The following is a 72,089-nucleotide window of genomic DNA, read 5'->3' on the forward strand; positions in this document are numbered from 1 at the left end:
GGTTGTGGTGGAGCGGGAAGAGGGAGGCAGCTGGAGATGGGGAGGGAAGGAAGGGAGGGGCAAGTGACCCCTCCCTGGGGCCAGCTCCCCCGCTGACCCCAGTAAGCACCCCCATACTCCGGAAAGGGGGCCTGTATGTATATATATATATATATATATATATATATATATATATATATATATATATATATATATATATATATATACATATATATATATATATACATATATATATATATATATATATATATATATATACATATATATATATATATATATATATACACATATATATATATACACATATATATATATACACATATATATATATACACACATATATATATATACACATATATATATATATATATATATATATACACATATATATATATACACATATATATACACATATATATATATACACATATATATATATATATATACACATATATATATATATATATATATATATATACACACACATATATATATATATATATGTGCCTGGAACGGTGACCCTGCAATCGGCAGTAAAGTCAAAACCTGGTCACCTGTACTAAACTGCTGCTCTTCAGAATGCCGGTCATAAAAATACTTCATCTTGACCTGAGCCTTTTCAAGGTTCTGTTTGGCCAACTGACCTGCCACATACAGTCTGTGCCGAAAACCATTAACATAATCTATCAAGTTCACTGGTGGTTCACCTGACAACCACTTATCGCACAGCACTGTCAACGGTCCCCGAACTTTGTGGCCAAAGACCAAGTCATTTGGGCTAAACCCAGTACTCTCCTGGCACACTTCACGCGCTGCCAACAGAAGCCACGGTAAACCTTCCTCCCAGTCACTCCTCATTTCGGTGCAATAGGCACGTAACAAGGACTTCAGTGTTTGGTGGAAGCGCTCTAAAGCACCTTGGCTCTGTGGATGATAAGGAGAGGCTTTATTATGCACAATATTCAACAGCTTAAGAACTTGTGCAAATAGATGTGACGAAAAGTTTGATCCCTGGTCACTCTGAATAATCTTCGGTATGCCAAATACAGAAATAAACTGTGTCAAAGCCTTCACCACAGACTTAGCTGTGATGGTACGCAACGGATATGCAGCAGGATAACGCGTAACCTGGCACATTACAGTTAACAGATACTCCGAACCAGATTTTGATCGAGGAAGAGGGCCCACACAGTCAATGATCAAATGTTCAAATGGGTTACTCACAGCAGGGATGGGACAAAGTGGAACAGGTTTAATAGACTGATTTGGCTTACCTACAATTTGGCAAGTATGGCAGGTCTTAATGTAAGCTGAAACATCACGCTTAAGACGTGGCCAAAAGAAGTAGCGCAAGATGTAATTATAAGTCTTCGTCACACCCAAATGTCCAGATTTGTCATGAGAACACTTCAACACCTCGTCACGGTATTTAGTTGGAACCACAATCTGGACAACTGGACTCCCAACACAGTCCAACCCTTGCGGAATCCACCTACGGACTAGTACCTCCTTCTGCAGAAAATAACCAGAGGCCGCACTTCTAGCGTCATCACTAGGTTGCACTTTGTGAAACAGCTCAGTCAGTGAAGCATCAGCACGCTGTGCCTGAATTAACTCTTGCTGGGAAACTGACAAATGTTCAGGAACAATCAAGTCTGGTTCAACCTGACACTCTTCTGCTTGAGTTACAGGCTCTGCATCCCTTTTAGCTGCAGCCCTCGTAACAGCACAAGCTGCAAAGTCAGAAAAACCCTGTTCACACTCATGGGACTCATTCAGAACTCTAGATTTAACAGGTAAAGAATTGTTGTGGGCAGTCTGAGGTACACCTGTGCACTACTCATGATGTCAGATCAGCATCTTGATGTGGCACACCTGTGAGGTGGGATGGATTATCTCAATATAGCAGATGTGCCCACTACCACACATTTGGACTGATTTGTGACCACTGTTTGGGAGGGATGGTTATATTGTGTATCTGGAATGAATTTTAGGTCTCTACGTCCATCCCATGGGGAATGGGAGCAGTAACAATGGTGTTGCGTTTATATTTTTGTTGAGTGTATATATGTGTGTGTATATATATATATGTGTGTGTGTGTATATATATATATATGTGTGTGTGTGTATATATATATGTGTGTGTGTGTATATGTGTATGTATATATGTATATGTATATATATGTATATGTATATATATATATGTATATATGTATATATGTATATACATATACATATATGAGCAATGTTTGTCAAACAAGTGTGACAAACATACAAAAAATAGGAAATCGGGAAGGGGGAAACCCTTTTTCACATTTTTAGACACATTTTTAGTAGACATCAAAAGTCCCACAAACATTAAGTTATGGATTTTTTCCTCTAGTTTTGTTTAAATAGTTGTGTAAAATGGGGAAAAAAACATCAACCTTTCACCTGAATTAATGCAACTTTTTCCTCCTCACTGTGTGTCTAGAAATGAGTAGCATTAGGCAGAGAGCATATTCTTTCCATTTCCCCTGTAACAAAATTGCAGCAGTGTGGTTTCTGATGACATAAAGAAAGAAGGTCCACCTCTAGCCGCATAAAGGAAGCTGCTCACACACAGGACTGTCATTCAACTTGCAGTGCAACAAGTGACACTAATTACTTAAAACGCTCGCAAAACCTGGACAGAGAACTTAAAAAAAAAATCCCAATTCAGCAATTTACTTCGCAACTATGTGTGATTTTGATCTCTCTCAAGCTCTGGACTGGTAAGTACAAGAAGTTCTATTCAGTTAAATTTATTTTAAATTTAAGCCAAAAGCTAATGCTTTTACTAAAACTATCATAACAACATAATGTGATTTTTACGTGATTATGGATATGTTAAGTAAAATTCTAAATGTTTTATGCTTTTGATCTCAAACCAGTAGCTAAGGGTGGAGTTTCCCAAAAGCATTTGCAATTATAGAGTTACATCCTGGGTTATTGTTTGTGAAAAGGGAACAGCTCCAGTCTGGCAGCATGTTTCGTTTCCCATTCCCTCACTGTAATCATATTGTACTTGCATTCTGTGTCTAAATACATTGCTTGACAAAGCATGGTGTTCACATTACAACAGACATTTGTGTATATAGGTATGTAGGCTGATATTGATAATTATATACAGTTATACGTGTTTTTATTCCATTCAGTGTCTTAAAAATGTTTTATTTCATATTTCAGCTCACCTGAAGAAGGAATTGAATCTGCCTGCTTTGACATGAAGGTAAGATTTTTCCCTTCCATAACTTTTTCATCTAATATCTTTACACTGTCACACACACATACATTCAATAACATTTAATTTAAATGGAGTTTTTAAACAAATTTTACTATTTCATGAAAAATATCATCTTATTTTGAATTTGATGCCAGTAAAATGTTCCAAAAAAAATTGGGTCAAGGGAAGCAAAGGCTAAAAACGTGTGGCAGGGTGTGGTCTGTAGCACCGTATCTGGCTGATACACCGAAACTGCATCAGCTCATCACACTTCCCCTGCATTCAAGTCTTTGCTGGGTCCTGACTGTGTTGTTTTAGTTGGTGTGTATGTTCGGCTGCAAGCTAAAAAGCTGCAGCCGTGTCTGTAAAACAAAGACCGTGAACAGTGGCGGTCCTAGCCTGTTTGGCGCCCAGGGCGAACACTCCCTCTGCCCCCCCCCCCCCCCCGCCAAACACACACACACACACACACATAAAACATATTAAGGATTATGCATTAACATAAAACTGTTGTCGGAACCATACTGAATTTCACCAGAGAAACACACACATATGAAGAGAGAGAGAGTGTGCATAGTATGCAAACAGCCACCAAACAGCCATCATAATTCATCATACAATGAGAATAGAACAAATCAACAATTGACAATGACTAATTAATATTAAAATCTGTAACATAATGTATTGTTTGGAGTTTAGTCTGTTACTGTTACTATTTTTACCATTTCTTCTTGGAGCAACCCACATTTCCTTAGGGATTAATAAAGTATTCTGATTCTGATTGTTTCAGGATACATGACTTGCCATGATCCAATGACACATCTGGTTACCTGTATCTTTTGCGCGTTTCTCCTCCTCTTCTTTTTTCTTTTTTCTAAACTGAAGACATGATGGCTTTGAACTTTTCTTGTCCATCTTCCATTGGTTTTAATTTTACACTACAGTATGAACACCCATCCCCCAACTCAGGGATCACCCCAACATAACCTAATAAACCTACACCTTAGTTCATTTTGTCTAGGGTTTATTTCGAGGATTTCGCACAACCCAGGATTCCAATCATGAATACATAATGGGCTTGGATTTACAACATTATGAATGAAATGTGGTCTACTTGGAAGCAGCAGGGCTCTCCTCCCCTTTCGACGGGTTGTGTGTGAGATTTTAAATTATCAAACTGTAAATTATGAATTTTAAATTGTTATTGATCCCTTTATCGCGGGGGCAATAGTCCTAAAGTGTATATTTATTTTCTTACTCTTCTTGTTTGTTTAATTGCACTGCTGTAACTGGAGCCTCGTCGTCTTGTAAGCAAGTAAAACTTTATTTATATAGCACCTTTCAAGATAAAAATCACAAAGTGCTTCACAGAAGCTAAAACCTAAAAATAAAAATCAACTAAAAGCAAGTTTAAAAAGATGGGTTTTTAGCTGTTTTTTAAAAGTGACCACTGAGTCCACAGATCTCAGGCTCAAAGGGAGGTTCCACAATCTGGGGGCCACAGTTCCAAAAGCTTTGTCGCCTTTTGTCGCAGCAAGCAAGCCCTGGTCACATGACCTCAGGGACCTGCTGGGAATGTATGGATGCAAAAGTTCACTTATATATGTTGGTGCTTGTCCATGCAGGGCCCTGAAAGTCAAGGTCAAAACCTTAAACTGGATCCTGAATTTAACGGGGAGCCAGTGCAGCTGAATCAGCAGGGATGTGACATGGGAAAACTTGGAGGACTTGGTCAGAAGCTTTGCAGCAGCATTCTGAACAACTTGCAGACGATCCAAAGAGGCTTTACATAAACAAGTAAACAAAGAATTACAGTAGTCCAGACGAGATGAAACAAATGCATGAATGACAATTTCTAATTCGGAGCGCGATACAATGGGACTCAGCTTAGCAATGTTTCTCAAATGATAAAAACAGGAGCGAACCAAAGATTTTACATGGGCATCCAAAGTCAGAGCTGAGTCAATACTAACACCAGATAGACGGTTTTGCAAATGTAGCAAGTGGACCCAAGTTTTCCATAACACTAGGTACAAAAGTTTTAGGAGCACAAACAAGAACTTCAGTCTTCTCCTCATTTAGTTGAAGAAAGTTTCCAGCCATCCAACATCTAATGGAGTCTATGCACTTGTGCAAAATTTGTAGCTTGGAAACATCATGGGGCTTAAAGGAGATATATACCTGAATATCATCAGCATAGCAGTGATACGAAATGTCCTTAAAAGTGCTCAATAAGTGTTGAAGAGGAAGTAAATACAGTAAGAACAATAAAGGCCCCAAAACTGAACCTTGTGGCACACCATAGGCAAGAAAAGTAGAAGAGGAACTGTACTTAGAGGTAGCCACAGAAAAGGATCGTTCATGCAAATAGGATTCAAACCAGTCCAAAGCAGCCCCTGATATACCCACCCAGTCTCTCAGCCTATCTAGCAGAATATGATGGTCCACAGTATCAAAGGCGGAGGTCAGGTCCAACATCAACAGAACGGAGCATTCTCCTGCATCACATCTCATTAAAATGTCGTTGGAGACTCTAAGAAGTGTAGTTTCAGTAGAGTGAGCTCTACGAAAGCCAGATTGGAATTTATCCAGAATGCTGTATTCATCTAGAACAGCTATAAGCTGCTTAGCCACAACCTTTTCTAAAATCTTAGAAATGAACGGTAATTTTGAAATCGGTCTGTAGCTACTGAGAAGAGAAGCATCAAGCTTAGGTTTTTTTAACAGTGGGTGAATAACAGCATTCTTACAATAAACAGGGACCTGACCAGAAACCAGTGAGGTATTAATAATTGTGAGCACACAGGGACCAATAGACTGAAAGACATTTTTAAACAAAGATCCAGGTAAAATATCAAGAGAGCAGGAGGATGCTTTCATTGAATTAACCAACTTGACCAGCTCAGGTAAGGACACAGGTAAAAATCTTTCTAAAATTACAGGCCTAGCTTGAGTTGGAGCAGACAAGAGAGACACAGAAGGAGAGATACTGTTCCTCACGTTACTGACTTTTTCAACGAAGAAAGAAAGAAATTTTTCACAATCTTCATTTGATGAAATTGGGACAGCAGGTGGAGCAGGAGCAACAATATCACTAATGGTGTCGAATAGTACCTTAGACACTAAGTCTGAGAAATAGGCCGCCCTCGCATCTCGAACTAAAGTGTTAAAAGAGACTAAAAGTTCCTTTAGATAAAGGAGATGGACATGCAAACGCGTTTTCCTCCATAAACGCTCAACCTTACGGCAGCAACGCTTTAAGAAGCGAATGCTGTCATTTAACCAGGGAGACGACTTTGAAACCGGAGCTAGTCAAACTTTGACAGGACAAACATTGTCTAAAATACAAAGACAATGATTATTAAAAAGATTTGTTAAAAAATGAACATCATTATAGGGAGATAAAACTAAATTAAAAGCATCGGAAAATTTAACAGCACTAGAGGAAGTTAAGATGCGAGAGCTAACCACGTGTCGAATAGGAGAGAAGGACAAATGAAAAGACAGATTAAAAAGAATACAATGATGATCCGAAATAAAAATGTCCTCAGTACAAATAAAATCAATGTTTAAACCTAAAGTAAAAACAAGGTCCAGTGGTGTGTTCTTTGGTGTGTGTGGGACCAGACACATGCTGAGTAAAATGAAAAGAATCCATGACGCTAAGGAAACCTCTGGCAAAGAGGTCAGAGTCATCATCAACGTGTATATTAAAATCCCCGACTATAACCAGTCTGGACAGCTTCAAAGTCGAGGATAAAAAGTCACTGAACTCCTTTAAAAACATAGTGTTTAGGCCAGGTGGACGATACACTACAGCGCAGTAAAATGGATCTTTATTTCCAATTCTAACCAGCTGTAGTTCAAAGGATGAAAAATGTCCGACCAACACTGCGCGACAGTAAAACCGGCTTCCAAACACCGCAGCGACACCTCCTCCTCGACCCGACGTCCGAGGCTGGCTGATGAATGAGTACCCACTCGGACAGAGTTCAATGAAGGATGAAAAGTCACCATCGCGCTGCCAGGTTTCGGTTAGAAATAAGAAGTCCAGTTTCTTGGAAAGAATAAAATCGTTCAGCAGGAACGTTTTATTAGTCATTGATCGAGCGTTGAAAAGCGCCACTCTCAGCGAAGTAGAAGACATATTATTAACAGAAGCGGCCCGATTTAGGGGACGAAGAAACAGAGAGTTTGATCCGCGACGTTCATAAATTCCACTCACCGCGGGGATGGAAGGCCAAACAACAGGAGAGTCTGGATGAACACTCCTGAGGTAGCGCCGTCTCATAGATCCAGGCACAGTTAGTCCCCGCTTCCAGAACAGTCTGAGTTTTACCTGGACACCTGCTCTTTTTCCTCTCCTTCTCCGTGACTTGCGCGGACACAGAAAGGCGCCACTGATGACACCTAACGAAGATCCAGACACCGGTGTCGGCAGCGGAGGATGGAAAATACCGCAGGAGGATAAGGCATCTTGACTTATCATAGAGGATCGGATGGATAATAGCGTCAGGCGATCATAGACAAGGGCAGCCAACACATTAGTGACAAAAAGCGAAAGCAAAAAGGCCGAAAAAAACAGCACAGAGAAACCACGGCCGGTGTTCCAGATCTACTGGCGTTTAGATCAACTGGCGTTGGTCGAACAGATGTGTGGCAGTCTTGCGTTTCAGGAGCTGCTACCGACAAACCAGCAAAAAAAACGCCAAATGTGTCACCTGTGACACTTGTGAGGTTGTCTCAAACACACTCCGTCAGTCTTGATGCTGTTGAACAACAAAATGTTTAAAAATGTGGCGAGTTTACCTGGTGATATCCTCATGCGTGACGCGATCGCGAAAACAGCAAACAAGTAACACCACGCCGTTGTTGTTCACAGGACAGCAAGAGTAAACGATCGGGAGACTGTTGTCGTCGTTATCGTTCCCCTCGCACGGTTTATTTCTCCGAATTCAGCGTTTTTGCTTCACAACTACAGCGTGCAGTTTACTTTGTGCACTAACATGGACTCGAGTCAACCAGCGCCACCTCTGGCCAAGTGCCACAGCCTACAGCCAGATCAACCTGTGACACACATCTGCACCACGTTTGAATTCGTGTCATGCACATTTGTACCTTTCAATTGTGTCTGTTTGTGCGTCATGCAAATAAACCTTTGAAATGAATGAAATGATATCATGTATTTATTATCAGCCTACATTTGTACAAAATGCCAAATGACATACACATAAGAATCACCATCCTGATATCAATACTTTTGCCCATACGAAAAATGTCGTGAACACACTAATATTTCACCAGTGTTGTAACATCACATGTCGTTAGCATAGTCTGCCTGTGTCTTCCCTCTGCAAACAAACATGTTAGAGTTGGTTGTGATATACAGTCTGCATAAGTGTGGTCAATCTAATAAACATTTATAAGGAGATGGCAGTTACTGTGAATGTACAGCAGTTACACAGTGATTAGTAATAAACATTCAGACAATGACCCTGACAATCTCATTCAATCTTGCAGATTGCACCTTCTGTGGAAAGTGGTACCACACGGTGTGTGTGGACTTCCCCTGTGCAGAAGGCGACTACAAATGTCGTGGGTGCTAAATAAACAGAAACAAATGATCCCTGTTGTCTTTGCTTACTGATTGTTTTCAGTGTTGACAATCCACATTGCTGGCATTGCATCTTTCAACATGTTTGTGGGTAGATTTGGATGTACCAGGGGTAAGTGCAGCCACTCAGCCTCTACTCAATGTGATCATAGCAGCAGGTGCAGATGTGTCACAAGTTAATCTAGTAGTGGCCTATGGTCATGTGTTAGTGGTGGGAACAGTCATATCCACTCACTCTCACTGGCTGTTTATTACTAATCACTGTGTAACTGCTGTGAATTCACAGTAACTGCCGTCTCCTTACAAATCTTCATTAGATTAACCACACTTATACAGACTGTATATAACTCCAGCCATGTTGATGAATTGCCTATATTGGCTGGAAATATTCATTTTCAGGGAAAAGACACAGACAGACGATGCTTACAGGATGTGATGTGACAACACTAATGAAATATTGATGTGTCATATTTGTCCAAGGTGTATTTCATTGTTATGGAAAAAGAGAATATTAAAATCATGATGACCAATTGGAGTGGTGATTTCTATGACTTTGTGTATATAATTTGGAATTTTGTACAAATGTAGGCCAATAAGGAATATATGATATCATTTCATTCTTTCCAAAGGTTTATTTGCATGACGCACAAACAGACACAATTGAAAGGTACAAATGTGCATGACACGAATTCAAACGTGGTGCAGATGTGTGTCACAGGTTGATCTGGCTGTAGGCTGTGGCACTTGGCCAGAGGTGGCGCTGGTTGACTCGAGTCCATGTTAGTGCACAAAGTAAACAGCACGCTGTAGTTGTGAAGCAAAAACGCTGAATTCGGAGAAATAAACCGTGCGATAACGATAACGACGACAACAGTCTCCCGATCGTTTACTCTTGCTGTCCCGTGAACAACAACGGCGTGGTGTTACTTGTTTGCTGTTTTCGCGATCGCGTCACGCATGAGGATATCACCAGGTAAACTCGCCACATTTTTAAACATTTTGTTGTTCAACAGCATCAAGACTGACGGAGTGTGTTTGAGACAACCTCACAAGTGTCACAGATGACACATTTGGCTTTTTTTTGCTGGTTTGTCGGTAGGAGCTACTGAAACGCAAGACTGCCACACATCTGTTCGACCAACGCCAGTTGATCTAAACGCCAGTTGATCTGGAACACCGGCAGCGGCAAAGCCAAACACAGGCGCCATCATACCGGAAGTGTCTTGTCTCTCTATATACTGGACTGTATGTAGCGGAGATGTCAATAAAGTTTACTTTGACTTCAGCAGCAAGCAGGCGCACCGAGGGCTCTCGCGCTCACTTTCCGCGTATAGAATTTCGAAAAAACATCGGTGCAAATTATTAAGTCTGTATTATAATGTCTGGTGTTTTAGTGTTCGTTAGTTTGTTTTTATTTTGTTTTATTTTGCGAGCTGGTTATTAGATGCTGCTCCAGCCAGCCAGAGAATCCCCCCACCGCCCTGCCCTCTCCTCCCTGTGCAAGCAGCAGGCGCACCTCGCAAACGGAGGGCGATAGAAAATCGATCGGTGCCTATGCCATTCCCAATATGCGCTGGCATGATGTCAGGGCAGCATGAGTACGAGCAATTTTTTTATTTTAATTTTTTGCCCATGCGCGTGATGCCGCCCCCCACCACGATGCCGCCCCAGGCAACCGCCCGTGTCGCTACTATCAAAAACCGCTACTGACCGTGAATAAAGTACGCTGGAAAGCATGAAAATATGGTTGGGTATGCCTTGGATCTATTACAGTGGTGCCAAAACCCAGGATCGGGGCACAACCGTAGCTTGCCTCCACCAGTGTGTGAATGCGAGAGTGAATGAATAGTGGCATTGTAAAGCGCTTTGGGTGCCTTGAAAAGCGCTATATAAATCCAATCCATTATTATTATAGCATTTTATTAGCGCCCATTTCAAAAGCCGGCATCTCTGATGGTATGTGAGCATGTTAATGTCTATGGAATTGGCCTGACTGACTTGAACATCTGCAAAGATACCATCAGTGTTAAAAGGTATACACAGGTTTTAAAGCAACATATGCTCCTATCCATTTTCAAGGAAGGTGAGATATTGTGCTGCCATCAAATTCAAAATGACCATATTTTTTCCTTAAGATGGTACATTTTCTCAGTTAATTCTCAAAATGAAATATTGGTTTATGAGAGTTGCAAAACTTTACATTCTTTTGGGCAGTGTCTAACCTTTTGGGCATTTTTTTGTACTTGCAAGAGTGTACAAAAATTGTGTACAAAAAAGTGTACATAGGCAACAATATATCTAAGTGAGATGTACAGAATAACATTTTTTATGGAGCAATGTTGAGGTTACGTAACTTGTCCTGAGCAGCATTTTTTTTTTGTCTCACTGTAAACTTTGTATGGCATGGATGAGAAGCGGCAGCAGAAGTCTGACTTCTTGTTTTTCTGCTTTGTATTATGCAGGAGGTTGAAAGTGAGATCTTCAGACTTAATGAGGGTTTGGAGCTGATGGTTTCCCACAACAGAAGGACCATGCAGAGTGTGGCTCTTTTAGTGCTGGGGGTAAACAGGATGAAAAAGCCACTTACTCAAAGTGACAGTAAGCTCAGTGATGATGATGTCATGAACATCATAGACAGTGTAGTGAAAGGTAAGTAATAATATTGTTATACAGTTAAAAAGAAATCCTCTTATGGCTTATATAATAAAAATAAAACCACACAGTTACCACACTGCTGTGAAGAAATACAAAATTTCTGCTGTTTAGCCCTTTTAATTGTATTTCTCTTGTTTGGGTACATGATATTCTGGGCAACCACATAAGTAAACTAATGTCTATATTTAGGCACTGTAAAAATGAGACAGTGCTGCCATCACCAGGTCAAATTGGAGATTACTAAATCTGCCCTATATACAGTTATCATACAAAATGCTGTTATTAAAAAAATTGGATCAAAAACACGTTTTAAATAAAAATAGTACAAAAAATGCTTCATTTTCATAGTCCCACTGAAAATTAAAAGCAACAATTTAATAAATATAATTCTATCATTTAACACGACTCTTATTATCATTGTGTTTTTTCCCCTCATTTGCTTGTTCACAAAAGAACAATAATTAAAATAAGTCAGACATTATTGTTTGCCAAATAATTTTGTAGCAGTATCTGGCTTAAGCATACTGATCACATCATACTGATGTGATTACTGATGTATTTTTTTCTTTACTGAGAACAAGCTGGAGCAGCTCATTTACTATATTAATATGTCAAACATCAATGACAGCTATCAATTTATAATTGAAACTAAAGTGCAACTAGAAAAATTTGCATTTCCTGCGAAAATGCTGTGAGGATGCTTGAAACTAGCTGAAAAAGCTGAAAATTTGCAGAAATTGTAAAAACTTTGCAGAAGCAAAGGAACTTTGCTAAAATGGAATAACTTAGCAGAACTGCAATATCTTAGAGGAAACATAATACTTGGCAGAAATGCAATAGCATAGCAGAACTTAGCAGAAATATTGTAACTTACCAGAAACATGATAACTTCTCAAAAATACAAAAATTTAGGAGAAATAGTATAAGATAACAGAAAGAATATATTTAGCCAAAAATACTCGAACATTACAGAAACACTATGATTTAGAAAAAAAAGTACAACATAGCAGAAATACTGTGATTTACCAGAGACACTGTGATGAAGTATGAATATTGTAATTTTAAATTAATACTATAATTTGACAGAAATACTATCATTTGGCAGAAATACTATGTTTCAGCACAAATACTCTGGTTTAGCACAAATATTATAACATAGCAGAAATACAATTATATAGCAGAAATGCTATATTTAGAAAGAAAAATATAATATAGTAGAAATAGTATGATTTAGCAGAAATACTGTAATCAGCACATATACTGTAACATGACAGAAATTCCTCCACTTAGTAGTAATACTATAACATAACACAAATGTTATGATTTGGCACAAAAACCATGATTTGGCAAAAATACTATGATTTAGCAGAAATACTATGATTGAGCAGAAGTACTAAGATGTAGTAAAAGTACTTTGATTTAACAGAAATACAATTATGGAGGAGTAATACTTTAAAGTGGGAGAAATATTGATACACACAGACATACACAGAGCCTAAAGGGAACAGTATTTGTGCCATGGAGTGCTAACAAGAATGTGAGGTCCATATTAGAAAAGCTGGTAAAATCATAAAAGTTTGCAGAATACTGTAAAAGGCTTTCTCTCTCTCTCTCTCTCTCTGTGTGTGTGTGTGTGTGTGTCTCGCACACACACACACACACACACACACACACACACACACACACACACACACACACACACACACACACACGGCGAGAGAAGCAAGTTTCTAGGTCAGTCAAGCAGCCTGGGAGCAGCTAAATTTGAATCCACCAATCAGAGAGGCTGTGTACTTTTTCCCGCCAAAACAGGTGCACAGAGACAGGATTTTTGTAGTCTATTTCTCATAGTGAGGATTCCCCTCAAACAAATGACCATAATTTCCTAACCGTAGGGGCTAGAACGGTCATTCTTACACAGTTTTGTTCAGAAGAGATGGGGGAATCGTCAAGTGTTGACAATTTATCATTAAAATATGGATTTTTAGAGATATATGACATGGATGACTTGTTGGCTTAGAAGTAGGGTTGCCAACCGTTCCTTAAAATACGGAATCGTCCCGTATTTAGAAACAAAAGTACACGTCCCGTATTGAACTAATAAAGGACGCACTTTGTCCCGTAATACAGTGAGGATCAAAAGTAGTCTATAACTTTTAATGGAATTAACGCTTTGTTTGAAAACATAATTCCCAGCCCCTCTCCTGCTTTGTGACCAATGAGCTGACAGCACACTTATGACAATTCGAGTATGACAATTCAGATTACCGCTCATCGAGGAAAGGTCGCTTGAAATACCGGAAGACAACAGGTGACCACAACAAGAAGCACCATAACTGATTAGAGGCGAAGCAAAAACTGCCTTGACTTGCCCTCAAACAACACTTTCTAACTCTAAATCTATTTGGAGTATCAATATCATTCTTTCACCGTAAGAGACAGCAGGCTTTGGCGAACAGTCATGGAAATTTTCAGGTCTCTGTGGAAATCCAACAAAAAGTTATGACGAGAGAAAAAAGTGGTTCATTTCCAGAGTTTGAAATCTGAAGAAATCGGAGCGAAGGACGAATTTCCTACCCTCAAACAAGTCTAACTCATTTCAGAACGGTAATAGGTGAGAAAGAAATTCTTGAATTGTGAGCGTCAGGAGTGTCTGAAGATATACTGGGACAAGCCTCATGTCTTAACTTTGTTTCGTTAAGGAGATATGACGATTCGAATATGCCTCTCATTACAGAAATAAAGCGGTGATTTTGAACAAACTCTCCATTGACTTTCTATGGAGAGTTTTGCGACTTTGTGTTGGTCTGAGGAGATTTGCAAAAATTCTATAAATCCCACAACAATGATAGTGACATTTCCTGAAAGCCAGCAAAAATACCTACATTTTGATGTATAATGAGTGAAAATTGAGCAAGTAGCAAGAAGTTGTTCGGACATGAAGAGAAGACTGCAAAACCTTCAGTGGCACACTGGAAGCCAAGAGCATAGCAACCATAACAACGCATGTATTTTGTGAAAAATCACAATTTTGCAACTCAAAACTTTAAGAGGGATAAAAGTAAAACGGTAAAAGATTTGAAAAAGCTGATTTATACCTGAATAGCCCAATAATTTGAGAACATTTTAAAGTTTGAATGGTTGTTCTACGTGAAAATATGAGGAAGTAGTTAAGTTTCAAAAACAAGCAAATTTTAGCAGAATTGCAGAAGTTTCCCATTCATTTCAATGGGACAAATTAAGCTTAATATTTTAAAAAGTATAATAGTGAAAAATACCAAAAGACATAGCCATCATTAGCAGAAATAGCAGAATAGTTTAAAATTTGAAAGGTGAAAATCGGCTGAAAATTGTGGAAGTAGTTAAGGCTACGTTCACACTGCAGGTCTTAATGCTCAATTCCGATTTTTTGATCAAATCCGATTTTTTTGTCTGCTCGTTCACACTACAAATAAAATGCGACAGCAAACGCGCTCTAGTGTGAACGCTCAAAGCGGCCCGCATGCGCAAAAGAAGATGTCACACACAACGCGCTCTGTTTAGACCCAGAGCCAACAGTATTGTTTGACTGATGGCCCTTAATATAAAGACTTCGGACTTCACGTTTCCCAATTTTTGCTTTAACTTATTTTGTTATTTACATAATAATGTAAATAACCTAATAATGATCCTTATTGCTGTTTAAGAGAGGAGCGGTGCTTCAAAGGATAGCTGCAGATTTCTGTCAGAATCTGCAGATTATACAGTACAAATAAAATGTTTACGTTGTCTTCCCAACAGTTTCACTGACATCTACACTGGATGGCCAGGAAGCGTTCGCGATGTCTTCTCGGGCGCTTCTCTGGCGCTGATAATTGGCTTCAGTCTTGTGTCGGTGACGTAAAAGGCGGATTTAATGCGACTTGACTGTTCAAACAGCAGTCGCTTTCTGAAACATCGGATATGTATCGGATTCAGTACCACATACGAAAGTGACCCAGATCGGATTTGAAAATATCGGATTTGCGCCGTTCACACTGTCATACCATGATCGGATATGGATCGCATACACAGCAAATTCAAAAGTGTTAAATGTTTTGGTGTTAATAGTCTTCTTGCAAAAGTAGAGTTAATTTTACTCTAAGTAGAGTCACATTCTTTTAATGTAACTCTGAGGTGTAAAATGATAGTAGTTAAAATCGAGTGTTAAAAATGAGTGTTTCTCTGTCAAATCTGGAGGTGTTACAATGGAAACATTAACTCTTGACCTCTTAACTCTGAACTCCTACAGGGGCTATGACACCAACAGAGTAAATTCACAGACTCCGCCCCCAGCACAGCTGCAATCGAAGCTGAAGTGAAGCCGTTTCAGAACATTTTGCTCTACATATTTGAGTTGTTTGCCATGCTTGGTAAGTCATTTTTTCAAAGATTGTTTCAATTATTATTATGAGCTTTTACTTCTGTGGCTCTTTGGAGTTGAGACAAAGCTGTGTGAAAGGCATTAGCCATGTTGCTCGCTGATAGCATAATATTCTGTTTTAGCTAGCTGAAAGGTATTGTTTGCGGGCAAATACCACAGCCTTGAAAAAAAGCTTGCATGTGAATTTTCAGTCAAACTTTTGGTCAAATACACCTAAAACAATGTCTAGAATGTGAAATGTTGGTATAATGGTGCTACTTGAAGCCTGAAAACGATCGCCCATAAAAAAAAAAACGAGCAAACAGCAGTAGCTGACGTCCTGACTGGATTCTACGTTAGCATAGATCTCTCCAGAGTTTTGTGCACACGGTTTAGGTAAAAATGAAAAAGGTTGAGGTTTTACATTTAGTTCAGTATTACCTGTTGCCTGTGTCTTTGTCTTTTGGGAAAATACTTTACACAAGTAATGGCTCAAAGAGGATTCCTTTTTTTTTTTTTTACTGTGCTGCAATTGTTTACTGGATTATTTATGCCATTAATTAGTGTCAACTAATTTTTATTCAATCTCCGCACAGGATATGCTTGTGAAGATGGAATATGGGGGAGAGCAGAAGTGCGTTGAAGTTCCACAAAGGGATGAATGAAGGACATGCATATTGTATTGAAGAAATAAGTGATGAGAATGCTGTTATTTGCATTTACCATGTCAGACCTTTTGATAAACAAAATTCTAATGAAAGTGAGAACATGTATACTGTTACATCTTTCAGAAAATGTTTTGAAATTGTGGTGCACAGTTCAGAATAAATGTTTTTCAAAAACCATTGCATCTTTTTAGTAAATGTTTATTTCCAAAAGAAATTTCTAGAAGTTCAGAACAGTAAAATTCCCGCTTTTTAGAATGAATTAGAAGATAACGTAGTTAAACTAAAATACTCTTTGAGAGTTAATATATAAACTCTTAACACCAAGTGTTAAATTATCAACTCCAGACAGATTTGGTGTTTAACACTAAATCAGAGTTAACGTACCAACTCTCCAAAAAGAGTTAAATTAACACTCTCTGGTGTGGACCCATATAGACACTTTAATAGTGTTGAAATCAAATCCGACAGTGTTAATTTGGACATGCTGGATTTGCTGTGTAGGGTCAAAAAAATCGGATTTGATGCACTTTCGCCTGCAGTGTGAACGTAGCCTAAGTGCCAAAAAGTGTACGGAAGTTCCAAGAGGAACTCAATCCACACAAATATCCAGCATATATTCTGCTAAAATTTGCTTGTTTTTGAAACTTAACTACTTCCTCATATTTTCACGTAGAACAACCATTCAAACTTTAAAATGTTCTCAAATTATTGGGCTATTCGGGTATAAATCAGCTTTTTCAAATCTTTTACCGTTTTACTTTTATGCCTCTTAAAGTTTTGAGTTGCAAAATTGTGATTTTTCACAAAATACATGCGTTGTTATGGTTGCTATGCACTTGGCTTCCAGTGTGCCACTGAAGGTTTTGCAGTCTTCTCTTCATGTCCGAACAACTTCTTGCTACTTGCTCAATTTTCACTCAACTTCCACAAATTATACATCAAAACGTAGGTATTTTTGCTGGCTTTCCGAAAATGTCACTATCATTGTTGTGGGATTTATAGAATTTTGGCAAATCTCCTCAGACCAACACAAAGTCGCAAAACTCTCCATAGAAAGTCAATGGAGAACTTGTTCAAAATCACCGCTTGATCTCCTTAACGAAGCAAAGTTAAGACATGAGACTTGTCCCAGTATATCTTCAGACACTCCTGGCGCTCACAATTCAAGAATTATTTTCTCACCTATTACCGTTCTGAAATGAGTTAGACTTGTTTGAGGGTAGGAAATTCGTCCTTCGCTCCGATTTCTTCAGATTTCAAACTCTGGAAATGAACCACTTTTTTCTCTCGCCATATCTTTTTAATGGATTTCCACAGAGACCTGAAAATTTCCATGATTGTTCGCCAAAGCCTGCTGTCTGTTACGGTGAAAGAATGATATTGATACTCCAAATAGATTTAGAGTTAGAAAGCATTGTTTGAGGGCAAGTCAAGGCAGTTTTTGCTTTGCTCTACTCAGTTATGGTGCATTAGAAGTCAAATATCTTTAATAATTCATATTTTAATGATAAATTGTCAACACTTGACGATTCCCCCATCTCTTCTGAACAAAACGGTCTAAGAATGACCGTTCTAGCCCCTACGGTTAGGAAATTATGGTCATTTGTTTGAGGGGAGTCGTCATTATGAGAAATAGACTGCAAAAATCCTGTGTCTCTCTGTGCTGCGTGCACCAGTTTTGGCGGGAAAAAGTGCACAGGCTCTCTGATTGGTGGATTCAAATTCAGCAGCTCCCAGTCTGCTTGACTGACCTAGAAACTTACTTCTCTCTCCCTGTGTGTGTGTGTGTGTGTGTGTGTGTGTGTGTGTGTGTGTGTGTGTGTGTGTGTGTGTGTGCATGAGAGAGAGAGAGACCCTCTTTAGGGCAGCATCTCATTGTTGGAAAAAAATATAATATATTCAGACTGGTTGACTGGCATAGACCCTCCGTGTGTGTCTCTCTCTCTCTCTCTGTGCATTTGTGTATACATATTTGATTTTGTGTGTATCTGTTGGCTATTCCTTCTTGTTTTTTAAATTTATTTATATTTCTTTTTTTTTTTTCACAGGTGAACAACAATTAGTTTTGAGGGAACTTAACCATGTTCCGTTTTTTTTTTCAGCTTGTCATCTTACTTTTCCAGTATTTTCACTTAAGTTATTACTATTCTGCTCAATCATAGTATTTGTTCTAAATCATTGTTATTATGCTATATTGTAGTATTTCTGCTAAATCATACTATTTCTACTATATTATATTTTTCTTTCTAAATATAGCATTTCTGCTATATAATTGTATTTCTGCTATGTTATAATATTTGTGCTAAACCAGAGTATTTGTGCTGAAACATAGTATTTCTGCCAAATGATAGTATTTCTGTCAAACTATAGTATTTGTGATAAAACATAGTATTGATTTAAAATTATAATATTCATAGTTCATCACAGTGTCTCTGGTAAATCACAGTATTTCTGCTCTGTTGTACTATTTTTCTAAATCATAGTTCTGTAATGCTTAAGTATTTTTGGCTAAATATATTCTTTCTGTTATCTTATACTATTTCTCCTAAATTCTTATATTTTTGAGAAGTTATCATGTTTCTGGTAAGTTACAATATTTCTGCTAAGTTCTGCTATGCTATTGCATTTCTGCCAAGTATTATGTTTCCTCTAAGATATTGCAGTTCTGCTAAGTTATTCCATTTTAGCAAAGTTCCTTTGCTTCTGCAAAGTTTTTACAATTTCTGCAAATTTTCAGCTTTTTCAGCTAGTTTTTGCATACAGCTTCAGCTTTAAAGCATCCACACTGCATTTTCGCAGGAAATGCAAATTTTTCTAGTTTTTTCTGTGTGTGTGTGTGTGTGTGTGTGTGTGTATTTGTTTTTTTTTTCTTTTTTAGAAAAACAGAAACTGCTGTTTGTCTAGCTTTAGGTGAATAGAAATTTTTGTTGTTTTTCCTTGTTTTGTTTCCTCTGTCTCTTTAGAAACTGTTTGGACTCCCACCCAAGGAATAAAACGAAGGGACTTCCTGCGTGCCAACAGTGAGAAAGCGTTGACACTGTGTGACAACTCTCAGAAAGATCTTGTTCTGTCAGGAGAGTTACAGCTGCAGGCCATCACTCTGCAAGGGGGATATTGCCACCGCAAAGGTACAAACAGGACACAAAATCATTTACATAAGCAGGTATATTAACGTACTGGTACTAAACTTGAGTATTTCAGGTTCATGCCGCTTTATAGTCCTACTCCGCTGAATTTCAGAGATATTATATCTGATGACCCTCAGCTTCAAGGTTGGAAATGTGACATCAGTTTTAACAATCTAATAAAGTTAACCCCCATAAAGAACAGCTGTGTTTACTTCATTAAGTAAAAGCAGGTGTTTGAATGTAAGACTTGTAGTTGGAGCAAGTATGTTTAACCTGTTGGACTTTAGGTAGAGAGTGTTATCCATCCGTCCATCACTACCAACTAAAAACAAATGGCCATTCTGCACAACTTCAGTCTTCCAACTACACACGAGCTCCTGTTCTTACTTTTTTTGTTTCCTTACGTTAGTGAATTTTAAAATGTCCCGGTACATCCCTTTCTCCGTCCCTCCTGGTGACTCTCCTGGTCTGATTGTCGTCCTGTCTATCAACAACAACCTGTACATGTCTTGCCGCATGGAAGATAATAAAGTTGTGCTGTTTCTGGAGGTAAATATAAATTCACATGATGCAATCCCATTTTATTTCTTTTTAGAGAGTATTAAATAGACAAATTCTCCTTGCCTCCAGCCTCCCGTCTTACCCTGTCCTATAATTTTTATCTGAAAATTATAATGGGGATTTAATAGGTCCAATATTTTACTTTATATGTCACACTTTAAGTTGATGTTTATAGGCTTTTACTACTAGTATTACAACTTATACAGGGGACAGTATAAAAAATTTGGTTTTAAAATTATTTACTCTGAGTAGTTTTCCAATAACTTTGACTTACTATGTCTGAACATACCTCACATACCTCTTTAGTGCAAAATGTGGATATTTTTCCTAATGATTAAGTCCCAGTTTTAACTTTCCATAAACATTTTTCTTTTTCATTGGGACGAAATGTGTTTCCATGCATGAAAAAATGACTGGGAAACGTATTCTTTTCATCTCTTTCTGCCAGCAATACCATGATGACATTTTAACCGACAGAGACATGGACCGATTTCTCTTCTACAGGAAAACCACTGGAATTTCTCTAACCACTTTTGAGTCTGTCAAGTTCCGCGGCTGGTACATCAGCACTTCACAACAGGAAAACCAGCCCGTTGAACTGTGTAAGGTGGATGCTGCTAACCGCCTTACAAGCTTCAGAGTAAACTAAAAGATGTTGTAGCACCCACGCATCTGTATAATTTTTGACATAATCACTAGATGAAGCAATTTTATATAGTAATGCCTGAGTCTGTAGTGGCAGTGTTCTGTACTTATTGAAGTAGAAAAGCTTATGACCTAGTGTAACCTATCAAAAGCACTATTACTTTATAATACATTTACTTACAACATACTTAAAAATAAACAAAGAAAAAAAATTGGAAAACACATGCCTTCTTTGTTGGAGAAAATTGTAACAGGATATTCCTTAAAACTACTGATATATTTTCTTTTTTTCTAAAAAGCTATTATCTTTATTTAAGTTTATGCTATTGCTGTGGCTTTTTAGCCATTAATGCTCTGATTTAAGTCTTCTGCAGTTTTTTTGTACTAAGACCTTTAGAGGTTAAGCTTTTCCTTTTCTGATATCAGCTGGTGTTGTGGGTTAAAAAAATACTGTTATATATTTATTTTTTCAATTTCCTCCTTGTTAGCTTGTATTTTGTATTGTTTTAAAACCTCTTTTTGTGAAGAGCCTATATATCTTTAAGAACTTGTAATGTGTCTTCTCTAACCAGTGTAAGGATTTCAGTACCATATTAAAACAAACAAAGAGGGTAGTTTCAACTGGTAGATCCAATTATCTGAGAACAAAAAGTAAAATTAATTAACTGTTTGGTAAGAAAATGGGTTGTGAGAGCCTACTTTAGGAATCTGCCAATAAATAATACCCTAATCTGCTGTACTTCCTACCTACAGATCTTCCTACAAATCTTGGGATATAATTTGGGAAATTACTCTTCATCAGCAATCCATTCACTTGAGCATTGTTGTAAAAGCCGCATTGTGAACTTACAATGAGGCTTTTACAACAATGCCGCATTGTGAACTTACAGCTATGACATTTTCATGTCATAGCTGTTGTAAGCTTTAGGACCAAGTGATAACTGCTACATCTGATTACCTGTGAATTACATATACATTCATTTCTTGGAGAAATGTTGTTTTTGCATTTATTCAGGATTTATTCAAAACATGCCTACAGGAGCCTTTTCTTCAGTACTATGTAAATCTCAAGTGAAGGAAAGAAAAGCATTGTATATGATTGACAGGGTAATTTTTTTTTAAAATTAGGTTTTGTGAAATTATATATACTGATTATGATTTATCTGTATTTTGTTGCACTATATCTTACATTTGGTGTCTAAAATCTTGTAACTGCATGTAACTGCATTCTCATAATTTCTCAAATAAAGAATGCTAATTTTACATATTTAAAATTTAACTTGATCACCTTTGGTAATCTTAAATTTATTGCACTTGATCTGTTAAAAACATTTATTATGATTGTTAATCGGTGCTGATATTTATGAAATTTATATTTGTGTAATTGATTGACTGATGAAAATGTCTTGAGACGACGCGGAGACTCTAGCAACATTTTAATGTAATGATAAACATCCTTATTAAGTGACCAACGCATTTCGGCTAACTGCCTTCATCAGAGTCATTGTAAAATGTGAAACAGTTTGTGTTCAAATAAAAGACAGGAAACAGAGATTTTTTTCAAATGGATGAATCACACCTTCACAAACAAACCATGTGACCAATTGACATTTAACGAGGTGGTATTGGCTATTTGGTAAATTGGTTATGTCACAGTCCAAGTGCTTATCCTGTTCCTCCTTCCACAAAGGAGCAGATACCAGTCATGCTGATGGATGAACCTTTTATGGCACTTTTCAGCTCTGCTAAAGTAACTTCCTGGCTGTATCCCAATTCAGGGTCTACAGCCTTAAAGTACACAGCCTTAACGGTCCTCAAGGGCCGCGTACTCGAAGATCGCTACGGCCAGAAGTGCGAGGCTTGTAGGCTTGTGAAATGGGACGGTCTAGCCTCGGTCGCACTGACCAGGTTGCCTAGCAACCGTGATACCAACCGCTGGAAACGTGTCATACAGCTTTGTTTGACAGAAATGAATGAGGGATAACGTATTTTGTTCATTTGTTTCTACGTGAGCTCTGTGTGATTTAATGACCAGAGGACTGTAAAACATGATTGTTGGGCTTCATTTCTGTGCTGAACAGTCATTTTAAGATTAGCTAGTAAATAAATGTTGTTCATGAGACTAAAGTCATCTCACTTTGGTAATGTGAATATAATATGGCCAATATTATAGTTAATATATTAATTATTATTAGTTATTACAGCAGTGAGCTTGAACTCTGTGTCAAAGATTCAAGTTGCATTTATTTATATGTCCTATCACCTTAAATCTTCACTCAAAGACAAGTATCTTTGACAGTGTATCTATAGATGTATTATATATGAGACAAATATTCTTTTAGTATGTTGGCATTACTAAATTTGGCTCAATGCTTACATATATGTGTAAAAAGAAAATGTACGAGCTGTAATAACTGTTGCTGATAGAATGAAGAGTAGACCAATATATTAAATATTCCTTTATTAGGTGAAAAAATTATACCATGTGACATAACTGCTTTAAGTCATACAGAATAGATATCAGAGCCTTAAACAGGCTGACTTCTGCTAAATGGGTCAAACTGAGCAGAAAGTACACAAACACATAACATCCTTATAGAATATGATGTAACACTATAGATCAACCTACCTCAGAATATATAAAGCATATACACAATTACAGCAACATGATGCAACAAACATAGCAGGACTACTAATCTAAAATACTCAAAGCTTCATAGAACTGAAACAAACATTTATTTTTAGGTCCATTCTGCTGCTTATACATACTTTAGGTTTCTGAATATTAAACTTGTTTCTGCCTTTCATAGTGTTTAACTTGAAGGCCCTGAGTACTTTCTCCCACACTGAGAACACTGGAATGATAAAATTATTTGAACATTAACTAATAAGACTGATTCAGGACAGACAATTAGTTATTTTAAACTTTTCTAGCAGTCCTTCACAAACAGGGAACAGTCTCTGTATTCTCTCCATCTGTCAGCTGCTGCTGGCTCTTCCTCCCCCTCTTCCTCACACACTGCTGAGTTTGTCCTGGTGGATCATCAGGGGTGCAAAGTCTCACAGATGATGTGCAGCAGTGGGTCCCTCAGTCTGTCCTCACTCTGGACACTTGCAGTTGTCACACATGGAAATCAAATGTGTTACAACGCGTTACTGTAATCCGATTACTTTTTTCAAGTAACGAGTAAAGTAAGGGATTACTATTGCAAAAACGATAATTAGATTACTGTTACTTTCCCGTAAGCACGCTGCGTTACTAAAACCGTGATTAATTTGCGAGAGTGTCTCATGACAATGACGTAAGCGAGTGCGACGTTTGTGGCAACAGCTGTATGCTAGTAATGTAATTTCCGGCTCTTTTTGGAGAACCGGCTCTTTCGGCTCGGATCACTAAAAACAGCCGCCTCTTTCGACTCCGAACCGGCTTTTCAGGTTTTTTTTGTTGCTTTAATTAATTTATTATTAAAAATAATATAAAATTATGCACAAAAGGAATTACTAATGTAAAAAAAAAAAAAAAAAAAAAAAAAAAGTGGTTTTATTTATATATGTTTATATATAAATATATGCGGTGGCCCCTAGAGACAAAGCACGTAAAACTCCAAAAAGCACCTACAAACTCTAAAACACATTTCTAGCTTTAACTGAACTTCCAAAACAGAGCTATCTAGATCACTTAAATTACACAATTGAAAGAATATGTGTATTGTTTGTGTATTTAAACAAATAATTTAAAAAAAAAAAGTTCATTTACCTATTACTATCACACACTAAATCCGGTCGTTGGTACTTCCTGGCTTGTGTAGCCACTAGGTAACAAAAGATCAACACTTTCTGTTTTATTTGGTTCATTACAGTTACATGTGTTCAGTACATGTGTGTTATCAGTAAGTTCAGTTTTGCATATAAAGTTAAAGTTCTAAACTAAAAATCTTTTAACACTCTTTTCTTTGTCAGTCTGATGTATTTTTGCTTTTACACACCCATTCACCTTCACCTGAGTTGTTGTATCGTTTAAGCTATGAAAATGTAAATAAATGTCACAGCTGTCGAGGCGAGCCGTGTGGTGTTGGAGGGAAAAGGACCCAAAGTGCAGGCAGTTGACTCATAATGCAAGTGACGTTTATTTACAAGTAATAGGGTGACAGAACTGGCAGTGAGAAATGACAAATGACTAAAGAAACCTAAACAACAAACCTGGGAACATAAGAAACCGGGTGCGGGGCAGAGAGATGCAGCGAGAGGAATGAAACACCATGGAACGCAGACGAACCAGACACAGGTAGGAGAACACACAGGTCTTAAATACAGACAGCAGTAATCAGGGGATGAGAGAGAGGAGGGCAACACACCTGGGAGAAATCAGAGCTGACGGGACAGGGGAAACGTAATCTGAACACACTCACATGAGAGGGGGACCTTCAGAATAAAACAGGAAACTCAGACACAGAGAACCAGACAAGACACTGAACTAAACAGACAGATTCACAAACAGACAGTGTGACACCATAGACAGACAGAACACAGAAGTGGGACCAGGGCAGGCACAGAACAGAAACCTAACAAATGGCAAATCATAACAGAATACATACTCAGAATAAACGAAAGCATAAAGAAACACAAAACACTGAGTCGGCAGACTCAGGACCATGACAATAAAAATGTTTATCTTTAGATTTTATAGTAAAATGAATCATCTAACCTTTACAACGGAAAAAATATTTGTTAAAATGAAGCTAAGTGAGTCCTTTCCATAAAAATTGAAAATTAGGAAAGATGGGCAACCAACTTGAAAATTACAGCAAGCAGTTTTGAAGCTAAGAAACATTAAATCACTTTGCACCTTGTACATTCTGTGAATAGTCAATGCAGATATTTCATAAAAAACAAACTTAACAGAACCCTTTCTTGTTGTCTCTATAACAAAACATAACTTACTTGGTCTTTTAAGAGCCACAGTGGAGGGGCCAGAGAGGCACATGTGGCTTTAGAGCCGCAGGTTGAAGATCCCTGGCCTAGGTGCTGTAGAATATAAAATTTTCTACATGTAGGTGGCAACCTATGAAAGCAAACACTTTATTTCTTCTAAGACGGCTACATTAATAATAATGAACATATATAACTCAAAACAAAATCATAGAGACAAACTGGGTATGTAAAAAATAATAATCATTTAGGTATACATGAATCACTTCACATGAAAGTCACAGTTTTCCACAGAAAAAAATAAAGAACTTTAGCCTACCTTGCGTACGTTTCTGCACTGGTAACAAAAGAAATATCGACCTTTCTGCTGACTAAATTGTGTTACTAAAGTGTAAACTAATAAAACTTAATATGCAGCAAGCCTAAGAAAAGTGGACAGTCTTCTATAAACGTGCAAAACTCCACAGCTGCTGAAACTCACTGCCACAGACACTGGTGTTATACAGCATAGGCCGTAAGAATTAAAATCATTATATCTTAGAAACCGTAGCAGCACAAACGCTAATTTTACCTGCACAAATCTGCACAAACGTAGCACTAACCGCTCCGCCTATTTGCCTTTACGTTTCAAGTGGGTGGGGTCAGCTTCACTCTGCTCCAGGGCTTTCATCAGGCGTCCCAGACGCTAACGAAGGAAGCTTTGGTCAGAACCAGGCAGTGGAGCTTAAAGCTCCTCACCTGTCTCTAGCCAAAGTCCTTCAAAGAGCAGCTCTCCTCGTATCTATTTATTGAAAACTGTTATAATACACAACAGAACACAAGCACCTCCCACCGTAAAACCCACAAAGGTTTGTGGGCATCAAGGCACTATATGTGTGTATGTGTAAGCACGTGCGTGCGTGCATGCATATGAGAATGTGTGTGTTGGGGGGGGGGGGGGGGGGGGGGGGGGCGTTTGTGTGACCTCCTGCTCACCAAAAGGATCGTAAAGGATCAGCAGGAAGCTTACAACACAAGTCACAGATCTATCAGATAGGATGTATCTGTAATAAAACCAAACCCCAGCACCAGAGTGGCTGGAGAGATGGTCAGAGGCTATGGAATGTCTTTGATCCTATAGTTTGAACCTAGACTTTGTTAAATGTCGTCATTGGGTTTCTTAAATTTTACTTAACAATGGGGATATTGAATTCTATAAGGCAAAGCATAAATATCTGTGTCTGAGTCTTCTATCAAAAGTTATAGCTATCTTTATGAAGTTGTACAAAAACGCTTTCTTTCGCCAGGACAGTGCATTTCTCGCTATTACATGCATTTGAATGGGGAACTCGCCCAAAACACAGTATAGGTTTTCATTATGTGAATAACTTTAAAATCTTACCTCAAACAGCTACAAAACCTGTTTGCTCAGCACGGGGATATTGAATTCTATAAGATAAAGCCATAAATATGTGTGTCTGAGTCTTCTATCAAAAGTTACAGCGATTTATATGAAGTTGTTCAAAAACGCTTTATTTCGTCAAGACAATGCGTTTCTCACTGTTACATGCATTTGAATGGGAAACTCGCCTGAAACAAAGTATAGGTTTTCATTATGTGAATAATTTTGAAATCTTAGCTCAAACGGCTGCAAAACCTGTTTGCCAAGCACGGGGATATTGAGTTCTATAAGATAAAGCCATAAACATGTTTGTCTGAGTCTTCTATCAAAAGTTACAGCGATTTATATGAAGTGGTTGAAAAACGCTTTATTTCGCCAAGACAGTGTGTTTCTCACTGTTACATGCATTTGAATGGGAAACTCACCCGAGACAAAGTATAGGTTTTCATTATGTGAATAATTTTAAAATCTTAGCTCAAACGGCTGCAAAACCTGTTTGCCCAGCACGGGGATATTGAGTTCTATAAGATAAAGCCATAAACATGTTTGTCTGAGTCTTCTATCAAAAGTTACAGCGATTTATATGAAGTTGTTCAAAAACGCTTTCTTTCGCCAAGACAGTGTGTTTCTCACTGTTACATGCATTTGAATGGGAAACTCACCCGAGACAAAGTATAGGTTTTCATTATGTGAATAATTTTAAAATCTTAGCTCAAACGGCTGCAAAACCTGTTCTGTTTGCCCAGCACGGGGATATTGAGTTCTATAAGATAAAGCCATAAACATGTTTGTCTGAGTCTTCTATCAAAAGTTACAGCGATTTATATGAAGTTGTACAAAAACGCTTTCTTTCGCCAAGACAGTGCATTTCTCACTGTTACATGCATTTGAATGGGAAACTCGCCTGAGACAAAGTATAGGTTTTCATTATGTGAATAATTTTAAAATCTTAGCTCAAACGGCTGCAAAACCTGTTTGCCCAGCACGGGGATATTGAGTTCTATAAGATAAAGCCATAAACATGTTTGTCTGAGTCTTCTATCAAAAGTTACAGCGATTTATATGAAGTTGTACAAAAACGCTTTCTTTCGCCAAGACAGTGCATTTCTCACTGTTACATGCATTTGAATGGGAAACTCGCCTGAGACAAAGTATAGGTTTTCATTATGTGAATAATTTTAAAATCTTAGCTCAAACGGCTGCAAAACCTGTTCTGTTTGCCCAGCACGGGGATATTGAGTTCTATAAGATAAAGCCATAAACATGTTTGTCTGAGTCTTCTATCAAAAGTTACAGCGATTTATATGAAGTTGTTCAAAAACGCTTTATTTCGCCAAGACAATGCGTTTCTCACTGTTACATGCATTTGAATGGGAAACTCGCCTGAAACAAAGTATAGGTTTTCATTATGTGAATAATTTTAAAATCTTAGCTCAAACGGCTGCAAAACCTGTTTGCCCAGCACGGGGATATTGAGTTCTATAAGATAAAGCCATAAACATGTTTGTCTGAGTCTTCTATCAAAAGTTACAGCGATTTATATGAAGTTGTTCAAAAACGCTTTATTTCGCCAAGACAATGCGTTTCTCACTGTTACATGCATTTGAATGGGAAACTCGCCTGAAACAAAGTATAGGTTTTCATTATGTGAATAATTTTAAAATCTTAGCTCAAACGGCTGCAAAACCTGTTTGCCCAGCACGGGGATATTGAGTTCTATAAGATAAAGCCATAAACATGTTTGTCTGAGTCTTCTATCAAAAGTTACAGCGATTTATATGAAGTTGTTCAAAAACGCTTTATTTCGCCAAGACAATGCGTTTCTCACTGTTACATGCATTTGAATGGGAAACTCGCCTGAGACAAAGTATAGGTTTTCATTATGTGAATAATTTTAAAATCTTAGCTCAAACGGCTGCAAAACCTGTTCTGTTTGCCCAGCACGGGGATATTGAGTTCTATAAGATAAAGCCATAAACATGTTTGTCTGAGTCTTCTATCAAAAGTTACAGCGATTTATATGAAGTTGTTCAAAAACGCTTTCTTTCGCCAAGACAGTGTGTTTCTCACTGTTACATGCATTTGAATGGGAAACTCGCCTGAAACAAAGTATAGGTTTTCATTATGTGAATAATTTTAAAATCTTAGCTCAAACGGCTGCAAAACCTGTTTGCCCAGCACGGGGATATTGAGTTCTATAAGATAAAGCCATAAACATGTTTGTCTGAGTCTTCTATCAAAAGTTACAGCGATTTATATGAAGTTGTTCAAAAACGCTTTATTTCGCCAAGACAATGCGTTTCTCACTGTTACATGCATTTGAATGGGAAACTCGCCTGAGACAAAGTATAGGTTTTCATTATGTGAATAATTTTAAAATCTTAGCTCAAACGGCTGCAAAACCTGTTCTGTTTGCCCAGCACGGGGATATTGAGTTCTATAAGATAAAGCCATAAACATGTTTGTCTGAGTCTTCTATCAAAAGTTACAGCGATTTATATGAAGTTGTTCAAAAACGCTTTATTTCGCCAAGACAATGCGTTTCTCACTGTTACATGCATTTGAATGGGAAACTCGCCTGAAACAAAGTATAGGTTTTCATTATGTGAATAATTTTAAAATCTTAGCTCAAACGGCTGCAAAACCTGTTCTGTTTGCCCAGCACGGGGATATTGAGTTCTATAAGATAAAGCCATAAACATGTTTGTCTGAGTCTTCTATCAAAAGTTACAGCGATTTATATGAAGTTGTTCAAAAACGCTTTCTTTCGCCAAGACAGTGTGTTTCTCACTGTTACATGCATTTGAATGGGAAACTCGCCTGAGACAAAGTACAGGTTTTCATTATGTGAATAATTTTAAAATCTTAGCTCAAACGGCTGCAAAACCTGTTTGCCCAGCACGGGGATATTGAGTTCTATAAGATAAAGCCATAAACATGTTTGTCTGAGTCTTCTATCAAAAGTTACAGCGATTTATATGAAGTTGTACAAAAACGCTTTCTTTCGCCAAGACAGTGCATTTCTCACTGTTACATGCATTTGAATGGGAAACTCGCCTGAGACAAAGTATAGGTTTTCATTATGTGAATAATTTTAAAATCTTAGCTCAAACGGCTGCAAAACCTGTTCTGTTTGCCCAGCACGGGGATATTGAGTTCTATAAGATAAAGCCATAAACATGTTTGTCTGAGTCTTCTATCAAAAGTTACAGCGATTTATATGAAGTTGTTCAAAAACGCTTTATTTCGCCAAGACAATGCGTTTCTCACTGTTACATGCATTTGAATGGGAAACTCGCCTGAGACAAAGTATAGGTTTTCATTATGTGAATAATTTTAAAATCTTAGCTCAAACGGCTGCAAAACCTGTTCTGTTTGCCCAGCACGGGGATATTGAGTTCTATAAGATAAAGCCATAAACATGTTTGTCTGAGTCTTCTATCAAAAGTTACAGCGATTTATATGAAGTTGTTCAAAAACGCTTTCTTTCGCCAAGACAGTGTGTTTCTCACTGTTACATGCATTTGAATGGGAAACTCGCCTGAGACAAAGTATAGGTTTTCATTATGTGAATAATTTTAAAATCTTAGCTCAAACGGCTGCAAAACCTGTTCTGTTTGCCCAGCACGGGGATATTGAGTTCTATAAGATAAAGCCATAAACATGTTTGTCTGAGTCTTCTATCAAAAGTTACAGCGATTTATATGAAGTTGTTCAAAAACGCTTTATTTCGCCAAGACAATGCGTTTCTCACTGTTACATGCATTTGAATGGGAAACTCGCCTGAAACAAAGTATAGGTTTTCATTATGTGAATAATTTTAAAATCTTAGCTCAAACGGCTGCAAAACCTGTTTGCCCAGCACGGGGATATTGAGTTCTATAAGATAAAGCCATAAACATGTTTGTCTGAGTCTTCTATCAAAAGTTACAGCGATTTATATGAAGTTGTTCAAAAACGCTTTATTTCGCCAAGACAATGCGTTTCTCACTGTTACATGCATTTGAATGGGAAACTCGCCTGAGACAAAGTATAGGTTTTCATTATGTGAATAATCTTAAAATCTTAGCTCAAACGGCTGCAAAACCTGTTCTGTTTGCCCAGCACGGGGATATTGAGTTCTATAAGATAAAGCCATAAACATGTTTGTCTGAGTCTTCTATCAAAAGTTACAGCGATTTATATGAAGTTGTTCAAAAACGCTTTCTTTCGCCAAGACAGTGTGTTTCTCACTGTTACATGCATTTGAATGGGAAACTCGCCTGAAACAAAGTATAGGTTTTCATTATGTGAATAATTTTAAAATCTTAGCTCAAACGGCTGCAAAACCTGTTTGCCCAGCACGGGGATATTGAGTTCTATAAGATAAAGCCATAAACATGTTTGTCTGAGTCTTCTATCAAAAGTTACAGCGATTTATATGAAGTTGTACAAAAACGCTTTCTTTCGCCAAGACAGTGCATTTCTCACTGTTACATGCATTTGAATGGGAAACTCGCCTGAGACAAAGTATAGGTTTTCATTATGTGAATAATTTTAAAATCTTAGCTCAAACGGCTGCAAAACCTGTTCTGTTTGCCCAGCACGGGGATATTGAGTTCTATAAGATAAAGCCATAAACATGTTTGTCTGAGTCTTCTATCAAAAGTTACAGCGATTTATATGAAGTTGTTCAAAAACGCTTTATTTCGCCAAGACAATGCGTTTCTCACTGTTACATGCATTTGAATGGGAAACTCGCCTGAAACAAAGTATAGGTTTTCATTATGTGAATAATTTTAAAATCTTAGCTCAAACGGCTGCAAAACCTGTTTGCCCAGCACGGGGATATTGAGTTCTATAAGATAAAGCCATAAACATGTTTGTCTGAGTCTTCTATCAAAAGTTACAGCGATTTATATGAAGTTGTTCAAAAACGCTTTATTTCGCCAAGACAATGCGTTTCTCACTGTTACATGCATTTGAATGGGAAACTCGCCTGAGACAAAGTATAGGTTTTCATTATGTGAATAATTTTAAAATCTTAGCTCAAACGGCTGCAAAACCTGTTCTGTTTGCCCAGCACGGGGATATTGAGTTCTATAAGATAAAGCCATAAACATGTTTGTCTGAGTCTTCTATCAAAAGTTACAGCGATTTATATGAAGTTGTTCAAAAACGCTTTATTTCGCCAAGACAATGCGTTTCTCACTGTTACATGCATTTGAATGGGAAACTCGCCTGAAACAACGTATAGGTTTTCATTATGTGAATAATTTTAAAATCTTAGCTCAAACGGCTGCAAAACCTGTTTGCCCAGCACGGGGATATTGAGTTCTATAAGATAAAGCCATAAACATGTTTGTCTGAGTCTTCTATCAAAAGTTACAGCGATTTATATGAAGTTGTTCAAAAATGCTTTATTTCGTCAAGACAATGCGTTTCTCACTGTTACATGCATTTGAATGGGAAACTCGCCTGAGACAAAGTATAGGTTTTCATTATGTGAATAATTTTAAAATCTTAGCTCAAACGGCTGCAAAACCTGTTTGCCCAGCACGGGGATATTGAGTTCTATAAGATAAAGCCATAAACATGTTTGTCTGAGTCTTCTATCAAAAGTTACAGCGATTTATATGAAGTTGTTCAAAAACGCTTTCTTTCGCCAAGACAGTGTGTTTCTCACTGTTACATGCATTTGAATGGGAAACTCGCCTGAAACAAAGTATAGGTTTTCATTATGTGAATAATTTTAAAATCTTAGCTCAAACGGCTGCAAAACCTGTTCTGTTTGCCCAGCACGGGGATATTGAGTTCTATAAGATAAAGCCATAAACATGTTTGTCTGAGTCTTCTATCAAAAGTTACAGCGATTTATATGAAGTTGTTCAAAAACGCTTTATTTCGCCAAGACAATGCGTTTCTCACTGTTACATGCATTTGAATGGGAAACTCGCCTGAAACAAAGTATAGGTTTTCATTATGTGAATAATTTTAAAATCTTAGCTCAAACGGCTGCAAAACCTGTTTGCCCAGCACGGGGATATTGAGTTCTATAAGATAAAGCCATAAACATGTTTGTCTGAGTCTTCTATCAAAAGTTACAGCGATTTATATGAAGTTGTTCAAAAATGCTTTATTTCGCCAAGACAATGCGTTTCTCACTGTTACATGCATTTGAATGGGAAACTCGCCTGAGACAAAGTATAGGTTTTCATTATGTGAATAATTTTAAAATCTTAGCTCAAACGGCTGCAAAACCTGTTTGCCCAGCACGGGGATATTGAGTTCTATAAGATAAAGCCATAAACATGTTTGTCTGAGTCTTCTATCAAAAGTTACAGCGATTTATATGAAGTTGTTCAAAAACGCTTTATTTCGCCAAGACAATGCGTTTCTCACTGTTACATGCATTTGAATGGGAAACTCGCCTGAAACAAAGTATAGGTTTTCATTATGTGAATAATTTTAAAATCTTAGCTCAAACGGCTGCAAAACCTGTTCTGTTTGCCCAGCACGGGGATATTGAGTTCTATAAGATAAAGCCATAAACATGTTTGTCTGAGTCTTCTATCAAAAGTTACAGCGATTTATATGAAGTTGTTCAAAAACGCTTTATTTCGCCAAGACAATGCGTTTCTCACTGTTACATGCATTTGAATGGGAAACTCGCCTGAAACAAAGTATAGGTTTTCATTATGTGAATAATTTTAAAATCTTAGCTCAAACGGCTGCAAAACCTGTTCTGTTTGCCCAGCACGGGGATATTGAGTTCTATAAGATAAAGCCATAAACATGTTTGTCTGAGTCTTCTATCAAAAGTTACAGCGATTTATATGAAGTTGTTCAAAAACGCTTTATTTCGCCAAGACAATGCGTTTCTCACTGTTACATGCATTTGAATGGGAAACTCGCCTGAAACAAAGTATAGGTTTTCATTATGTGAATAATTTTAAAATCTTAGCTCAAACGGCTGCAAAACCTGTTTGCCCAGCACGGGGATATTGAGTTCTATAAGATAAAGCCATAAACATGTTTGTCTGAGTCTTCTATCAAAAGTTACAGCGATTTATATGAAGTTGTTCAAAAACGCTTTATTTCGCCAAGACAATGCGTTTCTCACTGTTACATGCATTTGAATGGGAAACTCGCCTGAAACAACGTATAGGTTTTCATTATGTGAATAATTTTAAAATCTTAGCTCAAACGGCTGCAAAACCTGTTTGCCCAGCACGGGGATATTGAGTTCTATAAGATAAAGCCATAAACATGTTTGTCTGAGTCTTCTATCAAAAGTTACAGCGATTTATATGAAGTTGTTCAAAAACGCTTTATTTCGCCAAGACAATGCGTTTCTCACTGTTACATGCATTTGAATGGGAAACTCGCCTGAAACAAAGTATAGGTTTTCATTATGTGAATAATTTTAAAATCTTAGCTCAAACGGCTGCAAAACCTGTTTGCCCAGCACGGGGATATTGAGTTCTATAAGATAAAGCCATAAACATGTTTGTCTGAGTCTTCTATCAAAAGTTACAGCGATTTATATGAAGTGGTTGAAAAACGCTTTATTTTGCCAAGACAATGCGTTTCTCACTGTTACATGCATTTGAATGGGAAACTCGCCTGAAACAAAGTATAGGTTTTCATTATGTGAATAATTTTAAAATCTTAGCTCAAACGGCTGCAAAACCTGTTTGCCCAGCACGGGGATATTGAGTTCTATAAGATAAAGCCATAAACATGTTTGTCTGAGTCTTCTATCAAAAGTTACAGCGATTTATATGAAGTTGTTCAAAAACGCTTTATTTTGCCAAGACAATGCGTTTCTCACTGTTACATGCATTTGAATGGGAAACTCGCCTGAAACAAAGTATAGGTTTTCATTATGTGAATAATTTTAAAATCTTAGCTCAAACGGCTGCAAAACCTGTTTGCCCAGCACGGGGATATTGAGTTCTATAAGATAAAGCCATAAACATGTTTGTCTGAGTCTTCTATCAAAAGTTACAGCGATTTATATGAAGTTGTTCAAAAACGCTTTATTTCGCCAAGACAATGCGTTTCTCACTGTTACATGCATTTGAATGGGAAACTCGCCTGAAACAAAGTATAGGTTTTCATTATGTGAATAATTTTAAAATCTTAGCTCAAACGGCTGCAAAACCTGTTTGCCCAGCACGGGGATATTGAGTTCTATAAGATAAAGCCATAAACATGTTTGTCTGAGTCTTCTATCAAAAGTTACAGCGATTTATATGAAGTTGTTCAAAAACGCTTTATTTCGCCAAGACAATGCGTTTCTCACTGTTACATGCATTTGAATGGGAAACTCGCCTGAAACAAAGTATAGGTTTTCATTATGTGAATAATTTTAAAATCTTAGCTCAAACGGCTGCAAAACCTGTTTGCCCAGCACGGGGATATTGAGTTCTATAAGATAAAGCCATAAACATGTTTGTCTGAGTCTTCTATCAAAAGTTACAGCGATTTATATGAAGTGGTTGAAAAACGCTTTATTTTGCCAAGACAATGCGTTTCTCACTGTTACATGCATTTGAATGGGAAACTCGCCTGAAACAACGTATAGGTTTTCATTATGTGAATAATTTTAAAATCTTAGCTCAAACGGCTGCAAAACCTGTTTGCCCAGCACGGGGATATTGAGTTCTATAAGATAAAGCCATAAACATGTTTGTCTGAGTCTTCTATCAAAAGTTACAGCGATTTATATGAAGTTGTTCAAAAACGCTTTATTTCGCCAAGACAATGCGTTTCTCACTGTTACATGCATTTGAATGGGAAACTCGCCTGAAACAAAGTATAGGTTTTCATTATGTGAATAATTTTAAAATCTTAGCTCAAACGGCTGCAAAACCTGTTTGCCCAGCACGGGGATATTGAGTTCTATAAGATAAAGCCATAAACATGTTTGTCTGAGTCTTCTATCAAAAGTTACAGCGATTTATATGAAGTTGTTCAAAAACGCTTTATTTCGCCAAGACAATGCGTTTCTCACTGTTACATGCATTTGAATGGGAAACTCGCCTGAAACAAAGTATAGGTTTTCATTATGTGAATAATTTTAAAATCTTAGCTCAAACGGCTGCAAAACCTGTTTGCCCAGCACGGGGATATTGAGTTCTATAAGATAAAGCCATAAACATGTTTGTCTGAGTCTTCTATCAAAAGTTACAGCGATTTATATGAAGTGGTTGAAAAACGCTTTATTTTGCCAAGACAATGCGTTTCTCACTGTTACATGCATTTGAATGGGAAACTCGCCTGAAACAACGTATAGGTTTTCATTATGTGAATAATTTTAAAATCTTAGCTCAAACGGCTGCAAAACCTGTTTGCCCAGCACGGGGATATTGAGTTCTATAAGATAAAGCCATAAACATGTTTGTCTGAGTCTTCTATCAAAAGTTACAGCGATTTATATGAAGTTGTTCAAAAACGCTTTATTTCGCCAAGACAATGCGTTTCTCACTGTTACATGCATTTGAATGGGAAACTCGCCTGAAACAAAGTATAGGTTTTCATTATGTGAATAATTTTAAAATCTTAGCTCAAACGGCTGCAAAACCTGTTTGCCCAGCACGGGGATATTGAGTTCTATAAGATAAAGCCATAAACATGTTTGTCTGAGTCTTCTATCAAAAGTTACAGCGATTTATATGAAGTTGTTCAAAAACGCTTTATTTCGCCAAGACAATGCGTTTCTCACTGTTACATGCATTTGAATGGGAAACTCGCCTGAAACAAAGTATAGGTTTTCATTATGTGAATAATTTTAAAATCTTAGCTCAAACGGCTGCAAAACCTGTTTGCCCAGCACGGGGATATTGAGTTCTATAAGATAAAGCCATAAACATGTTTGTCTGAGTCTTCTATCAAAAGTTACAGCGATTTATATGAAGTTGTTCAAAAACGCTTTATTTCGCCAAGACAATGCGTTTCTCACTGTTACATGCATTTGAATGGGAAACTCGCCTGAAACAAAGTATAGGTTTTCATTATGTGAATAATTTTAAAATCTTAGCTCAAACGGCTGCAAAACCTGTTTGCCCAGCACGGGGATATTGAGTTCTATAAGATAAAGCCATAAACATGTTTGTCTGAGTCTTCTATCAAAAGTTACAGCGATTTATATGAAGTTGTTCAAAAACGCTTTATTTCGCCAAGACAATGCGTTTCTCACTGTTACATGCATTTGAATGGGAAACTCGCCTGAAACAAAGTATAGGTTTTCATTATGTGAATAATTTTAAAATCTTAGCTCAAACGGCTGCAAAACCTGTTTGCCCAGCACGGGGATATTGAGTTCTATAAGATAAAGCCATAAACATGTTTGTCTGAGTCTTCTATCAAAAGTTACAGCGATTTATATGAAGTTGTTCAAAAACGCTTTATTTCGCCAAGACAATGCGTTTCTCACTGTTACATGCATTTGAATGGGAAACTCGCCTGAAACAACGTATAGGTTTTCATTATGTGAATAATTTTAAAATCTTAGCTCAAACGGCTGCAAAACCTGTTCTGTTTGCCCAGCACGGGGATATTGAGTTCTATAAGATAAAGCCATAAACATGTTTGTCTGAGTCTTCTATCAAAAGTTACAGCGATTTATATGAAGTTGTTCAAAAACGCTTTATTTCGCCAAGACAATGCGTTTCTCACTGTTACATGCATTTGAATGGGAAACTCGCCTGAAACAACGTATAGGTTTTCATTATGTGAATAATTTTAAAATCTTAGCTCAAACGGCTGCAAAACCTGTTTGCCCAGCACGGGGATATTGAGTTCTATAAGATAAAGCCATAAACATGTTTGTCTGAGTCTTCTATCAAAAGTTACAGCGATTTATATGAAGTTGTTCAAAAACGCTTTATTTCGCCAAGACAATGCGTTTCTCACTGTTACATGCATTTGAATGGGAAACTCGCCTGAAACAACGTATAGGTTTTCATTATGTGAATAATTTTAAAATCTTAGCTCAAACGGCTGCAAAACCTGTTCTGTTTGCCCAGCACGGGGATATTGAGTTCTATAAGATAAAGCCATAAACATGTTTGTCTGAGTCTTCTATCAAAAGTTACAGCGATTTATATGAAGTTGTTCAAAAACGCTTTATTTCGCCAAGACAATGCGTTTCTCACTGTTACATGCATTTGAATGGGAAACTCGCCTGAAACAAAGTATAGGTTTTCATTATGTGAATAATTTTAAAATCTTAGCTCAAACGGCTGCAAAACCTGTTTGCCCAGCACGGGGATATTGAGTTCTATAAGATAAAGCCATAAACATGTTTGTCTGAGTCTTCTATCAAAAGTTACAGCGATTTATATGAAGTTGTTCAAAAACGCTTTATTTCGCCAAGACAATGCGTTTCTCACTGTTACATGCATTTGAATGGGAAACTCGCCTGAAACAAAGTATAGGTTTTCATTATGTGAATAATTTTAAAATCTTAGCTCAAACGGCTGCAAAACCTGTTTGCCCAGCACGGGGATATTGAGTTCTATAAGATAAAGCCATAAACATGTTTGTCTGAGTCTTCTATCAAAAGTTACAGCGATTTATATGAAGTTGTTCAAAAACGCTTTATTTCGCCAAGACAATGCGTTTCTCACTGTTACATGCATTTGAATGGGAAACTCGCCTGAAACAACGTATAGGTTTTCATTATGTGAATAATTTTAAAATCTTAGCTCAAACGGCTGCAAAACCTGTTCTGTTTGCCCAGCACGGGGATATTGAGTTCTATAAGATAAAGCCATAAACATGTTTGTCTGAGTCTTCTATCAAAAGTTACAGCGATTTATATGAAGTTGTTCAAAAACGCTTTATTTCGCCAAGACAATGCGTTTCTCACTGTTACATGCATTTGAATGGGAAACTCGCCTGAAACAACGTATAGGTTTTCATTATGTGAATAATTTTAAAATCTTAGCTCAAACGGCTGCAAAACCTGTTCTGTTTGCCCAGCACGGGGATATTGAGTTCTATAAGATAAAGCCATAAACATGTTTGTCTGAGTCTTCTATCAAAAGTTACAGCGATTTATATGAAGTTGTTCAAAAACGCTTTATTTCGCCAAGACAATGCGTTTCTCACTGTTACATGCATTTGAATGGGAAACTCGCCTGAAACAAAGTATAGGTTTTCATTATGTGAATAATTTTAAAATCTTAGCTCAAACGGCTGCAAAACCTGTTTGCCCAGCACGGGGATATTGAGTTCTATAAGATAAAGCCATAAACATGTTTGTCTGAGTCTTCTATCAAAAGTTACAGCGATTTATATGAAGTTGTTCAAAAACGCTTTATTTCGCCAAGACAATGCGTTTCTCACTGTTACATGCATTTGAATGGGAAACTCGCCTGAAACAAAGTATAGGTTTTCATTATGTGAATAATTTTAAAATCTTAGCTCAAACGGCTGCAAAACCTGTTTGCCCAGCACGGGGATATTGAGTTCTATAAGATAAAGCCATAAACATGTTTGTCTGAGTCTTCTATCAAAAGTTACAGCGATTTATATGAAGTTGTTCAAAAACGCTTTATTTCGCCAAGACAATGCGTTTCTCACTGTTACATGCATTTGAATGGGAAACTCGCCTGAAACAACGTATAGGTTTTCATTATGTGAATAATTTTAAAATCTTAGCTCAAACGGCTGCAAAACCTGTTTGCCCAGCACGGGGATATTGAGTTCTATAAGATAAAGCCATAAACATGTTTGTCTGAGTCTTCTATCAAAAGTTACAGCGATTTATATGAAGTTGTTCAAAAACGCTTTATTTCGCCAAGACAATGCGTTTCTCACTGTTACATGCATTTGAATGGGAAACTCGCCTGAAACAAAGTATAGGTTTTCATTATGTGAATAATTTTTAAATCTTAGCTCAAACGGCTGCAAAACCTGTTTGCCCAGCACGGGGATATTGAGTTCTATAAGATAAAGCCATAAACATGTTTGTCTGAGTCTTCTATCAAAAGTTACAGCGATTTATATGAAGTTGTTCAAAAACGCTTTATTTCGCCAAGACAATGCGTTTCTCACTGTTACATGCATTTGAATGGGAAACTCGCCTGAAACAAAGTATAGGTTTTCATTATGTGAATAATTTTAAAATCTTAGCTCAAACGGCTGCAAAACCTGTTTGCCCAGCACGGGGATATTGAGTTCTATAAGATAAAGCCATAAACATGTTTGTCTGAGTCTTCTATCAAAAGTTACAGCGATTTATATGAAGTTGTTCAAAAACGCTTTATTTCGCCAAGACAATGCGTTTCTCACTGTTACATGCATTTGAATGGGAAACTCGCCTGAAACAAAGTATAGGTTTTCATTATGTGAATAATTTTAAAATCTTAGCTCAAACGGCTGCAAAACCTGTTTGCCCAGCACGGGGATATTGAGTTCTATAAGATAAAGCCATAAACATGTTTGTCTGAGTCTTCTATCAAAAGTTACAGCGATTTATATGAAGTTGTTCAAAAACGCTTTATTTCGCCAAGACAATGCGTTTCTCACTGTTACATGCATTTGAATGGGAAACTCGCCTGAAACAAAGTATAGGTTTTCATTATGTGAATAATTTTAAAATCTTAGCTCAAACGGCTGCAAAACCTGTTTGCCCAGCACGGGGATATTGAGTTCTATAAGATAAAGCCATAAACATGTTTGTCTGAGTCTTCTATCAAAAGTTACAGCGATTTATATGAAGTTGTTCAAAAACGCTTTATTTCGCCAAGACAATGCGTTTCTCACTGTTACATGCATTTGAATGGGAAACTCGCCTGAAACAAAGTATAGGTTTTCATTATGTGAATAATTTTAAAATCTTAGCTCAAACGGCTGCAAAACCTGTTTGCCCAGCACGGGGATATTGAGTTCTATAAGATAAAGCCATAAACATGTTTGTCTGAGTCTTCTATCAAAAGTTACAGCGATTTATATGAAGTTGTTCAAAAACGCTTTATTTCGCCAAGACAATGCGTTTCTCACTGTTACATGCATTTGAATGGGAAACTCGCCTGAAACAAAGTATAGGTTTTCATTATGTGAATAATTTTTAAATCTTAGCTCAAACGGCTGCAAAACCTGTTTGCCCAGCACGGGGATATTGAGTTCTATAAGATAAAGCCATAAACATGTTTGTCTGAGTCTTCTATCAAAAGTTACAGCGATTTATATGAAGTTGTTCAAAAACGCTTTATTTCGCCAAGACAATGCGTTTCTCACTGTTACATGCATTTGAATGGGAAACTCGCCTGAAACAAAGTATAGGTTTTCATTATGTGAATAATTTTAAAATCTTAGCTCAAACGGCTGCAAAACCTGTTTGCCCAGCACGGGGATATTGAGTTCTATAAGATAAAGCCATAAACATGTTTGTCTGAGTCTTCTATCAAAAGTTACAGCGATTTATATGAAGTTGTTCAAAAACGCTTTATTTCGCCAAGACAATGCGTTTCTCACTGTTACATGCATTTGAATGGGAAACTCGCCTGAAACAAAGTATAGGTTTTCATTATGTGAATAATTTTAAAATCTTAGCTCAAACGGCTGCAAAACCTGTTTGCCCAGCACGGGGATATTGAGTTCTATAAGATAAAGCCATAAACATGTTTGTCTGAGTCTTCTATCAAAAGTTACAGCGATTTATATGAAGTTGTTCAAAAACGCTTTATTTCGCCAAGACAATGCGTTTCTCACTGTTACATGCATTTGAATGGGAAACTCGCCTGAAACAAAGTATAGGTTTTCATTATGTGAATAATTTTAAAATCTTAGCTCAAACGGCTGCAAAACCTGTTTGCCCAGCACGGGGATATTGAGTTCTATAAGATAAAGCCATAAACATGTTTGTCTGAGTCTTCTATCAAAAGTTACAGCGATTTATATGAAGTTGTTCAAAAACGCTTTATTTCACCAAGACAATGCGTTTCTCACTGTTACATGCATTTGAATGGGAAACTCGCCTGAAACAAAGTATAGGTTTTCATTATGTGAATAATTTTAAAATCTTAGCTCAAACGGCTGCAAAACCTGTTTGCCCAGCACGGGGATATTGAGTTCTATAAGATAAAGCCATAAACATGTTTGTCTGAGTCTTCTATCAAAAGTTACAGCGATTTATATGAAGTTGTTCAAAAACGCTTTATTTCGCCAAGACAATGCGTTTCTCACTGTTACATGCATTTGAATGGGAAACTCGCCTGAAACAAAGTATAGGTTTTCATTATGTGAATAATTTTAAAATCTTAGCTCAAACGGCTGCAAAACCTGTTTGCCCAGCACGGGGATATTGAGTTCTATAAGATAAAGCCATAAACATGTTTGTCTGAGTCTTCTATCAAAAGTTACAGCGATTTATATGAAGTGGTTGAAAAACGCTTTATTTTGCCAAGACAATGCGTTTCTCACTGTTACATGCATTTGAATGGGAAACTCGCCTGAAACAACGTATAGGTTTTCATTATGTGAATAATTTTAAAATCTTAGCTCAAACGGCTGCAAAACCTGTTCTGTTTGCCCAGCACGGGGATATTGAGTTCTATAAGATAAAGCCATAAACATGTTTGTCTGAGTCTTCTATCAAAAGTTACAGCGATTTATATGAAGTTGTTCAAAAACGCTTTATTTCGCCAAGACAATGCGTTTCTCACTGTTACATGCATTTGAATGGGAAACTCGCCTGAAACAAAGTATAGGTTTTCATTATGTGAATAATTTTAAAATCTTAGCTCAAACGGCTGCAAAACCTGTTTGCCCAGCACGGGGATATTGAGTTCTATAAGATAAAGCCATAAACATGTTTGTCTGAGTCTTCTATCAAAAGTTACAGCGATTTATATGAAGTTGTTCAAAAACGCTTTATTTCGCCAAGACAATGCGTTTCTCACTGTTACATGCATTTGAATGGGAAACTCGCCTGAAACAAAGTATAGGTTTTCATTATGTGAATAATTTTAAAATCTTAGCTCAAACGGCTGCAAAACCTGTTTGCCCAGCACGGGGATATTGAGTTCTATAAGATAAAGCCATAAACATGTTTGTCTGAGTCTTCTATCAAAAGTTACAGCGATTTATATGAAGTTGTTCAAAAACGCTTTATTTCGCCAAGACAATGCGTTTCTCACTGTTACATGCATTTGAATGGGAAACTCGCCTGAAACAAAGTATAGGTTTTCATTATGTGAATAATTTTAAAATCTTAGCTCAAACGGCTGCAAAACCTGTTTGCCCAGCACGGGGATATTGAGTTCTATAAGATAAAGCCATAAACATGTTTGTCTGAGTCTTCTATCAAAAGTTACAGCGATTTATATGAAGTTGTTCAAAAACGCTTTATTTCGCCAAGACAATGCGTTTCTCACTGTTACATGCATTTGAATGGGAAACTCGCCTGAAACAACGTATAGGTTTTCATTATGTGAATAATTTTAAAATCTTAGCTCAAACGGCTGCAAAACCTGTTTGCCCAGCACGGGGATATTGAGTTCTATAAGATAAAGCCATAAACATGTTTGTCTGAGTCTTCTATCAAAAGTTACAGCGATTTATATGAAGTTGTTCAAAAACGCTTTATTTCGCCAAGACAATGCGTTTCTCACTGTTACATGCATTTGAATGGGAAACTCGCCTGAAACAAAGTATAGGTTTTCATTATGTGAATAATTTTAAAATCTTAGCTCAAACGGCTGCAAAACCTGTTTGCCCAGCACGGGGATATTGAGTTCTATAAGATAAAGCCATAAACATGTTTGTCTGAGTCTTCTATCAAAAGTTACAGCGATTTATATGAAGTTGTTCAAAAACGCTTTATTTCGCCAAGACAATGCGTTTCTCACTGTTACATGCATTTGAATGGGAAACTCGCCTGAAACAACGTATAGGTTTTCATTATGTGAATAATTTTAAAATCTTAGCTCAAACGGCTGCAAAACCTGTTCTGTTTGCCCAGCACGGGGATATTGAGTTCTATAAGATAAAGCCATAAACATGTTTGTCTGAGTCTTCTATCAAAAGTTACAGCGATTTATATGAAGTTGTTCAAAAACGCTTTATTTCGCCAAGACAATGCGTTTCTCACTGTTACATGCATTTGAATGGGAAACTCGCCTGAAACAAAGTATAGGTTTTCATTATGTGAATAATTTTAAAATCTTAGCTCAAACGGCTGCAAAACCTGTTTGCCCAGCACGGGGATATTGAGTTCTATAAGATAAAGCCATAAACATGTTTGTCTGAGTCTTCTATCAAAAGTTACAGCGATTTATATGAAGTTGTTCAAAAACGCTTTATTTCGCCAAGACAATGCGTTTCTCACTGTTACATGCATTTGAATGGGAAACTCGCCTGAAACAAAGTATAGGTTTTCATTATGTGAATAATTTTAAAATCTTAGCTCAAACGGCTGCAAAACCTGTTTGCCCAGCACGGGGATATTGAGTTCTATAAGATAAAGCCATAAACATGTTTGTCTGAGTCTTCTATCAAAAGTTACAGCGATTTATATGAAGTTGTTCAAAAACGCTTTATTTCGCCAAGACAATGCGTTTCTCACTGTTACATGCATTTGAATGGGAAACTCGCCTGAAACAAAGTATAGGTTTTCATTATGTGAATAATTTTTAAATCTTAGCTCAAACGGCTGCAAAACCTGTTTGCCCAGCACGGGGATATTGAGTTCTATAAGATAAAGCCATAAACATGTTTGTCTGAGTCTTCTATCAAAAGTTACAGCGATTTATATGAAGTTGTTCAAAAACGCTTTATTTCGCCAAGACAATGCGTTTCTCACTGTTACATGCATTTGAATGGGAAACTCGCCTGAAACAAAGTATAGGTTTTCATTATGTGAATAATTTTAAAATCTTAGCTCAAACGGCTGCAAAACCTGTTTGCCCAGCACGGGGATATTGAGTTCTATAAGATAAAGCCATAAACATGTTTGTCTGAGTCTTCTATCAAAAGTTACAGCGATTTATATGAAGTTGTTCAAAAACGCTTTATTTCGCCAAGACAATGCGTTTCTCACTGTTACATGCATTTGAATGGGAAACTCGCCTGAAACAAAGTATAGGTTTTCATTATGTGAATAATTTTAAAATCTTAGCTCAAACGGCTGCAAAACCTGTTTGCCCAGCACGGGGATATTGAGTTCTATAAGATAAAGCCATAAACATGTTTGTCTGAGTCTTCTATCAAAAGTTACAGCGATTTATATGAAGTTGTTCAAAAACGCTTTATTTCGCCAAGACAATGCGTTTCTCACTGTTACATGCATTTGAATGGGAAACTCGCCTGAAACAAAGTATAGGTTTTCATTATGTGAATAATTTTAAAATCTTAGCTCAAACGGCTGCAAAACCTGTTTGCCCAGCACGGGGATATTGAGTTCTATAAGATAAAGCCATAAACATGTTTGTCTGAGTCTTCTATCAAAAGTTACAGCGATTTATATGAAGTTGTTCAAAAACGCTTTATTTCACCAAGACAATGCGTTTCTCACTGTTACATGCATTTGAATGGGAAACTCGCCTGAAACAAAGTATAGGTTTTCATTATGTGAATAATTTTAAAATCTTAGCTCAAACGGCTGCAAAACCTGTTTGCCCAGCACGGGGATATTGAGTTCTATAAGATAAAGCCATAAACATGTTTGTCTGAGTCTTCTATCAAAAGTTACAGCGATTTATATGAAGTTGTTCAAAAACGCTTTATTTCGCCAAGACAATGCGTTTCTCACTGTTACATGCATTTGAATGGGAAACTCGCCTGAAACAAAGTATAGGTTTTCATTATGTGAATAATTTTAAAATCTTAGCTCAAACGGCTGCAAAACCTGTTTGCCCAGCACGGGGATATTGAGTTCTATAAGATAAAGCCATAAACATGTTTGTCTGAGTCTTCTATCAAAAGTTACAGCGATTTATATGAAGTGGTTGAAAAACGCTTTATTTTGCCAAGACAATGCGTTTCTCACTGTTACATGCATTTGAATGGGAAACTCGCCTGAAACAACGTATAGGTTTTCATTATGTGAATAATTTTAAAATCTTAGCTCAAACGGCTGCAAAACCTGTTCTGTTTGCCCAGCACGGGGATATTGAGTTCTATAAGATAAAGCCATAAACATGTTTGTCTGAGTCTTCTATCAAAAGTTACAGCGATTTATATGAAGTTGTTCAAAAACGCTTTATTTCGCCAAGACAATGCGTTTCTCACTGTTACATGCATTTGAATGGGAAACTCGCCTGAAACAAAGTATAGGTTTTCATTATGTGAATAATTTTAAAATCTTAGCTCAAACGGCTGCAAAACCTGTTTGCCCAGCACGGGGATATTGAGTTCTATAAGATAAAGCCATAAACATGTTTGTCTGAGTCTTCTATCAAAAGTTACAGCGATTTATATGAAGTTGTTCAAAAACGCTTTATTTCGCCAAGACAATGCGTTTCTCACTGTTACATGCATTTGAATGGGAAACTCGCCTGAAACAAAGTATAGGTTTTCATTATGTGAATAATTTTAAAATCTTAGCTCAAACGGCTGCAAAACCTGTTTGCCCAGCACGGGGATATTGAGTTCTATAAGATAAAGCCATAAACATGTTTGTCTGAGTCTTCTATCAAAAGTTACAGCGATTTATATGAAGTTGTTCAAAAACGCTTTATTTCGCCAAGACAATGCGTTTCTCACTGTTACATGCATTTGAATGGGAAACTCGCCTGAAACAAAGTATAGGTTTTCATTATGTGAATAATTTTAAAATCTTAGCTCAAACGGCTGCAAAACCTGTTTGCCCAGCACGGGGATATTGAGTTCTATAAGATAAAGCCATAAACATGTTTGTCTGAGTCTTCTATCAAAAGTTACAGCGATTTATATGAAGTTGTTCAAAAACGCTTTATTTCGCCAAGACAATGCGTTTCTCACTGTTACATGCATTTGAATGGGAAACTCGCCTGAAACAACGTATAGGTTTTCATTATGTGAATAATTTTAAAATCTTAGCTCAAACGGCTGCAAAACCTGTTTGCCCAGCACGGGGATATTGAGTTCTATAAGATAAAGCCATAAACATGTTTGTCTGAGTCTTCTATCAAAAGTTACAGCGATTTATATGAAGTTGTTCAAAAACGCTTTATTTCGCCAAGACAATGCGTTTCTCACTGTTACATGCATTTGAATGGGAAACTCGCCTGAAACAAAGTATAGGTTTTCATTATGTGAATAATTTTAAAATCTTAGCTCAAACGGCTGCAAAACCTGTTTGCCCAGCACGGGGATATTGAGTTCTATAAGATAAAGCCATAAACATGTTTGTCTGAGTCTTCTATCAAAAGTTACAGCGATTTATATGAAGTTGTTCAAAAACGCTTTATTTCGCCAAGACAATGCGTTTCTCACTGTTACATGCATTTGAATGGGAAACTCGCCTGAAACAACGTATAGGTTTTCATTATGTGAATAATTTTAAAATCTTAGCTCAAACGGCTGCAAAACCTGTTCTGTTTGCCCAGCACGGGGATATTGAGTTCTATAAGATAAAGCCATAAACATGTTTGTCTGAGTCTTCTATCAAAAGTTACAGCGATTTATATGAAGTTGTTCAAAAACGCTTTATTTCGCCAAGACAATGCGTTTCTCACTGTTACATGCATTTGAATGGGAAACTCGCCTGAAACAAAGTATAGGTTTTCATTATGTGAATAATTTTAAAATCTTAGCTCAAACGGCTGCAAAACCTGTTTGCCCAGCACGGGGATATTGAGTTCTATAAGATAAAGCCATAAACATGTTTGTCTGAGTCTTCTATCAAAAGTTACAGCGATTTATATGAAGTTGTTCAAAAACGCTTTATTTCGCCAAGACAATGCGTTTCTCACTGTTACATGCATTTGAATGGGAAACTCGCCTGAAACAAAGTATAGGTTTTCATTATGTGAATAATTTTAAAATCTTAGCTCAAACGGCTGCAAAACCTGTTTGCCCAGCACGGGGATATTGAGTTCTATAAGATAAAGCCATAAACATGTTTGTCTGAGTCTTCTATCAAAAGTTACAGCGATTTATATGAAGTGGTTGAAAAACGCTTTATTTTGCCAAGACAATGCGTTTCTCACTGTTACATGCATTTGAATGGGAAACTCGCCTGAAACAACGTATAGGTTTTCATTATGTGAATAATTTTAAAATCTTAGCTCAAACGGCTGCAAAACCTGTTCTGTTTGCCCAGCACGGGGATATTGAGTTCTATAAGATAAAGCCATAAACATGTTTGTCTGAGTCTTCTATCAAAAGTTACAGCGATTTATATGAAGTTGTTCAAAAACGCTTTATTTCGCCAAGACAATGCGTTTCTCACTGTTACATGCATTTGAATGGGAAACTCGCCTGAAACAAAGTATAGGTTTTCATTATGTGAATAATTTTAAAATCTTAGCTCAAACGGCTGCAAAACCTGTTTGCCCAGCACGGGGATATTGAGTTCTATAAGATAAAGCCATAAACATGTTTGTCTGAGTCTTCTATCAAAAGTTACAGCGATTTATATGAAGTTGTTCAAAAACGCTTTATTTCGCCAAGACAATGCGTTTCTCACTGTTACATGCATTTGAATGGGAAACTCGCCTGAAACAAAGTATAGGTTTTCATTATGTGAATAATTTTAAAATCTTAGCTCAAACGGCTGCAAAACCTGTTTGCCCAGCACGGGGATATTGAGTTCTATAAGATAAAGCCATAAACATGTTTGTCTGAGTCTTCTATCAAAAGTTACAGCGATTTATATGAAGTTGTTCAAAAACGCTTTATTTCGCCAAGACAATGCGTTTCTCACTGTTACATGCATTTGAATGGGAAACTCGCCTGAAACAACGTATAGGTTTTCATTATGTGAATAATTTTAAAATCTTAGCTCAAACGGCTGCAAAACCTGTTTGCCCAGCACGGGGATATTGAGTTCTATAAGATAAAGCCATAAACATGTTTGTCTGAGTCTTCTATCAAAAGTTACAGCGATTTATATGAAGTTGTTCAAAAACGCTTTATTTCGCCAAGACAATGCGTTTCTCACTGTTACATGCATTTGAATGGGAAACTCGCCTGAAACAAAGTATAGGTTTTCATTATGTGAATAATTTTAAAATCTTAGCTCAAACGGCTGCAAAACCTGTTTGCCCAGCACGGGGATATTGAGTTCTATAAGATAAAGCCATAAACATGTTTGTCTGAGTCTTCTATCAAAAGTTACAGCGATTTATATGAAGTTGTTCAAAAACGCTTTATTTCGCCAAGACAATGCGTTTCTCACTGTTACATGCATTTGAATGGGAAACTCGCCTGAAACAAAGTATAGGTTTTCATTATGTGAATAATTTTAAAATCTTAGCTCAAACGGCTGCAAAACCTGTTTGCCCAGCACGGGGATATTGAGTTCTATAAGATAAAGCCATAAACATGTTTGTCTGAGTCTTCTATCAAAAGTTACAGCGATTTATATGAAGTTGTTCAAAAACGCTTTATTTCGCCAAGACAATGCGTTTCTCACTGTTACATGCATTTGAATGGGAAACTCGCCTGAAACAAAGTATAGGTTTTCATTATGTGAATAATTTTAAAATCTTAGCTCAAACGGCTGCAAAACCTGTTTGCCCAGCACGGGGATATTGAGTTCTATAAGATAAAGCCATAAACATGTTTGTCTGAGTCTTCTATCAAAAGTTACAGCGATTTATATGAAGTTGTTCAAAAAAACTTTATTTCGCCAAGACAATGCGTTTCTCACTGTTACATGCATTTGAATGGGAAACTCGCCTGAAACAAAGTATAGGTTTTCATTATGTGAATAATTTTAAAATCTTAGCTCAAACGGCTGCAAAACCTGTTTGCCCAGCACGGGGATATTGAGTTCTATAAGATAAAGCCATAAACATGTTTGTCTGAGTCTTCTATCAAAAGTTACAGCGATTTATATGAAGTTGTTCAAAAACGCTTTATTTCGCCAAGACAATGCGTTTCTCACTGTTACATGCATTTGAATGGGAAACTCGCCTGAAACAAAGTATAGGTTTTCATTATGTGAATAATTTTAAAATCTTAGCTCAAACGGCTGCAAAACCTGTTTGCCCAGCACGGGGATATTGAGTTCTATAAGATAAAGCCATAAACATGTTTGTCTGAGTCTTCTATCAAAAGTTACAGCGATTTATATGAAGTTGTTCAAAAACGCTTTATTTCGCCAAGACAATGCGTTTCTCACTGTTACATGCATTTGAATGGGAAACTCGCCTGAAACAAAGTATAGGTTTTCATTATGTGAATAATTTTAAAATCTTAGCTCAAACGGCTGCAAAACCTGTTTGCCCAGCACGGGGATATTGAGTTCTATAAGATAAAGCCATAAACATGTTTGTCTGAGTCTTCTATCAAAAGTTACAGCGATTTATATGAAGTGGTTGAAAAACGCTTTATTTTGCCAAGACAATGCGTTTCTCACTGTTACATGCATTTGAATGGGAAACTCGCCTGAAACAACGTATAGGTTTTCATTATGTGAATAATTTTAAAATCTTAGCTCAAACGGCTGCAAAACCTGTTCTGTTTGCCCAGCACGGGGATATTGAGTTCTATAAGATAAAGCCATAAACATGTTTGTCTGAGTCTTCTATCAAAAGTTACAGCGATTTATATGAAGTTGTTCAAAAACGCTTTATTTCGCCAAGACAATGCGTTTCTCACTGTTACATGCATTTGAATGGGAAACTCGCCTGAAACAAAGTATAGGTTTTCATTATGTGAATAATTTTAAAATCTTAGCTCAAACGGCTGCAAAACCTGTTTGCCCAGCACGGGGATATTGAGTTCTATAAGATAAAGCCATAAACATGTTTGTCTGAGTCTTCTATCAAAAGTTACAGCGATTTATATGAAGTTGTTCAAAAACGCTTTATTTCGCCAAGACAATGCGTTTCTCACTGTTACATGCATTTGAATGGGAAACTCGCCTGAAACAAAGTATAGGTTTTCATTATGTGAATAATTTTAAAATCTTAGCTCAAACGGCTGCAAAACCTGTTTGCCCAGCACGGGGATATTGAGTTCTATAAGATAAAGCCATAAACATGTTTGTCTGAGTCTTCTATCAAAAGTTACAGCGATTTATATGAAGTTGTTCAAAAACGCTTTATTTCGCCAAGACAATGCGTTTCTCACTGTTACATGCATTTGAATGGGAAACTCGCCTGAAACAACGTATAGGTTTTCATTATGTGAATAATTTTAAAATCTTAGCTCAAACGGCTGCAAAACCTGTTTGCCCAGCACGGGGATATTGAGTTCTATAAGATAAAGCCATAAACATGTTTGTCTGAGTCTTCTATCAAAAGTTACAGCGATTTATATGAAGTTGTTCAAAAACGCTTTATTTCGCCAAGACAATGCGTTTCTCACTGTTACATGCATTTGAATGGGAAACTCGCCTGAAACAAAGTATAGGTTTTCATTATGTGAATAATTTTAAAATCTTAGCTCAAACGGCTGCAAAACCTGTTTGCCCAGCACGGGGATATTGAGTTCTATAAGATAAAGCCATAAACATGTTTGTCTGAGTCTTCTATCAAAAGTTACAGCGATTTATATGAAGTTGTTCAAAAAAACTTTATTTCGCCAAGACAATGCGTTTCTCACTGTTACATGCATTTGAATGGGAAACTCGCCTGAAACAAAGTATAGGTTTTCATTATGTGAATAATTTTAAAATCTTAGCTCAAACGGCTGCAAAACCTGTTTGCCCAGCACGGGGATATTGAGTTCTATAAGATAAAGCCATAAACATGTTTGTCTGAGTCTTCTATCAAAAGTTACAGCGATTTATATGAAGTTGTTCAAAAACGCTTTATTTCGCCAAGACAATGCGTTTCTCACTGTTACATGCATTTGAATGGGAAACTCGCCTGAAACAAAGTATAGGTTTTCATTATGTGAATAATTTTAAAATCTTAGCTCAAACGGCTGCAAAACCTGTTTGCCCAGCACGGGGATATTGAGTTCTATAAGATAAAGCCATAAACATGTTTGTCTGAGTCTTCTATCAAAAGTTACAGCGATTTATATGAAGTTGTTCAAAAACGCTTTATTTCGCCAAGACAATGCGTTTCTCACTGTTACATGCATTTGAATGGGAAACTCGCCTGAAACAACGTATAGGTTTTCATTATGTGAATAATTTTAAAATCTTAGCTCAAACGGCTGCAAAACCTGTTTGCCCAGCACGGGGATATTGAGTTCTATAAGATAAAGCCATAAACATGTTTGTCTGAGTCTTCTATCAAAAGTTACAGCGATTTATATGAAGTTGTTCAAAAACGCTTTCTTTCGCCAAGACAGTGTGTTTCTCACTGTTACATGCATTTGAATGGGAAACTCGCCTGAGACAAAGTACAGGTTTTCATTATGTGAATAATTTTAAAATCTTAGCTCAAACGGCTGCAAAACCTGTTTGCCCAGCACGGGGATATTGAGTTCTATAAGATAAAGCCATAAACATGTTTGTCTGAGTCTTCTATCAAAAGTTACAGCGATTTATATGAAGTTGTACAAAAACGCTTTCTTTCGCCAAGACAGTGCATTTCTCACTGTTACATGCATTTGAATGGGAAACTCGCCTGAGACAAAGTATAGGTTTTCATTATGTGAATAATTTTAAAATCTTAGCTCAAACGGCTGCAAAACCTGTTCTGTTTGCCCAGCACGGGGATATTGAGTTCTATAAGATAAAGCCATAAACATGTTTGTCTGAGTCTTCTATCAAAAGTTACAGCGATTTATATGAAGTTGTTCAAAAACGCTTTATTTCGCCAAGACAATGCGTTTCTCACTGTTACATGCATTTGAATGGGAAACTCGCCTGAGACAAAGTATAGGTTTTCATTATGTGAATAATTTTAAAATCTTAGCTCAAACGGCTGCAAAACCTGTTCTGTTTGCCCAGCACGGGGATATTGAGTTCTATAAGATAAAGCCATAAACATGTTTGTCTGAGTCTTCTATCAAAAGTTACAGCGATTTATATGAAGTTGTTCAAAAACGCTTTCTTTCGCCAAGACAGTGTGTTTCTCACTGTTACATGCATTTGAATGGGAAACTCGCCTGAGACAAAGTATAGGTTTTCATTATGTGAATAATTTTAAAATCTTAGCTCAAACGGCTGCAAAACCTGTTCTGTTTGCCCAGCACGGGGATATTGAGTTCTATAAGATAAAGCCATAAACATGTTTGTCTGAGTCTTCTATCAAAAGTTACAGCGATTTATATGAAGTTGTTCAAAAACGCTTTATTTCGCCAAGACAATGCGTTTCTCACTGTTACATGCATTTGAATGGGAAACTCGCCTGAAACAAAGTATAGGTTTTCATTATGTGAATAATTTTAAAATCTTAGCTCAAACGGCTGCAAAACCTGTTTGCCCAGCACGGGGATATTGAGTTCTATAAGATAAAGCCATAAACATGTTTGTCTGAGTCTTCTATCAAAAGTTACAGCGATTTATATGAAGTTGTTCAAAAACGCTTTATTTCGCCAAGACAATGCGTTTCTCACTGTTACATGCATTTGAATGGGAAACTCGCCTGAAACAAAGTATAGGTTTTCATTATGTGAATAATTTTAAAATCTTAGCTCAAACGGCTGCAAAACCTGTTTGCCCAGCACGGGGATATTGAGTTCTATAAGATAAAGCCATAAACATGTTTGTCTGAGTCTTCTATCAAAAGTTACAGCGATTTATATGAAGTTGTTCAAAAACGCTTTATTTCGCCAAGACAATGCGTTTCTCACTGTTACATGCATTTGAATGGGAAACTCGCCTGAGACAAAGTATAGGTTTTCATTATGTGAATAATCTTAAAATCTTAGCTCAAACGGCTGCAAAACCTGTTCTGTTTGCCCAGCACGGGGATATTGAGTTCTATAAGATAAAGCCATAAACATGTTTGTCTGAGTCTTCTATCAAAAGTTACAGCGATTTATATGAAGTTGTTCAAAAACGCTTTCTTTCGCCAAGACAGTGTGTTTCTCACTGTTACATGCATTTGAATGGGAAACTCGCCTGAAACAAAGTATAGGTTTTCATTATGTGAATAATTTTAAAATCTTAGCTCAAACGGCTGCAAAACCTGTTTGCCCAGCACGGGGATATTGAGTTCTATAAGATAAAGCCATAAACATGTTTGTCTGAGTCTTCTATCAAAAGTTACAGCGATTTATATGAAGTTGTACAAAAACGCTTTCTTTCGCCAAGACAGTGCATTTCTCACTGTTACATGCATTTGAATGGGAAACTCGCCTGAGACAAAGTATAGGTTTTCATTATGTGAATAATTTTAAAATCTTAGCTCAAACGGCTGCAAAACCTGTTCTGTTTGCCCAGCACGGGGATATTGAGTTCTATAAGATAAAGCCATAAACATGTTTGTCTGAGTCTTCTATCAAAAGTTACAGCGATTTATATGAAGTTGTTCAAAAACGCTTTATTTCGCCAAGACAATGCGTTTCTCACTGTTACATGCATTTGAATGGGAAACTCGCCTGAAACAAAGTATAGGTTTTCATTATGTGAATAATTTTAAAATCTTAGCTCAAACGGCTGCAAAACCTGTTTGCCCAGCACGGGGATATTGAGTTCTATAAGATAAAGCCATAAACATGTTTGTCTGAGTCTTCTATCAAAAGTTACAGCGATTTATATGAAGTTGTTCAAAAACGCTTTATTTCGCCAAGACAATGCGTTTCTCACTGTTACATGCATTTGAATGGGAAACTCGCCTGAGACAAAGTATAGGTTTTCATTATGTGAATAATTTTAAAATCTTAGCTCAAACGGCTGCAAAACCTGTTCTGTTTGCCCAGCACGGGGATATTGAGTTCTATAAGATAAAGCCATAAACATGTTTGTCTGAGTCTTCTATCAAAAGTTACAGCGATTTATATGAAGTTGTTCAAAAACGCTTTATTTCGCCAAGACAATGCGTTTCTCACTGTTACATGCATTTGAATGGGAAACTCGCCTGAAACAACGTATAGGTTTTCATTATGTGAATAATTTTAAAATCTTAGCTCAAACGGCTGCAAAACCTGTTTGCCCAGCACGGGGATATTGAGTTCTATAAGATAAAGCCATAAACATGTTTGTCTGAGTCTTCTATCAAAAGTTACAGCGATTTATATGAAGTTGTTCAAAAATGCTTTATTTCGTCAAGACAATGCGTTTCTCACTGTTACATGCATTTGAATGGGAAACTCGCCTGAGACAAAGTATAGGTTTTCATTATGTGAATAATTTTAAAATCTTAGCTCAAACGGCTGCAAAACCTGTTTGCCCAGCACGGGGATATTGAGTTCTATAAGATAAAGCCATAAACATGTTTGTCTGAGTCTTCTATCAAAAGTTACAGCGATTTATATGAAGTTGTTCAAAAACGCTTTCTTTCGCCAAGACAGTGTGTTTCTCACTGTTACATGCATTTGAATGGGAAACTCGCCTGAAACAAAGTATAGGTTTTCATTATGTGAATAATTTTAAAATCTTAGCTCAAACGGCTGCAAAACCTGTTCTGTTTGCCCAGCACGGGGATATTGAGTTCTATAAGATAAAGCCATAAACATGTTTGTCTGAGTCTTCTATCAAAAGTTACAGCGATTTATATGAAGTTGTTCAAAAACGCTTTATTTCGCCAAGACAATGCGTTTCTCACTGTTACATGCATTTGAATGGGAAACTCGCCTGAAACAAAGTATAGGTTTTCATTATGTGAATAATTTTAAAATCTTAGCTCAAACGGCTGCAAAACCTGTTTGCCCAGCACGGGGATATTGAGTTCTATAAGATAAAGCCATAAACATGTTTGTCTGAGTCTTCTATCAAAAGTTACAGCGATTTATATGAAGTTGTTCAAAAATGCTTTATTTCGCCAAGACAATGCGTTTCTCACTGTTACATGCATTTGAATGGGAAACTCGCCTGAGACAAAGTATAGGTTTTCATTATGTGAATAATTTTAAAATCTTAGCTCAAACGGCTGCAAAACCTGTTTGCCCAGCACGGGGATATTGAGTTCTATAAGATAAAGCCATAAACATGTTTGTCTGAGTCTTCTATCAAAAGTTACAGCGATTTATATGAAGTTGTTCAAAAACGCTTTATTTCGCCAAGACAATGCGTTTCTCACTGTTACATGCATTTGAATGGGAAACTCGCCTGAAACAAAGTATAGGTTTTCATTATGTGAATAATTTTAAAATCTTAGCTCAAACGGCTGCAAAACCTGTTCTGTTTGCCCAGCACGGGGATATTGAGTTCTATAAGATAAAGCCATAAACATGTTTGTCTGAGTCTTCTATCAAAAGTTACAGCGATTTATATGAAGTTGTTCAAAAACGCTTTATTTCGCCAAGACAATGCGTTTCTCACTGTTACATGCATTTGAATGGGAAACTCGCCTGAAACAAAGTATAGGTTTTCATTATGTGAATAATTTTAAAATCTTAGCTCAAACGGCTGCAAAACCTGTTCTGTTTGCCCAGCACGGGGATATTGAGTTCTATAAGATAAAGCCATAAACATGTTTGTCTGAGTCTTCTATCAAAAGTTACAGCGATTTATATGAAGTTGTTCAAAAACGCTTTATTTCGCCAAGACAATGCGTTTCTCACTGTTACATGCATTTGAATGGGAAACTCGCCTGAAACAAAGTATAGGTTTTCATTATGTGAATAATTTTAAAATCTTAGCTCAAACGGCTGCAAAACCTGTTTGCCCAGCACGGGGATATTGAGTTCTATAAGATAAAGCCATAAACATGTTTGTCTGAGTCTTCTATCAAAAGTTACAGCGATTTATATGAAGTTGTTCAAAAACGCTTTATTTCGCCAAGACAATGCGTTTCTCACTGTTACATGCATTTGAATGGGAAACTCGCCTGAGACAAAGTATAGGTTTTCATTATGTGAATAATTTTAAAATCTTAGCTCAAACGGCTGCAAAACCTGTTCTGTTTGCCCAGCACGGGGATATTGAGTTCTATAAGATAAAGCCATAAACATGTTTGTCTGAGTCTTCTATCAAAAGTTACAGCGATTTATATGAAGTTGTTCAAAAACGCTTTATTTCGCCAAGACAATGCGTTTCTCACTGTTACATGCATTTGAATGGGAAACTCGCCTGAAACAACGTATAGGTTTTCATTATGTGAATAATTTTAAAATCTTAGCTCAAACGGCTGCAAAACCTGTTTGCCCAGCACGGGGATATTGAGTTCTATAAGATAAAGCCATAAACATGTTTGTCTGAGTCTTCTATCAAAAGTTACAGCGATTTATATGAAGTTGTTCAAAAACGCTTTATTTCGCCAAGACAATGCGTTTCTCACTGTTACATGCATTTGAATGGGAAACTCGCCTGAAACAAAGTATAGGTTTTCATTATGTGAATAATTTTAAAATCTTAGCTCAAACGGCTGCAAAACCTGTTTGCCCAGCACGGGGATATTGAGTTCTATAAGATAAAGCCATAAACATGTTTGTCTGAGTCTTCTATCAAAAGTTACAGCGATTTATATGAAGTGGTTGAAAAACGCTTTATTTTGCCAAGACAATGCGTTTCTCACTGTTACATGCATTTGAATGGGAAACTCGCCTGAAACAAAGTATAGGTTTTCATTATGTGAATAATTTTAAAATCTTAGCTCAAACGGCTGCAAAACCTGTTTGCCCAGCACGGGGATATTGAGTTCTATAAGATAAAGCCATAAACATGTTTGTCTGAGTCTTCTATCAAAAGTTACAGCGATTTATATGAAGTTGTTCAAAAACGCTTTATTTTGCCAAGACAATGCGTTTCTCACTGTTACATGCATTTGAATGGGAAACTCGCCTGAAACAAAGTATAGGTTTTCATTATGTGAATAATTTTAAAATCTTAGCTCAAACGGCTGCAAAACCTGTTTGCCCAGCACGGGGATATTGAGTTCTATAAGATAAAGCCATAAACATGTTTGTCTGAGTCTTCTATCAAAAGTTACAGCGATTTATATGAAGTTGTTCAAAAACGCTTTATTTCGCCAAGACAATGCGTTTCTCACTGTTACATGCATTTGAATGGGAAACTCGCCTGAAACAAAGTATAGGTTTTCATTATGTGAATAATTTTAAAATCTTAGCTCAAACGGCTGCAAAACCTGTTTGCCCAGCACGGGGATATTGAGTTCTATAAGATAAAGCCATAAACATGTTTGTCTGAGTCTTCTATCAAAAGTTACAGCGATTTATATGAAGTTGTTCAAAAACGCTTTATTTCGCCAAGACAATGCGTTTCTCACTGTTACATGCATTTGAATGGGAAACTCGCCTGAAACAAAGTATAGGTTTTCATTATGTGAATAATTTTAAAATCTTAGCTCAAACGGCTGCAAAACCTGTTTGCCCAGCACGGGGATATTGAGTTCTATAAGATAAAGCCATAAACATGTTTGTCTGAGTCTTCTATCAAAAGTTACAGCGATTTATATGAAGTGGTTGAAAAACGCTTTATTTTGCCAAGACAATGCGTTTCTCACTGTTACATGCATTTGAATGGGAAACTCGCCTGAAACAACGTATAGGTTTTCATTATGTGAATAATTTTAAAATCTTAGCTCAAACGGCTGCAAAACCTGTTTGCCCAGCACGGGGATATTGAGTTCTATAAGATAAAGCCATAAACATGTTTGTCTGAGTCTTCTATCAAAAGTTACAGCGATTTATATGAAGTTGTTCAAAAACGCTTTATTTCGCCAAGACAATGCGTTTCTCACTGTTACATGCATTTGAATGGGAAACTCGCCTGAAACAAAGTATAGGTTTTCATTATGTGAATAATTTTAAAATCTTAGCTCAAACGGCTGCAAAACCTGTTTGCCCAGCACGGGGATATTGAGTTCTATAAGATAAAGCCATAAACATGTTTGTCTGAGTCTTCTATCAAAAGTTACAGCGATTTATATGAAGTTGTTCAAAAACGCTTTATTTCGCCAAGACAATGCGTTTCTCACTGTTACATGCATTTGAATGGGAAACTCGCCTGAAACAAAGTATAGGTTTTCATTATGTGAATAATTTTAAAATCTTAGCTCAAACGGCTGCAAAACCTGTTTGCCCAGCACGGGGATATTGAGTTCTATAAGATAAAGCCATAAACATGTTTGTCTGAGTCTTCTATCAAAAGTTACAGCGATTTATATGAAGTGGTTGAAAAACGCTTTATTTTGCCAAGACAATGCGTTTCTCACTGTTACATGCATTTGAATGGGAAACTCGCCTGAAACAACGTATAGGTTTTCATTATGTGAATAATTTTAAAATCTTAGCTCAAACGGCTGCAAAACCTGTTTGCCCAGCACGGGGATATTGAGTTCTATAAGATAAAGCCATAAACATGTTTGTCTGAGTCTTCTATCAAAAGTTACAGCGATTTATATGAAGTTGTTCAAAAACGCTTTATTTCGCCAAGACAATGCGTTTCTCACTGTTACATGCATTTGAATGGGAAACTCGCCTGAAACAAAGTATAGGTTTTCATTATGTGAATAATTTTAAAATCTTAGCTCAAACGGCTGCAAAACCTGTTTGCCCAGCACGGGGATATTGAGTTCTATAAGATAAAGCCATAAACATGTTTGTCTGAGTCTTCTATCAAAAGTTACAGCGATTTATATGAAGTTGTTCAAAAACGCTTTATTTCGCCAAGACAATGCGTTTCTCACTGTTACATGCATTTGAATGGGAAACTCGCCTGAAACAAAGTATAGGTTTTCATTATGTGAATAATTTTAAAATCTTAGCTCAAACGGCTGCAAAACCTGTTTGCCCAGCACGGGGATATTGAGTTCTATAAGATAAAGCCATAAACATGTTTGTCTGAGTCTTCTATCAAAAGTTACAGCGATTTATATGAAGTTGTTCAAAAACGCTTTATTTCGCCAAGACAATGCGTTTCTCACTGTTACATGCATTTGAATGGGAAACTCGCCTGAAACAAAGTATAGGTTTTCATTATGTGAATAATTTTAAAATCTTAGCTCAAACGGCTGCAAAACCTGTTTGCCCAGCACGGGGATATTGAGTTCTATAAGATAAAGCCATAAACATGTTTGTCTGAGTCTTCTATCAAAAGTTACAGCGATTTATATGAAGTTGTTCAAAAACGCTTTATTTCGCCAAGACAATGCGTTTCTCACTGTTACATGCATTTGAATGGGAAACTCGCCTGAAACAAAGTATAGGTTTTCATTATGTGAATAATTTTAAAATCTTAGCTCAAACGGCTGCAAAACCTGTTTGCCCAGCACGGGGATATTGAGTTCTATAAGATAAAGCCATAAACATGTTTGTCTGAGTCTTCTATCAAAAGTTACAGCGATTTATATGAAGTTGTTCAAAAACGCTTTATTTCGCCAAGACAATGCGTTTCTCACTGTTACATGCATTTGAATGGGAAACTCGCCTGAAACAACGTATAGGTTTTCATTATGTGAATAATTTTAAAATCTTAGCTCAAACGGCTGCAAAACCTGTTTGCCCAGCACGGGGATATTGAGTTCTATAAGATAAAGCCATAAACATGTTTGTCTGAGTCTTCTATCAAAAGTTACAGCGATTTATATGAAGTTGTTCAAAAACGCTTTATTTCGCCAAGACAATGCGTTTCTCACTGTTACATGCATTTGAATGGGAAACTCGCCTGAAACAACGTATAGGTTTTCATTATGTGAATAATTTTAAAATCTTAGCTCAAACGGCTGCAAAACCTGTTCTGTTTGCCCAGCACGGGGATATTGAGTTCTATAAGATAAAGCCATAAACATGTTTGTCTGAGTCTTCTATCAAAAGTTACAGCGATTTATATGAAGTTGTTCAAAAACGCTTTATTTCGCCAAGACAATGCGTTTCTCACTGTTACATGCATTTGAATGGGAAACTCGCCTGAAACAAAGTATAGGTTTTCATTATGTGAATAATTTTAAAATCTTAGCTCAAACGGCTGCAAAACCTGTTTGCCCAGCACGGGGATATTGAGTTCTATAAGATAAAGCCATAAACATGTTTGTCTGAGTCTTCTATCAAAAGTTACAGCGATTTATATGAAGTTGTTCAAAAACGCTTTATTTCGCCAAGACAATGCGTTTCTCACTGTTACATGCATTTGAATGGGAAACTCGCCTGAAACAAAGTATAGGTTTTCATTATGTGAATAATTTTAAAATCTTAGCTCAAACGGCTGCAAAACCTGTTTGCCCAGCACGGGGATATTGAGTTCTATAAGATAAAGCCATAAACATGTTTGTCTGAGTCTTCTATCAAAAGTTACAGCGATTTATATGAAGTTGTTCAAAAACGCTTTATTTCGCCAAGACAATGCGTTTCTCACTGTTACATGCATTTGAATGGGAAACTCGCCTGAAACAAAGTATAGGTTTTCATTATGTGAATAATTTTAAAATCTTAGCTCAAACGGCTGCAAAACCTGTTTGCCCAGCACGGGGATATTGAGTTCTATAAGATAAAGCCATAAACATGTTTGTCTGAGTCTTCTATCAAAAGTTACAGCGATTTATATGAAGTTGTTCAAAAACGCTTTATTTCGCCAAGACAATGCGTTTCTCACTGTTACATGCATTTGAATGGGAAACTCGCCTGAAACAACGTATAGGTTTTCATTATGTGAATAATTTTAAAATCTTAGCTCAAACGGCTGCAAAACCTGTTCTGTTTGCCCAGCACGGGGATATTGAGTTCTATAAGATAAAGCCATAAACATGTTTGTCTGAGTCTTCTATCAAAAGTTACAGCGATTTATATGAAGTTGTTCAAAAACGCTTTATTTCGCCAAGACAATGCGTTTCTCACTGTTACATGCATTTGAATGGGAAACTCGCCTGAAACAACGTATAGGTTTTCATTATGTGAATAATTTTAAAATCTTAGCTCAAACGGCTGCAAAACCTGTTTGCCCAGCACGGGGATATTGAGTTCTATAAGATAAAGCCATAAACATGTTTGTCTGAGTCTTCTATCAAAAGTTACAGCGATTTATATGAAGTTGTTCAAAAACGCTTTATTTCGCCAAGACAATGCGTTTCTCACTGTTACATGCATTTGAATGGGAAACTCGCCTGAAACAACGTATAGGTTTTCATTATGTGAATAATTTTAAAATCTTAGCTCAAACGGCTGCAAAACCTGTTCTGTTTGCCCAGCACGGGGATATTGAGTTCTATAAGATAAAGCCATAAACATGTTTGTCTGAGTCTTCTATCAAAAGTTACAGCGATTTATATGAAGTTGTTCAAAAACGCTTTATTTCGCCAAGACAATGCGTTTCTCACTGTTACATGCATTTGAATGGGAAACTCGCCTGAAACAAAGTATAGGTTTTCATTATGTGAATAATTTTAAAATCTTAGCTCAAACGGCTGCAAAACCTGTTTGCCCAGCACGGGGATATTGAGTTCTATAAGATAAAGCCATAAACATGTTTGTCTGAGTCTTCTATCAAAAGTTACAGCGATTTATATGAAGTTGTTCAAAAACGCTTTATTTCGCCAAGACAATGCGTTTCTCACTGTTACATGCATTTGAATGGGAAACTCGCCTGAAACAAAGTATAGGTTTTCATTATGTGAATAATTTTAAAATCTTAGCTCAAACGGCTGCAAAACCTGTTTGCCCAGCACGGGGATATTGAGTTCTATAAGATAAAGCCATAAACATGTTTGTCTGAGTCTTCTATCAAAAGTTACAGCGATTTATATGAAGTTGTTCAAAAACGCTTTATTTCGCCAAGACAATGCGTTTCTCACTGTTACATGCATTTGAATGGGAAACTCGCCTGAAACAACGTATAGGTTTTCATTATGTGAATAATTTTAAAATCTTAGCTCAAACGGCTGCAAAACCTGTTTGCCCAGCACGGGGATATTGAGTTCTATAAGATAAAGCCATAAACATGTTTGTCTGAGTCTTCTATCAAAAGTTACAGCGATTTATATGAAGTTGTTCAAAAACGCTTTATTTCGCCAAGACAATGCGTTTCTCACTGTTACATGCATTTGAATGGGAAACTCGCCTGAAACAACGTATAGGTTTTCATTATGTGAATAATTTTAAAATCTTAGCTCAAACGGCTGCAAAACCTGTTTGCCCAGCACGGGGATATTGAGTTCTATAAGATAAAGCCATAAACATGTTTGTCTGAGTCTTCTATCAAAAGTTACAGCGATTTATATGAAGTTGTTCAAAAACGCTTTATTTCGCCAAGACAATGCGTTTCTCACTGTTACATGCATTTGAATGGGAAACTCGCCTGAAACAACGTATAGGTTTTCATTATGTGAATAATTTTAAAATCTTAGCTCAAACGGCTGCAAAACCTGTTCTGTTTGCCCAGCACGGGGATATTGAGTTCTATAAGATAAAGCCATAAACATGTTTGTCTGAGTCTTCTATCAAAAGTTACAGCGATTTATATGAAGTTGTTCAAAAACGCTTTATTTCGCCAAGACAATGCGTTTCTCACTGTTACATGCATTTGAATGGGAAACTCGCCTGAAACAAAGTATAGGTTTTCATTATGTGAATAATTTTAAAATCTTAGCTCAAACGGCTGCAAAACCTGTTTGCCCAGCACGGGGATATTGAGTTCTATAAGATAAAGCCATAAACATGTTTGTCTGAGTCTTCTATCAAAAGTTACAGCGATTTATATGAAGTTGTTCAAAAAAACTTTATTTCGCCAAGACAATGCGTTTCTCACTGTTACATGCATTTGAATGGGAAACTCGCCTGAAACAAAGTATAGGTTTTCATTATGTGAATAATTTTAAAATCTTAGCTCAAACGGCTGCAAAACCTGTTTGCCCAGCACGGGGATATTGAGTTCTATAAGATAAAGCCATAAACATGTTTGTCTGAGTCTTCTATCAAAAGTTACAGCGATTTATATGAAGTTGTTCAAAAACGCTTTATTTCGCCAAGACAATGCGTTTCTCACTGTTACATGCATTTGAATGGGAAACTCGCCTGAAACAAAGTATAGGTTTTCATTATGTGAATAATTTTAAAATCTTAGCTCAAACGGCTGCAAAACCTGTTTGCCCAGCACGGGGATATTGAGTTCTATAAGATAAAGCCATAAACATGTTTGTCTGAGTCTTCTATCAAAAGTTACAGCGATTTATATGAAGTTGTTCAAAAAAACTTTATTTCGCCAAGACAATGCGTTTCTCACTGTTACATGCATTTGAATGGGAAACTCGCCTGAAACAAAGTATAGGTTTTCATTATGTGAATAATTTTAAAATCTTAGCTCAAACGGCTGCAAAACCTGTTTGCCCAGCACGGGGATATTGAGTTCTATAAGATAAAGCCATAAACATGTTTGTCTGAGTCTTCTATCAAAAGTTACAGCGATTTATATGAAGTTGTTCAAAAACGCTTTATTTCGCCAAGACAATGCGTTTCTCACTGTTACATGCATTTGAATGGGAAACTCGCCTGAAACAACGTATAGGTTTTCATTATGTGAATAATTTTAAAATCTTAGCTCAAACGGCTGCAAAACCTGTTTGCCCAGCACGGGGATATTGAGTTCTATAAGATAAAGCCATAAACATGTTTGTCTGAGTCTTCTATCAAAAGTTACAGCGATTTATATGAAGTTGTTCAAAAACGCTTTATTTCGCCAAGACAATGCGTTTCTCACTGTTACATGCATTTGAATGGGAAACTCGCCTGAAACAAAGTATAGGTTTTCATTATGTGAATAATTTTAAAATCTTAGCTCAAACGGCTGCAAAACCTGTTTGCCCAGCACGGGGATATTGAGTTCTATAAGATAAAGCCATAAACATGTTTGTCTGAGTCTTCTATCAAAAGTTACAGCGATTTATATGAAGTTGTTCAAAAACGCTTTATTTCGCCAAGACAATGCGTTTCTCACTGTTACATGCATTTGAATGGGAAACTCGCCTGAAACAACGTATAGGTTTTCATTATGTGAATAATTTTAAAATCTTAGCTCAAACGGCTGCAAAACCTGTTCTGTTTGCCCAGCACGGGGATATTGAGTTCTATAAGATAAAGCCATAAACATGTTTGTCTGAGTCTTCTATCAAAAGTTACAGCGATTTATATGAAGTTGTTCAAAAACGCTTTATTTCGCCAAGACAATGCGTTTCTCACTGTTACATGCATTTGAATGGGAAACTCGCCTGAAACAACGTATAGGTTTTCATTATGTGAATAATTTTAAAATCTTAGCTCAAACGGCTGCAAAACCTGTTTGCCCAGCACGGGGATATTGAGTTCTATAAGATAAAGCCATAAACATGTTTGTCTGAGTCTTCTATCAAAAGTTACAGCGATTTATATGAAGTTGTTCAAAAACGCTTTATTTCGCCAAGACAATGCGTTTCTCACTGTTACATGCATTTGAATGGGAAACTCGCCTGAAACAACGTATAGGTTTTCATTATGTGAATAATTTTAAAATCTTAGCTCAAACGGCTGCAAAACCTGTTCTGTTTGCCCAGCACGGGGATATTGAGTTCTATAAGATAAAGCCATAAACATGTTTGTCTGAGTCTTCTATCAAAAGTTACAGCGATTTATATGAAGTTGTTCAAAAACGCTTTATTTCGCCAAGACAATGCGTTTCTCACTGTTACATGCATTTGAATGGGAAACTCGCCTGAAACAAAGTATAGGTTTTCATTATGTGAATAATTTTAAAATCTTAGCTCAAACGGCTGCAAAACCTGTTTGCCCAGCACGGGGATATTGAGTTCTATAAGATAAAGCCATAAACATGTTTGTCTGAGTCTTCTATCAAAAGTTACAGCGATTTATATGAAGTTGTTCAAAAACGCTTTATTTCGCCAAGACAATGCGTTTCTCACTGTTACATGCATTTGAATGGGAAACTCGCCTGAAACAAAGTATAGGTTTTCATTATGTGAATAATTTTAAAATCTTAGCTCAAACGGCTGCAAAACCTGTTTGCCCAGCACGGGGATATTGAGTTCTATAAGATAAAGCCATAAACATGTTTGTCTGAGTCTTCTATCAAAAGTTACAGCGATTTATATGAAGTTGTTCAAAAACGCTTTATTTCGCCAAGACAATGCGTTTCTCACTGTTACATGCATTTGAATGGGAAACTCGCCTGAAACAAAGTATAGGTTTTCATTATGTGAATAATTTTAAAATCTTAGCTCAAACGGCTGCAAAACCTGTTTGCCCAGCACCGGGATATTGAGTTCTATAAGATAAAGCCATAAACATGTTTGTCTGAGTCTTCTATCAAAAGTTACAGCGATTTATATGAAGTTGTTCAAAAAAACTTTATTTCGCCAAGACAATGCGTTTCTCACTGTTATATGCATTTGAATGGGAAACTCGCCTGAAACAAAGTATAGGTTTTCATTATGTGAATAATTTTAAAATCTTAGCTCAAACGGCTGCAAAACCTGTTTGCCCAGCACGGGGATATTGAGTTCTATAAGATAAAGCCATAAACATGTTTGTCTGAGTCTTCTATCAAAAGTTACAGCGATTTATATGAAGTTGTTCAAAAACGCTTTATTTCGCCAAGACAATGCGTTTCTCACTGTTACATGCATTTGAATGGGAAACTCGCCTGAAACAACGTATAGGTTTTCATTATGTGAATAATTTTAAAATCTTAGCTCAAACGGCTGCAAAACCTGTTTGCCCAGCACGGGGATATTGAGTTCTATAAGATAAAGCCATAAACATGTTTGTCTGAGTCTTCTATCAAAAGTTACAGCGATTTATATGAAGTTGTTCAAAAACGCTTTATTTCGCCAAGACAATGCGTTTCTCACTGTTACATGCATTTGAATGGGAAACTCGCCTGAAACAAAGTATAGGTTTTCATTATGTGAATAATTTTAAAATCTTAGCTCAAACGGCTGCAAAACCTGTTTGCCCAGCACGGGGATATTGAGTTCTATAAGATAAAGCCATAAACATGTTTGTCTGAGTCTTCTATCAAAAGTTACAGCGATTTATATGAAGTTGTTCAAAAACGCTTTATTTCGCCAAGACAATGCGTTTCTCACTGTTACATGCATTTGAATGGGAAACTCGCCTGAAACAAAGTATAGGTTTTCATTATGTGAATAATTTTAAAATCTTAGCTCAAACGGCTGCAAAACCTGTTCTGTTTGCCCAGCACGGGGATATTGAGTTCTATAAGATAAAGCCATAAACATGTTTGTCTGAGTCTTCTATCAAAAGTTACAGCGATTTATATGAAGTTGTTCAAAAACGCTTTATTTCGCCAAGACAATGCGTTTCTCACTGTTACATGCATTTGAATGGGAAACTCGCCTGAAACAACGTATAGGTTTTCATTATGTGAATAATTTTAAAATCTTAGCTCAAACGGCTGCAAAACCTGTTTGCCCAGCACGGGGATATTGAGTTCTATAAGATAAAGCCATAAACATGTTTGTCTGAGTCTTCTATCAAAAGTTACAGCGATTTATATGAAGTTGTTCAAAAACGCTTTATTTCGCCAAGACAATGCGTTTCTCACTGTTACATGCATTTGAATGGGAAACTCGCCTGAAACAACGTATAGGTTTTCATTATGTGAATAATTTTAAAATCTTAGCTCAAACGGCTGCAAAACCTGTTTGCCCAGCACGGGGATATTGAGTTCTATAAGATAAAGCCATAAACATGTTTGTCTGAGTCTTCTATCAAAAGTTACAGCGATTTATATGAAGTTGTTCAAAAACGCTTTATTTCGCCAAGACAATGCGTTTCTCACTGTTACATGCATTTGAATGGGAAACTCGCCTGAAACAAAGTATAGGTTTTCATTATGTGAATAATTTTAAAATCTTAGCTCAAACGGCTGCAAAACCTGTTTGCCCAGCACGGGGATATTGAGTTCTATAAGATAAAGCCATAAACATGTTTGTCTGAGTCTTCTATCAAAAGTTACAGCGATTTATATGAAGTTGTTCAAAAACGCTTTATTTCGCCAAGACAATGCGTTTCTCACTGTTACATGCATTTGAATGGGAAACTCGCCTGAAACAAAGTATAGGTTTTCATTATGTGAATAATTTTAAAATCTTAGCTCAAACGGCTGCAAAACCTGTTCTGTTTGCCCAGCACGGGGATATTGAGTTCTATAAGATAAAGCCATAAACATGTTTGTCTGAGTCTTCTATCAAAAGTTACAGCGATTTATATGAAGTTGTTCAAAAACGCTTTATTTCGCCAAGACAATGCGTTTCTCACTGTTACATGCATTTGAATGGGAAACTCGCCTGAAACAACGTATAGGTTTTCATTATGTGAATAATTTTAAAATCTTAGCTCAAACGGCTGCAAAACCTGTTCTGTTTGCCCAGCACGGGGATATTGAGTTCTATAAGATAAAGCCATAAACATGTTTGTCTGAGTCTTCTATCAAAAGTTACAGCGATTTATATGAAGTTGTTCAAAAACGCTTTATTTCGCCAAGACAATGCGTTTCTCACTGTTACATGCATTTGAATGGGAAACTCGCCTGAAACAACGTATAGGTTTTCATTATGTGAATAATTTTAAAATCTTAGCTCAAACGGCTGCAAAACCTGTTCTGTTTGCCCAGCACGGGGATATTGAGTTCTATAAGATAAAGCCATAAACATGTTTGTCTGAGTCTTCTATCAAAAGTTACAGCGATTTATATGAAGTTGTTCAAAAACGCTTTATTTCGCCAAGACAATGCGTTTCTCACTGTTACATGCATTTGAATGGGAAACTCGCCTGAAACAACGTATAGGTTTTCATTATGTGAATAATTTTAAAATCTTAGCTCAAACGGCTGCAAAACCTGTTTGCCCAGCACGGGGATATTGAGTTCTATAAGATAAAGCCATAAACATGTTTGTCTGAGTCTTCTATCAAAAGTTACAGCGATTTATATGAAGTTGTTCAAAAACGCTTTATTTCGCCAAGACAATGCGTTTCTCACTGTTACATGCATTTGAATGGGAAACTCGCCTGAAACAACGTATAGGTTTTCATTATGTGAATAATTTTAAAATCTTAGCTCAAACGGCTGCAAAACCTGTTCTGTTTGCCCAGCACGGGGATATTGAGTTCTATAAGATAAAGCCATAAACATGTTTGTCTGAGTCTTCTATCAAAAGTTACAGCGATTTATATGAAGTTGTTCAAAAACGCTTTATTTCGCCAAGACAATGCGTTTCTCACTGTTACATGCATTTGAATGGGAAACTCGCCTGAAACAAAGTATAGGTTTTCATTATGTGAATAATTTTAAAATCTTAGCTCAAACGGCTGCAAAACCTGTTTGCCCAGCACGGGGATATTGAGTTCTATAAGATAAAGCCATAAACATGTTTGTCTGAGTCTTCTATCAAAAGTTACAGCGATTTATATGAAGTTGTTCAAAAACGCTTTATTTCGCCAAGACAATGCGTTTCTCACTGTTACATGCATTTGAATGGGAAACTCGCCTGAAACAAAGTATAGGTTTTCATTATGTGAATAATTTTAAAATCTTAGCTCAAACGGCTGCAAAACCTGTTTGCCCAGCACGGGGATATTGAGTTCTATAAGATAAAGCCATAAACATGTTTGTCTGAGTCTTCTATCAAAAGTTACAGCGATTTATATGAAGTTGTTCAAAAAAACTTTATTTCGCCAAGACAATGCGTTTCTCACTGTTACATGCATTTGAATGGGAAACTCGCCTGAAACAAAGTATAGGTTTTCATTATGTGAATAATTTTAAAATCTTAGCTCAAACGGCTGCAAAACCTGTTTGCCCAGCACGGGGATATTGAGTTCTATAAGATAAAGCCATAAACATGTTTGTCTGAGTCTTCTATCAAAAGTTACAGCGATTTATATGAAGTTGTTCAAAAAAACTTTATTTCGCCAAGACAATGCGTTTCTCACTGTTACATGCATTTGAATGGGAAACTCGCCTGAAACAAAGTATAGGTTTTCATTATGTGAATAATTTTAAAATCTTAGCTCAAACGGCTGCAAAACCTGTTTGCCCAGCACGGGGATATTGAGTTCTATAAGATAAAGCCATAAACATGTTTGTCTGAGTCTTCTATCAAAAGTTACAGCGATTTATATGAAGTTGTTCAAAAACGCTTTATTTCGCCAAGACAATGCGTTTCTCACTGTTACATGCATTTGAATGGGAAACTCGCCTGAAACAAAGTATAGGTTTTCATTATGTGAATAATTTTAAAATCTTAGCTCAAACGGCTGCAAAACCTGTTTGCCCAGCACGGGGATATTGAGTTCTATAAGATAAAGCCATAAACATGTTTGTCTGAGTCTTCTATCAAAAGTTACAGCGATTTATATGAAGTTGTTCAAAAACGCTTTATTTCGCCAAGACAATGCGTTTCTCACTGTTACATGCATTTGAATGGGAAACTCGCCTGAAACAACGTATAGGTTTTCATTATGTGAATAATTTTAAAATCTTAGCTCAAACGGCTGCAAAACCTGTTCTGTTTGCCCAGCACGGGGATATTGAGTTCTATAAGATAAAGCCATAAACATGTTTGTCTGAGTCTTCTATCAAAAGTTACAGCGATTTATATGAAGTTGTTCAAAAACGCTTTATTTCGCCAAGACAATGCGTTTCTCACTGTTACATGCATTTGAATGGGAAACTCGCCTGAAACAAAGTATAGGTTTTCATTATGTGAATAATTTTAAAATCTTAGCTCAAACGGCTGCAAAACCTGTTTGCCCAGCACGGGGATATTGAGTTCTATAAGATAAAGCCATAAACATGTTTGTCTGAGTCTTCTATCAAAAGTTACAGCGATTTATATGAAGTTGTTCAAAAACGCTTTATTTCGCCAAGACAATGCGTTTCTCACTGTTACATGCATTTGAATGGGAAACTCGCCTGAAACAAAGTATAGGTTTTCATTATGTGAATAATTTTAAAATCTTAGCTCAAACGGCTGCAAAACCTGTTTGCCCAGCACGGGGATATTGAGTTCTATAAGATAAAGCCATAAACATGTTTGTCTGAGTCTTCTATCAAAAGTTACAGCGATTTATATGAAGTTGTTCAAAAAAACTTTATTTCGCCAAGACAATGCGTTTCTCACTGTTACATGCATTTGAATGGGAAACTCGCCTGAAACAAAGTATAGGTTTTCATTATGTGAATAATTTTAAAATCTTAGCTCAAACGGCTGCAAAACCTGTTTGCCCAGCACGGGGATATTGAGTTCTATAAGATAAAGCCATAAACATGTTTGTCTGAGTCTTCTATCAAAAGTTACAGCGATTTATATGAAGTTGTTCAAAAAAACTTTATTTCGCCAAGACAATGCGTTTCTCACTGTTACATGCATTTGAATGGGAAACTCGCCTGAAACAAAGTATAGGTTTTCATTATGTGAATAATTTTAAAATCTTAGCTCAAACGGCTGCAAAACCTGTTTGCCCAGCACGGGGATATTGAGTTCTATAAGATAAAGCCATAAACATGTTTGTCTGAGTCTTCTATCAAAAGTTACAGCGATTTATATGAAGTTGTTCAAAAACGCTTTATTTCGCCAAGACAATGCGTTTCTCACTGTTACATGCATTTGAATGGGAAACTCGCCTGAAACAAAGTATAGGTTTTCATTATGTGAATAATTTTAAAATCTTAGCTCAAACGGCTGCAAAACCTGTTTGCCCAGCACGGGGATATTGAGTTCTATAAGATAAAGCCATAAACATGTTTGTCTGAGTCTTCTATCAAAAGTT

General features: G+C 36.8%; 1 protein-coding gene across 2 annotated transcripts; it reads left to right on the forward strand.

Moving 5' to 3' along the window:
* Positions 1-2,630: 2,630 nt before the first annotated feature.
* LOC146629382 (interleukin-1 beta-like) lies at positions 2,631-21,039 on the forward strand. Of its 2 annotated transcripts, XM_085358551.1 has the most exons (6): positions 2,631-2,753; positions 3,208-3,250; positions 11,321-11,507; positions 19,526-19,690; positions 20,100-20,239; positions 20,700-21,039. In XM_085358551.1, exons 1-6 carry the CDS (start codon positions 2,719-2,721, stop codon positions 20,898-20,900), a joined length of 771 nt encoding a protein of 256 aa, XP_085214677.1. In that variant the 5' UTR covers positions 2,631-2,718; the 3' UTR covers positions 20,901-21,039. The 2 variants fall into 2 exon arrangements, with proteins under 2 accessions (XP_085214677.1, XP_085214678.1); XM_085358552.1 differs by lacking the exons at positions 2,631-2,753; positions 3,208-3,250 and adding an exon at positions 9,633-9,831.
* Positions 21,040-72,089: the final 51,050 nt, after the last annotated feature.

This window comes from Diplotaxodon limnothrissa, linkage group LG7 (genome assembly GCF_057381915.1).
Source record: "Diplotaxodon limnothrissa isolate DT_005_m linkage group LG7, D_limnothrissa_male_GT1.1, whole genome shotgun sequence".
Classification (NCBI taxonomy): Eukaryota; Metazoa; Chordata; class Actinopteri; order Cichliformes; family Cichlidae; genus Diplotaxodon; species Diplotaxodon limnothrissa.

Bases quoted from the DNA above. Each gene is read 5' to 3' on its own strand.
- LOC146629382 (XM_085358551.1), top strand. From the start codon at position 2,719: ATGTGTGATTTTGATCTCTCTCAAGCTCTGGACTG. The intron at 3,251-11,320 runs GTAAGATTTTTC...TGTATTATGCAG, and splicing joins CTGCCTGCTTTGACATGAAG to GAGGTTGAAAGTGAGATCTT. The intron at 11,508-19,525 runs GTAAGTAATAAT...CTGTCTCTTTAG, and splicing joins CATAGACAGTGTAGTGAAAG to AAACTGTTTGGACTCCCACC.